Source organism: Chrysemys picta, chromosome 4, assembly GCF_011386835.1.
Source record: "Chrysemys picta bellii isolate R12L10 chromosome 4, ASM1138683v2, whole genome shotgun sequence".
In the NCBI taxonomy this organism is placed as follows: Eukaryota; Metazoa; Chordata; order Testudines; family Emydidae; genus Chrysemys; species Chrysemys picta.
This window is the reverse complement of record NC_088794.1, coordinates 102,806,240-102,878,328: the sequence shown is the minus strand read 5'-3', so window position 1 is coordinate 102,878,328 and position 72,089 is coordinate 102,806,240. Positions and strand designations below refer to the sequence as shown.

The 72,089-nt window shown below is 41.6% G+C and overlaps 1 long non-coding RNA gene across 1 annotated transcript; it reads right to left on the bottom strand.

The window, feature by feature from the left end:
* Positions 1-43,994: 43,994 nt before the first annotated feature.
* Positions 43,995-54,321, bottom strand: LOC135982747 (uncharacterized). The gene is made up of 3 exons (XR_010600294.1): positions 53,774-54,321; positions 45,635-45,740; positions 43,995-44,366 (listed from the first exon to the last, which is right to left on the bottom strand). It is a non-coding gene; the product is annotated as an uncharacterized LOC135982747 (long non-coding RNA).
* Positions 54,322-72,089: the final 17,768 nt, after the last annotated feature.

The window sequence follows — 72,089 nt, the reverse complement described above, 5'->3', positions numbered from 1 at the left end:
ATAACTATATCAGTAAAAAAAATCACAGTCCCTAGCCAAAATAGTTACATTGGTACAAAAACTGTGTATACATCAAGCCTAAGTATCACTTGTAAATAGAATCAGGATTTATGTTTACTTTATGGTCCAGAGGTTACTTTATGATCACTTAAACATGTGCCTAAATATAAACCAGCTTCAACAACATAGTACACGCATGCAGCAATTGTTTAAACAATGTTGTCATCTAACATTCATATTTAAAGAACTCATAGCAATGAATCAAAATTGCACCCCAGTAGAATGCAGACTTTGGTATACTACCCATAGTAATGTTACAATCAGTAACTGATCCAATTCATTCTCAATGGCTCCGTAAGAGTTTATTTCAGAATGTGCTGTTCTATATGGTGGGGCCCATTTTTTCCAAAGACTGCATATCTGAAATATGTGCAGTTTTAATGAAACCAAATGTAAAAAACTTCTTTTTGATTTAGAATTGTTTGGAAGCCTGCACTACTTACAAAGTATATGAAGAGTGAATTTATAGAGAACAGGGAATACAGGATACAACAAAAAATCCACATATTAGAGGGAAAACTTCAACTCACCCTACACACTTAATTGAATGGAAATAATCCAAATTAGAAGTTAAAAACATAGCGGTTTTGTCCTGATATTGCTTTTCTTCGCATTCTCTGAGTTTTTCTCTCTTTTCCAAATTTTAAAGAATTATTTTGAGCCTCTTGTTGTCTGCTCAATATAACAACAACCACATCAGTGCCTTGAACAACATCTCATGAGGATTTTAATATATCAAGGATTTGAAATGAGTAAGGTGTTGAATGCAAATCATTTGCTGTTCTAAATTATTTCACGAAATTTGAAAACTTCATAGATCTTTTATTTTTTTCTTGAAAGCATCCCTAGCATATATTCTTGGCTTCGATGAGCATGCAAGGGGGAGAGGAAAGGGTACAAAATGTGTGAACTCACTTCAACACATGTATCCCTGCCAGAGCCCAGCTATAGTATGGCTGGGGAACGCAGGCACTGTTTTTGCTATCTCTGTTAGTGGCACTAGTTGCCCCAAAGGATCATAGTCTGGTCTATTCTCTGAACTGGCATACCACAGAAGGAGCACATGTTGTAACAGTTTAAAGGATGGCAAGGCGGCCAGTGCAGCATGGGCCCAGAGCATCCCGCTGTCAGTGCAGGGCTCTGGCTTTAAGACAGTTTAGCCCTTGGGATTTAACATTTGCACAGCAGCACTATGTACAGTTCTTTTGCTAAGATAAAGTTGTTTTGCTGATCCTCAGTGATCTATTCAGTATCTGCCTCTTTCATCCAGGCTCAGAGCTGAAAGGGACATTAGTTATTAGGTGCAAAACACTCTGGAACCTGAAAGGGAAAAGAAGAGGGCCAAGGTGAAGGTAAAGTAATATTTCTCTGCACCAGTAACTTTAATAAAATTTTCCTTTTGACTTTCCAGCTGCATATTACTGGCTGGTTCAAAGCTTCAACTAATGCTTAAAAGGAGGAGACTGTTGACTAATTTGCAACAATAAAAATATATTCCTAATGAACCTTGAAATGAGCCTTCTCACTGGAAACTGTTCCTATACCTGAAAAGATGTCCCTATAGTTCACACACCACTGCTTATGTTATATGGAACATAAACCAATGAAATCACTGAATAATTGATGCTGGAAGAGACCTACAGTAAATGGATTTCCAAAATGAGATTGTAGCATTGATTTTAATCATAATATCTCAATGAGGCTATTATTGCATTGTGGGCTTTAAGATATACCACTGCATGCTGTATGTATGTCACTCTTCATCATAGGCAAAGTCATGAGGTCCTTTCTCAAGCAGAGCACTGGCCCTGATCCACTACTGCCTTACTCCAGTTTTATGCAGGTGTAAATTCATTGATTTCAAATAACAAAAGCTTTGAGTATGGATGAAAGAGACAGATACTGAATAGGATTAGATTGTATCTTAAAGGCATAGCAGGCAAGGTACATAGACATTGACAACAAAAAGGTACATAAGGCATTGGCAGGGGAAATGTACATAAGGTTATACTGAGTGGCAGCTCTGACACACTTTAAATAGGTCCCTTCTGTGCCTGACCAGTCCTTCTGGTTTGTGCAGAGGAGAAGCTGGGCCCTCCCTTACCTCATCCTTTTCACATGGCTTCAGTGCAATTACACCAGCCTAAAAATGAGGTTAGACAGTAGTCTGTCAGGCCTATTGAATTTGCCTGGGTTGTTCTGAATTAGGACCTCAACATTCAATCCTATAGGCATAAAAGAAGTTTCAGTTTATCTACCAATAGTAAACATCTTCCTTCAGTGAATCAACACTCTGCAATATGTCTAAACAGGTTCTAGACTCCATTCCCATTTGTGTCACTCTAGCACTGCACAGGGGGCATAGACCTGGCCTAAACAGCCAGTTGGGTATTCCCTTTATGTAGCGGAATCAGCAAGTGGTATCATACTGGCATAATTGCCTCTGTGTCACCCAGTCATGGCTCCTAGAGTAGGAGCATTCTGCAGTGGGAGGGGGCATGGCTCAAGTTAAGACCTCTGCCATGATAGATGCCAAAACACCGATCATACCCTTTTGCTCAAGAAGCCTGAAATTAATATATAGGTAAGAAAAACTGTCGCCTTTGAGGAACATGGACACAGTTTAGCATTTTTCAAGTTGCCTGTTTGTTTATTGTTTTGTAGAGTACCTATTGCCTTTGCATCCAAGCACCGCAGTAAAATTTGGAGATTTCCTTTTGGAGTTGTTTTGTATGCCACCAGCATCCCCGTGGCTTCTGCATCCAGTCATGGCTGGAGATTAAGCTATCATTACAAAATGTGCAGAGGGAGAACAGTTAGACAATCCTAGAGAGCAGCATATTGCCAAAACAAAGGGATTTGGAATCTATAGTAAATGATTCTCTATAGCTGTTTTTAATGCAAAAAACAGATTTGTTTTCAAATTTCCCTCTGGAACAGCAGTGGCCAAACCTTTTGGATAGGGCTACACAATGAGTATAAACTGAGGCCCTGGCTTTCAAAAGTCCCTGAGCTACTCTTTTCCAACCTGACAGCTTGAAGGCTTTTTGTAAGCTTTTAGGCTTAGTTTTTGCTCATTGTGGGTCTTACACCACAATCCCTTTGGTGGTAAACACTGTGATGTTTCTGCTTTGTCCTGGGCCTGCATCCAGTTTTATTCCCAGCTATCTAATGTGCTTCAAGCTGACTTGGAGGGACCATTTCTGGGGTCCACAGTGCAGCTTGGTTTCCATGCTTATGCAGTCTTTTGTCTTACCACTATCACAAACTACCTTGGTCTTGAAACTCCCACTAAAGGTACTAAATTTAATGCTGGTTTTTGTGATGTGACCAGCTTTCAATTAGGAACTGTGAATCTAAAAAAAGACAAATAATAATAAACGACTAGTAAATTTCAGCTAACTCGGATCTTCCACTCATTTAAAAAAGGTTACCATTAACTCTGGCTTGAATAGAGACTTGGAATGGCTGAGTCATTACACTACTTGAATCTATTTCCTTATGATAACTATCCTTAACCTCTTGTCAACTGTCTGTAATTGACATCTTGATTATTACTACAAAAGTTTTTTTCCTGCTGCTAATAGGTCATCTTAATTAATTAGCCTCTTAAAGCTGGTATGGCATCTTCTCTGTATGTATATATATATATATATACTCTTATTATATGTTCCATTCTATGCATCCGATGAAGTGGGCTGTAGCCCACGAAAGCTTATGCTCAAATAAATTTGTTAGTCTCTAAGGTGCCACAAGTATTCCTGTTCTTTTTATAGAAAGTATTTGGTTCAAGCACAAGTTATTGGGCAAGATACAAAAATCACTGGTTGACATTTTGGGGCCTGTGTTATGCAGACTAGAAGGTCATAAAGGCAATAACATTTGGCCACTACCAATCTAGTCATACTGAACAAGGAAACTTGAAATAAAAGGCTCCATATCCCATTACAAATCTAAGTAATCTAGCACAGCCGAAAGCTTGTATTGAAATAAACCGTCAGTTATTACGAGTAACAATAAGCCTGTCCCCTCTAACAAAGGTCAAGTAATAAGCCTTCAGTTTCTTGCCTTGGTCTACCTTCTTTCTCTTAATATACCTCTCTCTCTCTCTCTCTCTCTCTCTCTCTCTCTCTCTCTCTTACACACACACACACACACACACACAATTGGTAGAGTTCCTTCTCATTCCCTCACAAACAGTCTGTCTGGTGATGATGTTGGTGTGACGTTTTGGGGATCTCCCAAACCAGTAAGGGGTTAGCTTGTCCACAAGCACAAAGTCTCACCCTGGCTCTCTCCCGCCTACTGACTCCTTGCAGGATGACACCAACAGCCCTTCCAGCCCCAAGTCTCCTCAAATCTGTCCTTCTCGAATTCTTAATTTTATCAGACACTCGGATTTTCCCCCTCTTGTTCCTCACCCCTGAAGGCATGAAATCAGACCCCCAGTTGTCAGTTATCAGTTCACATTGGAGCACACACCCTCCACACAGTTTGCACACCAGAGACCTGTTTAGGGTAAAAAAAGGAACCAAAAGAGTATTCAATAGGAAAAACAGAGATTCAAAGATGAAATATTAAGGAAGAGCAAACATAGACAAATTACGCAGAAAATAAACATAAAGGCACAGCTCAGGCTTTTACACTTCTATATTTGATAAAATTCTAATACAAGCTACCTATTGCCTTTGCACAGTTTCCCAGCATGCCGCATAACTGTAGGGGCGGATCCAGCTTCTCACTCAAAGTTTCCTGCCTAAAGGATGGCCCTCAGTTTTTGGATGAACATTTTCATTTCAAGCCTCCTTTTGTAAAGGCTTTTTATCCTTTTTTTTCCTTTGATTTTTTTAAGTCTCCTGAGATGGTGTCTCGTGGTTATTCAGAGTGGGGGAATAATCCACAGTTTGTCTCAATGTCTTTCCATTAACTTTAATGGTCCATCGTTGTTCTTTCCTAGGCTGGACAATGGATAGGTACTTGAAGCTGGTTTCATGTAAACAACTTTGGGAAGTTGTTTGGGAAGTTTGATTTGGGAAGTTCCCCTCCCAGACTGACTGGTCCCCACCCTCCTGTGCAGTGGAACTGAAGTTTGTGAGCACAGTTTTCTATACATACAAATACATAAATTCATAACCTTGGTCTGTATATATATATCTCATAATGACTATCAAATTCAGAACATTACAAACATTACAAGCTATCACAAAAAAAATCTTTTCTCAGTATTTGGATAATACAATGACATAGTATATAATCAGTTGATTTAACCATTTATGTTTGCGTTTTAAACCTTCTGTTCTCCCCTTGGGGTGTCTGACTGTAACAGTTGGGAACAAAGAGCATTCACCATCACTTCTCCAAATCCAAGTAGAATGGTCTTCATTCTTGGCTGACTGGCTGACAGTCAGTCATAGTGAGACTGAAAGAGATCACTTGACTAAGTCCCATCTTACTTACTGTCCTAGTATGCAGTGGGGTCATTGTAAAATTGGAGCAGGATTCTTCTTCAGTTGTTCCAAAGTCTTTTTAGATGGTCTGGAGGGGTCATCACTTTACGCAGTGCACTTAAGTTCAGTTCAGACATCCCATATCTTTGGTTTAGACCAAGACGATGGTGTTATGCTCTCATTCTGAACTTTATCCTTTATTTCATTACCTGTGAAACCCCATCACAGGCTTGAAAGGTTTTAGATATGGTTATTCACAATTATTATACCTGTACCATAATGAATTAGTTGCTTCTCAGACAGAGAGGCAGGAATAAGAGGCATGAGGTGATATCTTGGACATCTGGAGAGAGCTCAATCTGAGGGGAGGAACCATAAGGAGCAGAGAGATTTCTTTCAAGGAGTCTGAGCCAAAGATTGCAAGAGAACAGATACCTGAGGAATACTCAGTTTGAGGGGCCAATGCTCAACACCAGAGCTGGAGAGAGGACTCCAGAGTAGCTGAGATAGACTAATGAAGAGAGAGCTCAGAGGGAGGGCTGATTGGTTGAGACACTTTGGATGTTGGAGTGAACTTGTGTTACTCCAAAATATGTTGGACCTAGACCCTTCTTGTTGGAGAACTGAATCATTCACAAGGGCACATGGCCTACAGGGGGTGCTAGAGTGGAAAAATCCCTGCACTGCTGTGTCCTGGCAGGAGCGGGTGCCCTGGAAGCGTGCTCCATGACAATTCCTATGGCTCTAATCTTTCTCAGAGTAATAGACATTTCCTAACAAGGATTTATTTAAAAATACTTTGTATGCTCATTCTCTATTCTAAGTTTTCTGGGCATATTCAGGTTGCCAATGAAGAGAGTTAGCCTATCATTTGAGTGGCGTAAATCTCATGAGCTTTGAAACAGTTTGCTTGCCAGAATAGTTTGCTTGGTTAATTCTTCCCTGCAACCCCCCTTCCAGGGCAGACACTGCACAGAATATTGAGCATTTTCTCACTTCTTGCTGCTGGTCTTTCATGCCTCTCTTGTTCTTGCCTTGATCACCTGTTTGGATCAGAGGCAAGGGTGTATTTTGAGATCAAGTTTCTACACAAGTCTCTCATGAGTCCTCCACTCAGTAAATAAGAGGGAGGATTTTGTCTATCCTTCCTGTTTTGGATTTTTAACATGAAAACCATTCTCATCTAGCTCCACAGGTGAATTGACATTTCTTTACAAAAAGGCAAAAGAGTCTTATGTGAAAACTGCATGCATATACATTCTGTGCAAAAATAGTATAACCTTTTCTCTTTGAATAGTGTCTTAAGAATGCTACCAGGAAGACAATTAATGTGAAAAATGAATGTTTTATACACTAAGAAATGAGAGACTTTTTGAATATCAGCCTCATTAAATTCTCATTATTTACAGATGAAGCAGTTTGAATTACCCTTGTGATTTTTTTCTTTTTTTTTTTTTTTTTTTGCTTTTCTGTTTCTTCCATTATTCTTATCAGCAGCATTTTTGTCATTTTAAGTGCTCAAATTATACTAAGTATTTAATTATTTTGACAGCTCATAGCAAAATATATGTGTTGAATGGGAAGCAAGTTGAATAATATGAACCATTACCTAGGCAGTAGCAGGAAAAGCATCACAACTAAAGAAAATCCAGTAAAAGGGGGGAAAGGAGAATTTTAGAGAAATTGCTATAGAGAATTTAGCCAATCTCTCATATACAGTGGGATACATTATAAGCCAAATCAATGACAAAAAATGTTGTATAGTATTTCTGAGTAAGAGAGTAGAGAAAGGAAAAAATAAAGGTTGCTCTCATTGTTTTTCACTGATGTGAGGTTTGAGTGCCATAAAAGAAAATACAAAACTCAAGAGTCTTTTTCTGAAGAAATGCACTGTGTAATAGCAATAGCCACTTTCAGAGCCTAAAAGGGATTGATGCCTAAAATTGATGCCAGGTTTTATAAGATCAAAAAATAAGATAAAACATTTCCCAGGAGTGATCCCACCCTCGTGTCCCAGACTTTACCACCAATTTTTAATTCTAGTGACTTTTTTTCTTTCTGGAGTCACATTCTGTGGAATTGTTTTTAACCTAATCATTTCAGAACAATGTTAGAGTCTGATCCAAAGCCACTGAAGCCAATGAGAGCATTTCGGGTTTGGATCAGGCTTTAAGTGCAAGTGATTTGTCTATTGTCTAACATATTAGTTTATTGTCACTGTCCTAGCAAAGTAAACAAACTGCATTCTGCAACTAGTAAAAAGGAAGATTCTGATCTTTCAGTGGCTAGCAGATCTTTGACCCACATAGGATCCCACTGACATCAATAAGACTAACTTTTAAAACTTCCTTTTCATAATAAAATAATGTTCTTTACTGTTATCTTAATTTTAAATCTGTTTCCCTTAACACTGGGACCAATATTTATTCAGTAAAGCTCTCCATGCAATCACATATTCATGCTCCGTATTTTATGTATATATTGTGTAGCAGTAAAAAATAACGAACCCATTGAGACACCACAATAAACCAAGACTATACTCCATAAATGGAAAATATGTAATAGACATTTGAAATATAGGAATACAAATATAATTAGCAAAAGTAGCTTGAACAATTAATGCTATCCATAATTACAATATGCAAACAAAGAAACCATGAGGGAACAATTGCACAATAATGAGTTTTTAGGTACTGATTGGAAATTCTTATCTGAAGTAGTGAGAATGCAGCTATCATAAATAAAATGAGTTACATAGCAGGGGAGGAATTGTCTAATGACTTTAGAAACGCTTGCATTATTAAGTGAACACACACATACAAAACACCACCAAAAGTAACATTAAGGGCCAGAGTCTGATCTCAGTTACACTGGTGTACATTTTTATTGTTCTTACGATTTATTACTTGTTTCCGCTAACACAAAAAATGTGCCCTAATAATCTACATAAGGCTATATTTATGCTACAAGCTAGACTTGTGATTCGAAGCTCATGTATACATATTCAAACTAGCTCAATAAGAGCGAGCATGAGTGGCGGTGTCACAACTTAGCCATGCCAAGTACAAACCCCCATGAACCCTGTCAGTATGTACTTGGCAGAGGCTCAGCCATGTCACCACTGCCTGTGCCACCACAGCAATACTACTGTTACACACATAAAGGATGTGAGTTGGGAATCACACCCTCTAGCTTGTAGTGTAGACATAGCCTAATACAATGCAAATGAAGAGATGGCATAGTGGAAAGGGAAACACAAACAAGTAGGATAATCAGGTATCAATTGGCCACATCCTGATACTAAAAAGTGCTAATGCTATGATGTTTATTTAAGCCATGATTAACTTACTACATATTATGGAGGTAATCTTAAGTAAGGAGACTCAAATTATGAGTTTCACAGTGTGTTTAATGCAAATATTCAACCTCTTATGTATGAAAAATACAGCACAACATCTCCAAAAATGTAGTACTTCTTGAGTATAGAATGAATTTTATGAGAATATACAAGTAAATATGTTAATTAGTTTAGGAGTTAAAATTAATTTTAAATGGTCCTGTTAAGAAATGTAACATTTGGTTTCAGAGCTCTCTGTTATACTTCAGGAACTCACTAATGGAATAACAACACAACTTCCCATATAATTAACATTTGAACTCTTGTCTATATGCTACATTTGAAGGAGGTATTTTAGGATTAATGGTCACTTCTCTTTCCCTGGCCCCCAAATTCTTCATAGCTGAAAGTTACTTCTTCAGCGGAAGCTGAATAATGCTGTTTTACCACAGAGAATTCCAGGGAGAACTGTCCTTTCAAAATGGCTGTCAACTCCACCCATAGTTCTCCGGGGGACTGAGGCCAACCCGTTCATAAAAAACCTACCTCCTCATAGGAAAAATCACAAACAAAAACCAATTTAAGCAGATAAATTATTTGCAACGAATAAATTGACCACCTGCAATATTGACACTATAATAATTTCTAGTCATTGTGGCCCATCCTGACAATGAGCATGTGTTAGAGTCTCCAAATTGGCATTTATACTATAAATGAGCAGTTAATATTTGTGTCAGTAATCCATAGATTATACAACAGATGTCTGTTTCTATAACAACAGTCTCTACATCTACTCTGTCCATCTCCTATGCATGTAATGCTTCCCGATATGGTCTGCAAGTCCACCAACTTCTCTTCATTAGGCTCTGGTCCTATAATATGTACATGCTCAATGTTGCCCCATGAATAGTCCTAAACAAATGCATAAAGTTGAACACGTGTGTTTGCAGGATTGATCCTAAAATTTCTCCTGAAGATCTTCCTCTACAACGATGTCTACAACACAAGTAACACTGGTCTACAATTTTTGAGAAGTCGTCTGCTTCAGAGATAAAATGTGCTATTTATTATGTATTTTGATGTGCTGAATTCAAATATGACAATTGAAACAACTGATTGGCTACTGTTTCTAAGATATTTAAGTTTTTACATTTTATGTCTATGTATATTGTGTAGATAGTAGAGTTTTAATCATAAATTGTAAACCTAGGTCTTTTCATGTGTTTATGGTTGCTTTACATGATAATATTTCACCTGTCCTGTTTATGTAACACTTTAAAAATCAGCAAAAGGGTTATATAAATAAAATTTATTATGAAACAAAAGGCAAAAAACTATTATGTACATAGTTTGGTCCTATTCAGTGTCTACTCGGCGCTTCTTGGCTTGTCTCTTGTATTCATTAAATGGAGCATCTCTTGTCACTGTCGAGCAATAGTCTGCAAGCATTGATGGGCTCCATTTGCCCTGATAGCGTTTCTCCATTGTTGCAATGTGCTGGTGAAATCTCTCGCCATGCTCGTCGCTAACTGCTCCGCAGTTCGGTGGAAAAAAATCTAGATAAGAGTGCAAAAACTGTATCTTTAGTGACATGTTGCAACCAAGGCTTTTGTATGCCTTGAGGAGGTTTTCCCACCAATAACCTGTAGTTGTCTGTCTTGTTTCCAAGAAAATTTATTGCCACTAATTGGAAGGCTATCCATGCCGTCTTTTCCTTGCCACGCAGTGCATGGTCAAATGCATCATCTCGAAGAAGTTCACGAATCTGAGGACCAACAAAGACACCTTCCTTTATCTTAGCTTCACTTAACCTTGGAAATTTTCCACGGAGGTACTTGAAAGCTGCTTGTGTTTTGTCAATGGCCTTGACAAAGTTCTTCATCGGACCCAGCTTGATGTGTAAGGGTGGTAACAAAATCTTCCTTGATTCAACAAGTGGTGGATGCTGAACACTTTTCCTCCCAGGCTCCAATGACTGTCGAAGTGGCCAAACTTTCTTGATGTAGTGGGAATCCCTTGCACAACTATCCCATTCGCAGAGAAAACAGCAGTACTTTGTGAATCCAGTCTGTAGACCAAGCAAGAGAGCAACAACCTTCAAATCGCCACAAAGCTGCCACTGATGTTGGTCATAGTTTATGCACTTCAAAAGTTGTTTCATGTTGTCATAGGTTTCCTTCATATGGACTGCATGACCAAGTGGAATTGATGGCAAAACATTGTCATTATGCAGTAAAACAGCTTTAAGACTCGTCTTCGATGAATCAACTAACAGTCTCCACTCATCTGGATCGTGAACGATGTTGAGGGCTGCCAACATGGGAGAAAATGTGGGTCCTGTGACATTGATGGTTCAGGACCAGAAGTTTCATCCTCTTCCTCTTCCTCGTCTGACTCAAGTGAGAATGATTCTGGTGCATCAGGAACCGGCAGTCCTTCTCTGTATAGCTGATGGAATGTTTGGATAATGCACAGTCCACTTTTTCTTCTTTGACACACCTTTCCCAACTGGAGGCGCCATGCAGAAGTAACAATTGCTGATATGATCTGTTGGCGCTCTCCAAATCATTGGCACTGCAAAAGGCATACCTTTCCTTTTCCTGTTCAACCACTGGCGAAGATTTGTTGCACATGTGTTGCAGCACATGTGTGGGGCCCACCTCTTGTCCTGATCTCCAATTTTGCAGACAAAATAAAGGTGATAGGCTTTCTAAACCATAGTGGTTATACTGCACTTTTGTGATGCAAAAGTCACTTCATCACAAACATAGCAGAAGTTATCTGCACTGTTCACACAAGTACGAGGCATCTCTGCTCACTTTGGCTAAACAGAAATGTGTCCCTTTGCAAAATCAAACACTGACAAATAAGAGAGCACAACACTGTATGATTTCTAGAGCTGATATAGGGCAATTTGTTCAGCAGAGTGATGTAAGCTTCATTATGATTGTATCATCCTTGACTTCTTAGGAATAACGTGATGTAATTCATGTCATGTATGATGCAATACCAGCTTCAGATTGCATCATTCATTGTTCTGCCTAAAAAGCAAGTACTGTCCAAACCCAGTCATAGATTTATTCATAGATCCAGTCAAAGATGTATTTGAGTCATTTCTGGTTTAAATTGAGATCCCTTCCCTTTATAACTCACTTATCCTCCGCCATTCCCAAGTCAAGTGTCGTATATACTGACCCAATAGCGTATCTTGAAAACTAGAGCCAATCAACAATTTTAAGCATCATTTTCATTCTCATTGACCCAGAATTAGTAAAGTTTGACTACATTTATTTCAGAAGCATTTTGGCTGTAGAGCAGTGTAATTATGACATTGTTGCAGGGAAATTTGACTGTTATAGTTAATTGGTAGCTGTCATGGCAGAGGTGAGTCTTCGGGAGAAATAAGGAAGAGATAATAGTGGCCTTGTGAACCAGCACAAGAAAGGCATTTGACCACAAAGTGGACCATAGACGTTAGAATATGGTGTTAAGGATCTAATTTAAACCACACAGCTGTGCCTTACTCTTTTATTTGCAGCATATGTCATCAGTAAAACCATCTCCGTAGTGTTGGATAATGAATAGATTTTTGACACAGAAGACGTTACCTGATTGGCTTTGGTACAGTACACAATCTTTAACATGTGGGCCACTGGCAGGAGAGATCAGAATGGCTGAAAATGATTATAGGGTCAAGATTAGAACTGATCACATTATTCATGGGAAACAACATAGAGTCAGTGTATGTACTGAAATTAGCTTAGTTTTTTTCTGGTTTGCTTACGAAAATTTTTTGAATGTGTTTGTTTTTTGACAGTTGTTTAATAAGCATAATTCAACCTATAGAATGGTCATACACTGTTCTTTGTGAGTATTAATTTGAAGATGAAATATTCCAGATATGTAATTGGTAATTTAAGTCACATGTTATTTCTGTTTTCTCACTGAAGGGAGGTTGTGGAAAGAAGAGGATATTAATGGGTAAGAACGACAACAGTGTCTCTAGTATCAGGGGGTAGCCGTGTTAGTCTGTATCTACAAAAACAACAAGGAGTCTGGTGGCACCTTAAAGACAAACAGATTTATTTGGGCATGAGGTTTTTACCCACGAAAGCTTATGCCCAAATAAATCTGTTAGTCTTTAACGTGCCACCAGAGTCCTTGTTGTTTTTGTAACAGTGTCTCTAGCTTCTCATTCTCTAGCTTCGTACATTCACTTGCAACCTCTACTTCCAAATCCACAAAAACAATGGACCAGAGTCATTGGGTTCCCTTGAGTGATGCAAAGGGGCTATAACTCAGTAACAAATTCCCAGAAAAGAATTCCCTGCTGGTACCTCTATGTTTCTGCTGGGCCCTGCTCCTCACTGCACCCTCTTGCACATCAGGAAGGGAGGAGGACATTTCACAAATAAGAAGGAGCATGTCAGAGGTAGAGAAAGGACAGAGCTCCCATCACAGCAATCCTTTATGGACCCTAAACCCACAGAAGAGCTTAAAGTAGCAATGTATGACAGCTGGATGGACATTTCCAGCTAAAATATACATGTTCACACACACATTCATACATTTGTATAAGACTACACCTATAGTGTATGTTTGAATAAAATCTTTCCCCCAAACATTTGTATGATGAAAGAGCACTCAATACAGGCGGTCAAAAAATTTCAACCTTTGCAGCAAAGTGAACTAAAAATATTTAAAAAATCAGAATTCCACTAAACGTTTGCAGAAAACATTTTCTAACATCTAGCCTTAGGCATGTTCTATTTGGTAACACATAAGGAGCAGCTGATGGTTCATGTGCAATTGCAAACATTGCAAGTCTGGAAAAACAATTCTAGTTCTATAGTCTGGATTGTGTTTGTGTGTGTGTGTGTTTATTTTTCTTTCCAAGATTACTGCTAGTCAGGGCCAGATTAACTCTCCTGTGGGCCTAGGGCTATTAGATTTTGTGGGGGCCCTGTATACAAGTCTTTTTCCTGGGAGGGAATTCGGTGCAGGAGGGGGATGGGGCAGAGGATTGGGGTGCAAGAGGGGGTGCAGGGTCTTGGGGGGAGTTTGGGTGCAGGAGGGGGATTCTGATCTGAGGCAGGGGGTTGGGATGGAGGAGGGGGTGCGAGAGGTAGGCTCCAACCGGGAGGCACTTACCACAGGTGGCTCCCGGCCGCAGTGCAGCAGGGCTAGAATCGTAGAATCATAGAATATCAGGGTTGGAAGGGACCTCAAGAGGTCATCTAGTCCAATCCCCTGCTCAAAGCAGGACCAATTCCCAACTAAATCATCCCAGCCAGGGCTTTGTCAAGCTTGACCTTAGAAACCTCTAAGGAAGGAGATTCCACCACCTCCCTAGGTAACCCATTCCAGTGCTTCACCACCCTCTAGTGAAAAAGTTTTTCCTAATATCCAACCTAAACCTCCCCCACTGCAACTTGAGACCATTACTCCTTGTTCTGTCATCTGGTACCACTGAGGGAATCTGATTCACCAAGGGCAAGTCATACCTGACCAACCTGATTGCCTTCTATAATGAGATAACTGGCTCTGTGGATATGGGGAAAGCGGTGGATGTGATATATCTTGACTTTAACAAAGCTTTTGATATGGTATGGATTGGATAAATGGACTATAAGGTGGATAGAAAGCTGACTAGATTGTCGGGCTCAACAGGTAGTGATCAATGGCTCAATGTCTAGTTGGCAGCTGGTATCAAGCGGAGTGCCCCAAAGGTCGGTCCGGGGGCCAGTTTTGTTCAACATCTTTATTAATGATCTGCATGATGGGATGAATTGCACCCTCAGCAAGTTCAAAGATGACACTAAGCTGGGGGGAGAGGTAAATATGCTGGAGGGTAGGGATAGGGTCTAGAGTGACCTAGACAAATTGGAGGATTGGGCCAAAAGAAATCAGATGAGGTTCAACAAGGACAAGTGCAGAGTCCTGCACTTCGGACGGAATAATCCCATGCACCGCTACAGGCTGGGGACCGACTGGCTAATCAGCAGTTCTGCCGAAAAGGAGCTGGGGATTGCAGTGGATGAGAAGCTGGATATGAGTCAGCAGTGTGCCCTTGTTGCCAAAAAGGCCAACGGCATATTGGGCTGTATTAGTAGGAGCATTGTCAGCAGATCGAGGAAAGTGATTATTCCCCTCTATTCGGCACTGGTGAGGCTACACCTAGAGTACTGCATCCAGTTTTGGTCCCCCCACTACAGAAGGGATGTGGACAAATTGGAGATAGTCCAGCGGAAGGCAACAAAAATGATTAGGGGGTGGAGCACATGACTTATGAGGAGAGGCTGAGGGAACTGGGTTTATTTAGTCTGCAGAAGAGAAGAGTGAGGGGGGATTTGATAGCAGCCTTCAACTACCTGAAGGGGGGTTCCAAAGAGGATGGAGCTAGGCTGTTCTCAGTGGTGGCAGATGACAGAACAAGAAGCAATGGTCTCAAGTTGCAGTGGGGAAGGTCTAGGTTGGATATTAGGAAACACTATTTCACTAGGAGGGTGGTGAAGCACTGGAATGGGTTACCTAGGGAGGTGATGGAATCTCCATCCTTGAGGTTTTTAAGGCCCGGCTTGACAAAGCCCTTGCTGGGATGACTTAGTTAGCGTTGCGTTGAGCAGGGGATTGGACTAGATGACCTCCGGAGGTCTCTTCCAACCCTAATATTCTATTATTCTAAAGCCCCTGCCTTAATCCGACCCTGCTGCTAGTGATGCTTTTTGTGTATAATCAGGATCTTTATTAAGAGTTCACTTATTTCTGCTGTTTATTGTCTACCCTATGTCATAGCCATAACTGGAATGCTACATCCAGTTCCAGAAACAAGTTTTTAAAAGGATGTTGAAAATCTGGAAAGGTTGCAGAAAAGAATCACAAAAATTATTTGAGGGCTGGAGAAACTGCCTGACAGTGAGACATTTAAAGAGCTCAGTCTATTTGGCATACAAAAAAGAAGACAGAGAGGTGGCTTGATCACTGTTTGGGGAGAAAATACTGGGTGCCAAAAAGCTCTTTGATCTAGGGATGACAGGCATAACAGGAACCAATGGCTGGAAGCTGAAACCAGACAAATTCGTATTAGAAACATGGCACAATTTTTAACCATGAGGGTGATAACTATTGGAACAAACTAGCAAGGGAAGTGATGGATTCTTCATCTTCAATCATGATCGGATGCCTTTCTAGAAGATGTGATTTAGTTGAACGCATGTTCCTGAGCCCAATACAGGGATAAATTGATGCAATTTAATGGCCTGTGATATACAGGACACTAGACTACATGATTTAAGGGTCCCTTCTGGCCTTAAATTCTATGAATCTATTAATAACCCTTTATTCACATGCAATTTGTTGCAATGTCACAGAGAATTAGGTGGGAATTAAGGATCTAAAGAAACAAAATTCAGGTTTCCATTGCAAATACCTTCAGTCGTAAAGAAAGTGGGAGGAGAAATCTAGAAAACAGATACAAAACTGGATTTAAATAGAATGTTTTCAGTTTTCTGTGAGGTTCCCTTAAAAAGAGGAATTCAGAAAAAAATAGTGTTTCACATAAGCAGAAGTGTTATCTAAATAAAATTTGTTTCCAGGGCTTTGTCAACTCTTTAAATCCATAGATTATTGGCATAATATACTTAATGGCTCTATAGGGGCTGTTTATGGACTGTAATGTCAGAGACACTTTAATCTGCAATCATGGATACCTAAAATCTCCTTCGAAACCGTTTGCACTTTTCATTTCAAAGCCTACCTGGAGACAGTTGCACGGGCTTTGGCACTATCACCAATGGTCTTTCATATCAAGGCCTATTTACTGATGGCTGTAATTAACAGATTTATGATACAGGTGACTGCTGTGGCTCCCTGTAAGATCAGACTAAATGATTACATCTCTATTATGCTAATATGGCTGCTGTTATGATGTCTAGAATACTCAGACCCTACGCCACCAGCACTCCCAGCTATCTCCGTGACACCACTGATTTCCTGAGAAAACTACAATTCATTGGTGACCTCCCAGAAAACACCATCCTAGCCACCATGGATGTAGAGGCTCTCTACACAAACATCCGACACACAGATGGAATACAAGCTGTCAGGAACAGTATCCCTGATGATGACACAGCACAACTTGTTGCTGAGCTCTGTGACTTTATCCTCACGCACAATTATTTCAAATTTGGTGACAATATATACCTCCAGACGAGTGGCACCACCATGGGCACCTGCATGGCCCCACAATATGCCAACATTTTTATGGCTGACCTGGAACAATGCTTCCTCAGCTCTCGTCCACTCACGTCCCTTCTCTACCTATGCTACATTGATGACATCTTCATCATCTGGACCCACGGGAAGGAGACCCTGGAAGAATTCCACCATGATTTCAACAGCTTCCACCCCACCATCAACCTCAGCCTGGACCAATCTACACGGGAGGTCCACTTCCTAGACACCACAGTACAAATAAGCGATGGCCACGTTAACACCACCCTATACCGAAAACCCACCAACCACTACGCCTACCTTCATGCCTCCAGCTTCCACCCCGGACACACCACACGATCCATCGTCTACAGCCAAGCGCTGAGGTACAACCGCATCTGCTCCAATCCCTCAGACAGAGACCAACACCTACAAGATCTTCACCAAGCATTCTCAAAACTACGATACTCACACAAGGAAATAAAGAAACAAATCAACAGAGCCAGACGTATGCCCAGAAACCTCCTGCTACAAGACAGGCCCAAAAAAGAAACCAACAGAACTCCACTGGCCATCACCTACAGTCCTCAGCTTAAACCTCTCCAACGCATCATTAGTGATCTACAACCCATGCTGGACAATGATCCCTCACGTTCACAGACCTTGGGAGGCAGGCCAGTCCTCGCTCACAGACAACCCACCAACCTTAAGCATATTCTCACTAGCAACCACACACCGCACCATAACAACTCTAACTCAGGAACCAACCCATGCAACAAACCTTGATGCCAACTCTGCCCACATATCTATACCAGCAACACCATCACAGGACCTAACCAGATCAGCTACAACATCACCAGCTCATTCACCTGCATGTCCACCAATGTTATATATGCCATCATGTGCCAGCAATGCCCCTCTGCTATGTACATTGGCCAAACTGGACAGTCACTACGCAAAAGGATAAATGGACACAAGTCAGATATCAGGAAGGGCAATATACAAAAACCTGTAGGAGAACACTTCAACCTCCCTGGCCACACAATAGCAGATGTAAAGGTAGCCATCTTACAGCAAAAAAACTTCAGGACCAGACTCCAAAGAGAAACTGCTGAGCTCCAGTTCATTTGCAAATTTGACACCATCAGATCAGGATTAAACAAAGACTGTGAATGGCTATCCAACTACAGAAGCAGTTTCTCCTCCCTTGGTGTTCACACCTCAACTGCTAGCAGAGCACCTCACCCTCCCTGATTTATACCTGCCTCTGGAAATTTCCATTACTTGCATCTGAAGAAGTGAGGTTCTTACCCACGAAAGCTTATGCTCCCAATACTTCTCTTAGTCTTAAAGGTGCCACAGGACCCTCTGTTGCTTTTTATAGAATAACAATGAACCCTAAAAATTCTCTTGGATTTTTAACTGCATTGCAATGTAAAAAGTCTATTTTATATTACATTTTGTTTTGGAAAACATGCTGGTCTCCAGCAAAATGATTGCAAAAGCCATTTTGTTATATATGAGCTCAACTAAATTGCAACTGAAATCAGTGTTTATTTTTTATACTCCTGCACCAACAACCCCAAAACGCATAACTGGAAAGCACTGATGCTGCTCTTATCAGAATAGGAGACTTGCAAATGGTATAATATGTTTATACCTGATAAAGGTATCATCTTTTTCAGTTTGAGAGGTGACCATAAAACAGAGATGAGCCGCTCTGCCTATGCAATTCCAAATAAGATGAAGCTCCTCTCAGATAAGAGTTAATTCATTATTTTACTTATTTCTAGTAAAGATAATAATATGCCTTTAGCTCCACATAAGGGAATTTAGCTTTACTTAGTTATAACTTATTTTAATAGAAATTAAAGAGTCTGTGGAATTATTCAGCAGTTGATTTCTAACCAGGGTCTTTCAAAGTACTGAATTATGAGTTCAGAAAGATCTGATTGGAAGAAAGTGAGATAATTATTTACAGAATATAATCAGTTTTTAACTTCAGACAGCCATATGTATCTTATTTAAACAGTTATAGCTAAATCCTGGGAGGTACTACACATATCCATAACTCCCATTGTCATCACACCTCACAGAATCAGCTCCTTAAGACTAGAGAGACAGAACTCTCTAAAGGTGCCAAAGTGTATTTTTATTTGTAATAAACTAATGAAATATTTCTAATGCTAAATGGAGGAAAATGACACCCTAAATGAATGCAAACTGTTCAGGCATATATCTAGAGAAGGAAAGCATATAAGCAAAAGTAATAATACATATTTCATGTAATTGTGAAGTTAACTCCATGTGCATGAACTTATAGTAATGATTCTTTGCATCAACTGTACATGTTTAAATAAAGTTTCTATTTCTGACTTCACATCATATTATCTGTGTTCCAGCTTGGAGGATAAAGAATTAACAATGTGTTGATGGGTTGTGTTTTTTCCCCTGAACCACCCAGTGAATGTGGTATCATAATTCTTGAAGTCCAAGAAAGTGTGCCAAGACACAAACTATTTATACAGAAATATATTTTAATACATTTATATCAGGCAGTTAATACAAGACAGAATTTAAGAGAGAAGAATCATCTGGTGGTCAGATTTCAGTTTTACTTAAAAAGCACAGACACTTTCTCTTCCCTTAAATTATCTTTGTAGAGGTGCCCAATGTTGGACAGTTCTTGGGATGCAGCAACATTAGAGCTCTTCTCCCCTGTTGCTGTAATTACCTAGGCAGCCCTGTGTGGAATATCTATCACAAATCTCACCTTTCTTTGAATTTATTGTTGGATTGCAGGATTGTCAATATGTTGTTAAATAACCTGAACCAATCTACAGACAGACTGTCCAATTCTGTGTCGGGGTAGTGGAACCCGTGGTACAGAAGGTCACTCCACACTACAACATTATCTATGAAGCCAGGAGCGGACATGCATGTGACACCAAATTAGTTTCTCTTCTTGGCTACAGAGGCTGTGTGTTCCTGGATTCTCCCCAGGTTTTTCAGAGAAGCCTGGAGGATGTAGAAGCAACCACATGCCCGTGAGTAACAGAGCCAAACAAAAGAAGGAGCCAGATTTTTCAGAAGCATTAGGATTAGGGAAAGAGATATTGAGAGGTCTGGCACTGGTGTTATGATTTTGGGGACATAGACCTGAGCAAGTTTCAGGTTTAGCATAGCTTTTGGGCTGCCTTAAAATCAGAATGATGCATTTTTCCAGTGCCCATATGTACAATAAGTATTAAATGTGCACCCATTCTGTAATATACATAGCACACACTGTGCCATTATGCATCAAATAAAAAACACAATCAGAGCTTTATATCTACAAATGAAGAGCATAATCCTTCTCCCAGGTATAATGGGTGCATGTTGCCATGTGACAGTAATATAAACTCCAGTGTTTACTGAGTGGAATTGTTCATATGTCTTCTAGTGCTGAATGGGACAATGGAGTGAAACTTCAAGGCTACTGTGCATGGACATTGGAGTAAACATGGCATGTTTTTTATATTGAATTCCAATACTGTTTACATTTATATGTTTAATGTTAATTCAGCATGGAGCAATGAGAAACTCTGAATTAGGCAAGCAAACCAATAATGGAGTTTGTAATCTTGATGTTCCCAATGCAGCTGTGCAAAACCTGTCTCATGAAATTAACTGATAATTTAAATTGACTAGCTTCTCTTTATATTATGCACCTGAATCTTTAGCCGAGTTTTTAAAGATTTGCTGAGGTTTACAAGCTTTTCAATGAGCCTGGATTAAATGTTAAGCAAGCCTGGGACAAGTTATGGATTTGCATGGAAACTGGACAAACCTGTAATTTTGACTTTTTTGTTCTTTAACCCAAAATTAAACAAAAGATTTCCACAAATCTCTTGTGAATAGAAATCAAAGAACTTCAACACCTCTAGTTCCCATATCACATGTCTACACATTCATCATTCTAGCATCAGTACTGAGATGTAGTACAACTGAGATAAACTTAATACCAAGTACTTGAACTGACCCTGATGATGGTATAGGAAATAGAGGCCCATGTCCTCAGGCTGAGATTGCAGGAAAGCAAAGGAGAGATTTGCTCATTGACCTCTGCTGAGTGTTCCTTGGCCATAGCCAACAACCTGTCCACCTGTCTCTTATCCAGTTTTAAGCCATGCCAGAACTTCATCTCTTGCCCCAGGGCTACTTACTTTCTTTAACAATCTCAAGAGAGGGACAAGCCCGTTTTGAAAATCTAAATAAATATATCTACCATTTCTCCTTTTCCCATTACTTAGCCACTCTAAGGATTCACATAAGATATTGAGATATCGTTTTTGTGCTGGTTTGTCCCTCGGATATCATTTTTATCTATTGTGGGTGTTTTGTGCTCTAACTCTTGTTTTAAAACAATTAAATGGTACTATAATCAGGCCTACCGATCTGTTATTCCCAAGATTAGCACCTTCTTTAAGTGAGCTACAACATTTGCCATCCTCCAGTCAACTGGTATATTCACTGATCATAATGAGACTGCATATTTTTGTTGACAGCTCAGCCATTTATGGCTAGATTCACAAAGGGACTTAGATATTGTGATACTGAGCGTTGCCACACCTAACTTTTAGGTACCTAGAAACATCACAGGAACACTGCAATTCACAAAGCCTGAGTTAGGCAGCTAGGCTCCCTACACAGTGCATGGGGAGAGACAGGTGTCTTAGAATGTGGTTCACAAACTCCATGACACTAGCCTAGGGTGACCAGACAGCAAACATGAAAAATCGGGACGGGGGTGAGGGGTAATAGGAGCCTATATAAGAAAAAGACCCAAAAATCGGGACTGTCCCTATAAAACCAGGACATCTGGTTACCCTACACTAGCCCTAGTGTCCCTACCCACCTAAACTAACCAATAGGAGATACCAACAAGAGGAGTGAATCCTAAGCCCCACCTCTCTCATGGAGTTTAGAACTTATCTCTGCTTGTGATCCACAACCAGGAACCCCTCTCCTAGAGTCAGGCATCTTAGGTGCCTACGGCATTTCTTGTGAGGGTGAGTTAGGTGCCTTCCTTGCGCCACAAGAAATGACTGGAGGAAGAGGAGGTGGTGGTGCCCTGGGGTTAGAGCACTCACTGAAGATGTGGGAGTCCAAGATGCAATTCCCCACTTTGCCAGAGGTGGAGAGGATCTGAACAGGAGTCTCCCACCTTCCAGGAGGATGCTCTAACCACTGAACTATGGGATATTCTGATATGGGACCCCGCCCCTTCAAGCTCCCATGTTGAAGGTGTTCCCCTGTGGAAGGAGAGAGTGACAGTGTATCCCAGTGGTTAAAGCACCCACCTAGGAGGGGGATATCCATAGTCCACTCCCCTTGTTGCAGTGACTCTAGTTATCCACAATGGAACTGAACCTGGGTCTCCCCTATATCAGGCAAGTGCTCTAACCAGAAGGGTAAAAGTTATAATGTGGGCACCACCTCCTCCAGTCAGACTTTGAATGGGACCCAATTCAATAAGCAGCCTTTGAGCACACCTACTAGATAGGCATTTGCTGGCCTGTGTTCTCCTGGTTTGTGAATTGCCCTTGGGTTTAGATGAGAGATGGGGTCAAGACATCTAGAGGGAGGCAGCAGTGTGCATGCCCAGAGGTGGAAACATAGGCACGGAAGGAACTTTTCCCCTGAAAATTTAGCTACCAAGTGAATTTAGGCATCTGTGGGATTTGGCAGAAGTTTTGTGGATCACAGAGAAGCCTAAAATTTAGACTTTGATGCACAATTACTTTTGTGAATCATATCCTCAGTTTATATCCAAGAGTTCTGAAGGAACTTAAGAGCTATCTGGTCCTTGTTCCCTTTGTCTCTAATTGTGTCTTGTTTTTGTTGTATGAAAAATAGGTGTCCCCTCAGCATCCTCTGCGTGGAAGAATGAGGCAGAGAAATCATTTCGTTTAACTGGACCAGATTTATCATTCTTAGTTACTCTCATTAATCCCTGCTAATCAAGCAAGTCCTAGAATATATGCACACCACTGACCTGTATTGCAACTAACAGACACAAGTTACACTCAACTTATAGTATGGGGATGAATATTGTTGTTTCAAAGGAAGATGATAGTTTTGCAGCTGACACTTGGAGAAAATCGTAGTAGCTGATTGAACCATGATGGGAACTGTAATAAGGAAAGAGATGCCCATCTGTGTGGACACCAGACAACTCTGACTGGAAAAGGGCTTTCTTTTCATGATTCCAACCAATCCACTATCCTTTTCCACTTTCCCATGCTCTTGGAACTTTATGGCATGTTATAAATAAGGCTTGTGCACCTAAGATTTCAGATTTAGTAGCAAATTTTGATTTTAAGATTAAAAATGAAAAACACCTGCTCAAAAGTATTTGAAATATTCTCTGTCTCCCCACAACCTCTAAGATCAGCTTTACATTACTTCTCATCAATTTCAGTAGCCTGGCTTTGTGGATGGGAAGTGAAGAAATAAGCTCTGAAGATCTTGTCAAAGCCATCATGTTGAGATACAGCCTTTTGCTTGTAAGGCTCTGTTAATAATGGAAGCCCTATTTAATTTATACAACTTAGATGATTGTTTGTCACCAAGCAAATGTAAGGGGCTAAAATTATCCTCAAAACCACTCATATTGCACTTCCATAGTTTATGACATTTGTGGAGCTGCTAGAGTGAGATATAACTTTATGTTGTGGTTATCTACTTCCATTTACAATTAGGCTTTGTGGTTTTAAACATTTATTTGATTGGTTGTCTGTTTTCATATACAACGCAACACTGGGCAGTTTTATAGTTTCAGATGCCTTATTGTCTTCAATAAAATTAAACATAGCCTTGTACCACCTAAAATAGCTTTAAAGTGTTTCTTATGCTTAAATGTTAAAATCCAAAATGGCAAATAGGCTTCTAGAAAACATTTTTAAAAGTGCACTGCTCCTCAAGTATCCATGTGACGTATCTATTAAAAATACCAATTTTTTTTATTGTAACAAAGTGGTGATCCTCAGTTCAAGTACCCTGTCTCTGATTATAATGGATATTCTTACTTTAAATGAAAATTTGCTCATGTCATACCCAAATCTACTGTTATTATACTCTATTGAAATCATTTATTAACATCAAGATCATTAAATCATGACACCGTGGGTACAGAAAACCTATTTTATATAAAAGCAGTGATTTAAAAAAAAAGTTTAGTTTACATTGTCTTTTATTTGGAAGTATTAACTGGGCTGGAGGACAGTTTGCTGCTGAAAAGTACTCAAGAAAATGGAAAAACTGGATATGGGGTAATATCAGTATATAAAACTTATTTTTGTTAAACTTGTGTTTTATTTTGAGTTGATGCTGACACTGAAGCAGAAATCAGACCTTAGTATTACTAACAAATTGAAAACAGGTGTCAAAGACTAAAATAACACAACAGGAAAAAAAAGACAAGTTAATGTGCAGTATCTTGGTAAAGAGTTTCCTTCTACACATTGTGTTACTCAAAACATGTTGCCTATCTGCCTTGGTTTCCTATTAGGCACCCTGATACTGCAATGAGCTCTGCACTGATCCATCATTGTTGGATGGGGGTCATAGTGGGGGCACATGCCAATATATTTATTACTCGTATTATCTAGGAGCCCCAGTCATGGACCAGGACCCCATTCTGCTAGGTGCTGTACAAACACAGAACGAAAAGATGTCTGCTGCCCCAAAGAACTTAAAATCTAGTTATTGTAGCCCAGTGGGCTAGCTTGCCTTTGTTATATTCACTGCTTTATATTATACTCTACTTTGCATTATATTCAGCAGTAAAGGAAGGAACCTACAGGCCTGTATCCTGTAAGGCATTAGCTTCAGCAAGTTAGCATAAGGCTTGAGGCCTATGAACTTTGCACAGATAAATGGCCCAATGGAAAATTGAAAATAGTGTTTAAGGAGAAGTTCTGACCACAGGTACATGATCCAACCACAGAAGTGTCATGGCAATGAATTGATGTGTATAACAGGTACACAAGCTACATCTGTAGATACCTAACCACTAAAGGGCCATGGCAACAAACTGACGTATATGATAATAAGTTTAGATGATTGATAAACTAACCTATAGAAAAAAAAGACATTCCAACTTTAGTTAGGGGAGGAAATACAAATAAGGAAAAGGGGAAAATCCCCTACTGAATGTACATCAAACATAGCGGCATCAGTGTAACATATTATAAAAGTGCCATCCCAGCCTAGGGACAGTAGGAGAAGGAGATGTAGTCCTTGCTAGGTGGCAGAATGATGCCCACTGGTGATGATGGGGAAGGTGATGGTGATAAGGAAGATGATGGCTAACATTCCAAGTTGTTCTGCAAGGGACAGTGTGAGTATATGGGTGTGCAGATGTACATTCTATAGTATCTCTATCTACCTTACTGACTTGGAGTGTTTGTGACTGTGCTAAATGTATTAATAAACTATTTGCAAATATAGAGGAATTCCTTTAGTGTGAGTGTTGCAACTGTGCATATTGGGATTCCCAACTGTATAATAATTTGAATAATACTGAGCCTGATCTTGGGAGAAGAACCTGTCAACCCTCAAAGTGATAACTGGGGATTCTTAAGTAATCAACATATATATAATTTATAGATCTGGCTACACCGCTGATATAATCCCCATCACAAAATCCTGGGTTTAGTTCCGGATTTGTAACTGAGATGTGCTGCATAAACAGCTCTGACTAAATTTTGTCAGACCAGGACCCAATCTAGGAATGACTAATTATATTCATGCATATCTAGCCATTGGGTATGTCTACACTACGGGATTACTCCGAATTTACAGAATTTGATTTTTGGCAACCGATTGAATAAAGTCGAGTGCATGCGGCCACACTAAGCACATTAATTCGGCAGTGTGCATCCATGTACCGAGGCTAGCGTCGACTTCCAGAGCATTGCACTGTGGGTAGCTATCCCATAGCTATCCCATAGTTCCTGCAGTCTCCCCCGCCCATTGGAATTCTGGGTTGAGATCCCAATGGCTGATGGGGCAAAAAACATTGTCGCTGGTCGTTCTGGGTACAGCCTCACCCCTCCCTCCATGAAAGCAACGGCAGACAACTGTTTCGCGCCTTTTTTCCTGGGTGAACACTGCAGACGCCATACCAAGGCAAGCATGGAGCCCGCTCAGCTCAAGACAGCAGTCATGAACATTGTAAACACCTCGCGCATTATCGTACAGTTTATGCTGAACCAGGACCTGAAAAACCAGGCCAGGAGGAGTCGGTTACGGCAGCACGGCAACGAGAGTGATGAGGACATGGACACAGAATTCTCTCAAATCGCAGGCCCGGGCGCTTTGGAGATTATGTTGTTAATGGGGCAGGTTCTAGCTGTGGAATGCCGATTCTGGGCCCGGGAAACAAGCACAGACTGGTGGGACCGCATAGTGTTGCAGGTGTGGGACGATTCCCAGTGGCTGCGAAACTTTTGCATGCGTAAGAGTACTTTCATGGAACTTTGTGACTTGCTTTCCCCTGCCCTGAAGAGCCAGAATACCAATATGAGAGCAGCCCTCACAGTTGAAAAGCGAGTGGCGATAGCCCTGTGGAAGCTTGCAACGCCAGACAGCTACTGGTCAGTCGGGAATCAATTTGGAGTAGGCAAATCTACTGTGGGGGCTGCTGTGATGCAAATAGCCAAAGCAATCACTCAGTCCCTGCTTCCAAAGGTAGTGATTCTAGGAAATGTGCAGGTCATAGTGGATGGCTTTGCTGCAATAGGATTCCCTAACTGTGGTGGGGCGATAGAGGAAACCCATATCCCTATCTTGGCACCGGAGCACCAGGGCAGCCAGTACATAAACCACAAGGGGTACTTTTCAATGCTGCTGCAAGCACTGGTGGATCACAAGGGACATTTCACCAACATCAACGTGGGATGGCCGGGAAGGGTTCATGACGCTCGCGTCTTCAGGAACACTAATCTGTTTAAACAGCTGCAGCAAGGGATTTACTTCCCAGACCAGAAAATAACCATTGGGGATGTTGAAATTCCTATTGTTATCCTTGGGGACCCAGCCTACCCCTTAATGACATGGCTCATGAAGCCATACACAGGCACCCTGGACAGTAGTCAGGAGCTGTTCAACTACAGGCTGAGCAAGTGCAGAATGGTGGTAGAATGTGCATTTGGACGTTTAAAGGGTCGCTGGTGCACGTTACTGACTCACTCAGACCTCAGCCAAACCAATATTCCCATTGTTATTGCTGCTTGCTGTGTGCTCCACAATCTCTGTGATAGTAAGGGGGAGACCTTTATGGTGGGGTGGGAGGCTGAGGCAAATCGCCTGGCCTCTGATTACGCGCAACCAGACAACAGGGCGATTAGAAGAGCACACCAGGAAGCGCTGGACATCAGAGAAGCTTTGAAAACCAGTTTTATGACTGGCCAGGCTATGGTGTGAAAGATCTGTTTGTTTCTCCTTGATGAAAACCCGCCCCCTTCATTGACTCATTCTCTGTAGAAACCCACCCTCCCCCTTCGATCACAGCTTGCTTTCAAAGGAAATAAAGTCACTATCATTTAAAAATCATGTATTCTTTATTAATTGATTATAAAAAGAGGGAGAGAACTGACAAGTTAGCCCAGGTGGGGTTTGGGAGGAGGATAGGAAGGAAGGAAAAGGCCACTAAAAAAGTTCAAAATAATGACAGCCTTTTGCTTGGGCTATCCACTGGGGTGGAGTGGGAGGGTGCACGGAGCCTCCCTCCCCCGCCCCCCCCCCCGCCCCGCGTTCTTACACATCTGGGTGAGAAGGCTATGGAACTTAGAGAGGGGGGAGGGTGGTTATACAGGGGCTGCAGCGGCACTCTGTGATCCTGCTGCCGTTCCTGAAGCTCCACCAGACGCCGGAGCATGTCCGTTTGCTCACGCAGCAGCCCCAGCGTTGCTTCCCACCACCTCTCATCTCGAGCGTCTCTCCTCATGTCCTCACATTCACTGGCATCTTTCCTGTACTTTGATACCATGTCCTTCCACTCATTCAGATGAGCTCTTTCATTGCGGGTCGATTCCATGATTTCAGAAAACATTTCATCTCGTGTCCGTTTTTTTCGCCGCCTTATCTGAGATAGCCTTCGGGATGGAGAAGGGAGGCTTGAAATATTTGCAGCTGCAGGAGGGAGGGAAAAAAGGGAGAGAAGTATTTAAGTATTTTACAGAACAATGCTTATACTCTTTCACAGTGAACACCACTATTCACATTACATAGCACATATGATTTCGGTACAAGGTCACATTTTGCATCTTAATATTGAGTGCCTGCAGCTTGGTGTTAGAGATCACAGACGCAGGGCCGGGCAACAGAATTCGGCTTGCATGTGGCCATGGTAAGACATTGTCTTTCGGCTTCTGCAGCCTTCCTAAAAGCAGCGTCCTCCTTTCCCACATACGAAGCAAAGCCCTTTGAGTGCTGTGGTTTTCCTGTTAATGTGCAGCAGCAGAAACCAAACTAACCCTCCTCCCCAATCCAATTCTCTGGGATAATCGCTTTATCCCTCCCGCCACTGCATGGCTGGTATCAGGGAAGATCCCTGCAGAAACCAAACTAACCCCCCACCCCCATCCAATTCTCTGGGATCATCACTTTACCCCTCCCCCAACTGCGTGGCTGGTATCAGGGAAGATCCATGCTAGCCAAACGCGAAAAGATCAGCACCAATGATCCTCCCCCCTCACTTTGCTAACTGCAGGGAAGGATTTCTTTTGAGCCACAGGCAAACAGCCCAGTAGGAACGGCCACCTCTGTCCCCTTAATTAAATTCCCGTATTTCAACCAGGTTACCATGAACGATATCACTCTCCTGAGGATAACACAGCGAGATAAAGAACGGATGTTGCTTGAATGCCAGCAAACACCGGGACCATACGCTGCCAGGCTTTGTCATGCAATGATAGAAGATTACTTGATACTAGCATGACATGGTCAAGTGTCCTACCATGGAGGACGGAATAAGGCTGCACTGCCCAGAAACCTTCTGCAAAGACTTTTGGAGTACCTCCAGGACAGCTTCATGGAAATGTCCCTGGAGGATTTCCGCTCCATCCCCAGACATGTTAACAGACTTTTCCAGTAGCTGTACTGGCCGCAAATGCATCCCAAGTATTCAGGGCAAATTAATCATTAAAAAATGCTTGCTTTTAAACCATGTTTTATATTTACAAAGGTACACTCACCAGAGGTCCCTTCCATGGCCTCATTGTCTTGGATACTGCCTTGGGAGGGTTGGGAGGGTACTTCAGTTAGGCTGAGAAAAAGATCCTGGCTGTTGGGGAGAACAAAGTGCTGTGTGCTCTCCGCAAGCTCATCCTCCTCCTCCTCCTCTTCCCTGTCCGCAGAATCCTCAGGCATGGCTGAGATTCCCCTCTCCTCAAAATCCACAGTGCATCCGACTTCAGATTGCTGTCCAGAGCGGTCACAATGGTGCACTGTGGGATAGCTCCCGGAGGCCAATACTGTCGAATTGCGGCCACACTAACTCTAATTCGAAATGGCAATGTCGATTTCGGCGCTACTCCCCTCGTCGGGGAGGAGTACAGAAATTGATTTGAAGAGCCCTTTATGTCGGAGTAAATGGCTTCCTTGTGTGGACGGGTGCAGGGTGAATTCGATTTAACACTGCTAAATTTGACCTAAACTCATAGTGTAGACCAGGCCATCAGCTCAAGCTCAACATGACTAAAACAGAGTTCTTAATCTCCCCAAAACAATCCCCACAACCTACTTTATTGATCACTGTGGACAACGTCACCAAGCGGCCTGTCACTCTGGCCTGTTACCTGGGTGTCATTTTTGATTCAGCCTTCTCTAGGGCATTGCGTCCAGGCTATATCTAAGTCTTGCAGACTTCTTCTGTATAACAACAGTAAGATAGTTTTTCCTACCCATCCATACAGCTAAAATTCTCTTCCAGGCTCTCATGATCTCATGTCTCAGTTACTGCAACATTCTTGTCTTTGGCCTTGACAAATGCAGTCATGTCCCACTGATATCCATTCAGAATGCTGCTGTGAAGATTGTTTTCGTACTCATTGCTTTGATCGTGTTACCCCTCTCTTTGCATTCCTTCACTGAAACCCTCTTCACTGGTGTATCAAATGTAAACTGCTGTTTTCACTGTCAAGACTCTTCATGATCATCCACAAAACTAACTCATTATCCTCCTTCAACACCCTTCTTTGCCAGGATGTCTACAAAAGACTTGACAACTGTTAGGCTGCTACTGTGCAGAGGCTACTGTCTACCAGGCCGATCAATATTGTCTCACTATTTCCTTATACTTCCCCATCTGTCTGTATCCATCTGTCTCTTGTCTTAGATTGGAAAGTCAGGGACTGTCTTTTTTTAATTTGTTCATATAGCACCCAGCACAATGGGTCCTGGTCCATGACTGGGGCGCCTAGGCACTATGATAATTAAAAGGTTGTTTATTATTGGTATTGTCTTCTCTGCATGTGTGAGCCAAGCCATGATCTGAATTATGGAGGCCATCCTAATCAAAGAGTAGCAAAAACTACACAATCCCATCATGTATTATTTTGTTTATGACATATTTTAGAGACTTTGTAGAGTGATTTTAAAAGTTTTTGGTGCTGAAGCTCTATGTCCACGTGGATTCTCATTGCAAAATTGGGGCTATAGATTGTGAAGCTGAGATCCTTTAGAAAGTTGGTCTCTAGTAACAAAAGCAAACTAGCTGAGTGACAGAAACATCTGTACTGAAAGAAGGTGGGGGGAGGGAGAAGTGGTCTGATAATTTATGAGCCGGCAACATTCAACAAATACCCAGCCTAATCCTGTAACTCTAATGTTAGTAAACATGAGTCAGAACTTCAGGGGCAACAAAAACAGACCTGTTATAGGCTACTGTAGTGATTTTGGAAGTCTGTTTTTGTACAACATATGAAATTCGGTTGATGTTATGAAGTTGTTGTTAGGAAACTGGTGTATCATGGAAGGCTTCAATGTGGAATCCACCATTTGTTGACAGGGATAATAGTAGATCTCTGCTAGACAAGGCACAATAGCTGATTGTTAAACCTTAATAGGCATCTATTCAATTGGAAAAACCTTGGGACAGTGGTGTGTTGGCTAAAGCTGGGAGAAGCTAGTCCCTCCAACTTCTCTATAGGGAGGGGGAATGGAAAATCCCCAACAGCAGAAGTACCACCACGTATCGGTAGGCAGCATATGAACTTGAGGAACTCAGAGCAAGACACCAGAAGTTTGGAGCAGAAGAGAGGAACATGTTTCCATAGTATGGGTGTCCTGTTTAACTGCAGGACCGGCCAAACTCAGAGAAAACAACTGACCTGGGGGCAGGGGAGGAATCCATTACTCTGAAGATAAGCCACAAGCTGCAGGGGAAGGATCCTGGATACTCCAGAGGACTTTGCCCAAATCCAAAGGACTCTCCAGAGTGGTGAGGAAAGTGAGGCAAGGAAATGGGTATAGGTTTGATTATTATTTTGTGTAGGTCTGTGTCTCTTGCATGCAAAGTAAAGAGTCATTATGTTCAGAATCCTTTAGAAAGTCTGTTTGCTTTCAGTATTGCATGCCCCTGAAAAGTTAAACTTTAAACCCAGAGAGCCCACACAAATGGAGTTCTCATAAAGGGTGTTAGAATCCAAACAAAACAACCTGGTGAGTGTCTAGCCAAGGGGAGCTCTAGCACAGGGCTTCTCAAACTGGAAGTCGGGACCCCTCAGGGTGTCTCAAGCTGTCAACCTCCACCCCAACCCTGCTTTGCATCCATCATTTATAATGGTATTAAATATATTTAAAAGTATTTTTAATTTATGGGGGGGTCGCATTCAGAGGCTTGCTATGTGAAAGGGATCAGCAGTAAAAAAAGTTTGAGAACCACTGCTCTAGCAGAACTGTGACAGGTATCAGGAAAGCAGGGTTTCCAGCTGTTCTAAGGGATACACATTAATTTCTAGCACTGATGGCTTGCAAGATATTAGACTTGAAAATAACAAAACTGAATATAGCACACCCCACAACTTGGTTTAGAGTCATTTTCTGTTTTCTCTTACTAAAATCACATGCCATATTATGGAGGGAAAGGGGGTCTGATTCTTCTCTCATGCGTAACAGTGTAAATTAAAAGTAACTTCACTGAAATCAGTAGGGCTATACTGTTATCCAGTAATCAGGCCTCAATGGGTGAAATTCATTGCAGGTGTACCATCATTGCAAATGATGGACTATGGTAAGAAGTCAGCCATAGTCCATAAATTAAAATTATGCCTTATATCTAATAGTCTACAACACTAACAAAAATGGGAACATTAAAAAGTATAAATTTCAAGCCGAAGAAATATTCAAGTTAAGTTCAAAGGAGAGAAGGACCTTTAAATAAATGACCCCCACGCAAGATACTACAAAATGGCAAACTGGCAGAATTCAGTATCAGGTTAAATAATGAAGGAAAGAAATTCTTCTCATTATACAGCTACCCTGCCACAAATATTGCTTGGCTCAGAATATGTCTATATGGACAATCGTTATCAATGCAGTTCCCTCTAGAAATAAAAAGTCAACTAAAGTAAAAGCAGGACAAATAAAACATTTATCCTTCAGCAATCAACTTCAAACATTCCAGGAGGAATGAGTTCTGAGTGAAAATCGTTATGTAATGAATCTTCAGCTTTTTCCCATAAAGAGTTGAGTTTTGCCTCTGAGCAACCTTTAATATCATATTTAGTTCCTTCAGCTAATCCTCAAAGTTTTGCTGGGGGGGGAATAATTGCTGGAATTGTTCCATTTTGGAAAAAGTCAACTTTCAGCAGCTCTAAGAAGGTCAGGGAATATAGGGATTCTAATGATAAGCCACTTTTTCTCTTTCATCTTAGTCTGAACCCATTTCTCATCATGAATAAAGAAGAATATAACAATTGGTATACGGCATCTGCTCCCAGGATTAGTGAGAGCAGAGCACCAGATGTGGGGAGCATGCAAATGTTTTCAAAAACCACATGTACCAAATAAAATCAAACTGAAGTTCTGAAAATTCAGAGATGCCCTTATTGGTCCCCACCTCCTTAATATCTCCTTTCAGTCCACTGTTTTATATATTCTAGGTCATCCTCCAATGTTTCGTTTCTACAATAGTTGTTAAAGCTGTAATCCAGAGACTACCTGTGCCTTGCTATGGGGGGGGGGACAGAGTGAGGGCAGCCAGCTTCAGCAGTGTTACTGAGCATGCTCAGTCTGTGTGAGCATGCTCAGTACAAGCCAAGCCACAAATCTCGGGGGGCACATGATCCTCCATGCCTCCCACGTGTTGCTTCCTCTTACCCATCTAATATCATTGTAAAGTCCCTCCTGGCAGAACTCTCAGTTTGAGAATATTCCTGCTTTGCATCTGCCCCACACTGGCCCATTAGGGGTAATAGAGCCCTAGGGAGGCTGCACAGAAGGCAGCCAGTTGGGGAGGGGCTGCGAGGAGCAGCAAATCAGGGCTGGGCAGGCCTATATAAGAAGGGCTGCAGGGCAAAGCAGCTTCAGTTGGTCACTGGAACTCGAGGAGGGAGAACTGGATGCCTTGCAGGAGGAAAAATGCTAGCACCTTGGACAAAGCAGTAATGAGCAGGATCAGGGAGTGAGAGCCAGTTCCTGGCTGACTGCTAAGACTGGCATGCAGAGGCCCTGAGATAAGGACGGAGAAGGCACTGGGGCTGCAGGAAAGCAGACCAGGGAAAGACTGAGAGGTTTGAGGGGACACAGCATCTGGCTGCCATCTTCAAGGTCCCTGAGCCTGGACCCAGAGTAACAGGCGGGCCTGGGTCCCTCACCCCCACCCCCACTGACCACTGAGGAAGTGGATGGACCACTGGACTGAGGTACTGTCCCCCAAAAGGGGAGAGCACAGAATGTGGCACAGCCAGAGGGCAGTGTCATGAAGAGGATGCCATGGTCCTCAGAGTGACACAGGTCCAGGAGCAGAAGTGACAGTGGGCAAGACACCACCAAGTGTCGGCATACCAACCTGAGGAGCTGATCTGCAAGACGACCAGCAGGAGGCACTAGTGTGGTGAGTTGCACCCCGTCACCGTCTCTATAATCCCTTGGAGGGGACGAGATCTTTTTTGCTTCTAGATGAGTATGCATGCTAAATAAATAGACTACCTCTACTAGTGTCTCTCCATCTTCAAGCTGCAAGGAATCAGCCACGGTGTGCGGGGGAACATGATACTAATTATTGGTTAGCAGGATGGTGGGTTGAATGCTTTTCTTTGAAGAGAGGTGTCCTTTCTCTTGATGGCAACTGAATTCCTCTTTTTATGGATTGCCAATGACTTAAATTTGGCACCAGGGAAATAGAAGTTGCCAGAGAAACCCACCAGTGACATGTATAAGTGTTTGCAGGATCAGACCACTTAACGTGTAAACTTTTCAGGGTAGACAACATGTCTTACTGAATGGTTATAAAGTACAGTAAAAATGCATACCACTATGAGTTTCAATAAGTCCTGCAGTCTCCCCTCAGACAAAATCCCATTGACATCCATGCGAGTTTCAAGTGAGTCAGGATTTCACAACCTGTACCCCCATCAGTACAAAATTATGTTACTCAGAAATTTTCATTTGTTATAACAGAGATCTTACTGAGGCTCCTTTTCTCAATCATGATGAATTTTGGTCTTCTTTATTAATAGTGGTCACTTTTTTTTACAGCCTGTAATTGAAATATCAGATAGCTGCTTAGAGCAGAAAATTTCTCAAAATAAGAGGTGAAAGTTAGGTTATTTTTAATATAAATGGCTTGATTCCAGATTAAATGGAGCACCAAATTAGCCAGTGATTGGATAAAGTCAGAGGCATAAGAATGATAACATAGCATTACCTTACATTCATGTGGTTGGGGCGGGGGGGGACGGAAAATGGATCTTTCAATACAGAGGTTTAATTCTTAAACCTATGAATTAAACTTATGTATTTAAAAATCTATACAAATGGGTAGTCTACACCGTGAACCTTTTTTTACTGTTAGTTTGGATCAGGAAAAAGTTTAAAACAATCATGTAATTTAGAAAAGCAGGCTGGGCACATATGTAACAGTGCACATATGTACTTTTCATGAAAAATTTCATAGGGATTGTGAGTACGAAGGAAATTTAGGCAAAGTCCTACTGAAATCAAGACTCTTTAGGATTTGGCCCATTGAAATTAGTAATTAGATAACAGCCTCCTTGGTTTAGAATGAACTTTAGGGTCCAGATTTGGGGCTTCAACCAATCACTGAATGCTCATAAACTGGTTTTCCCAAAAGAGGCATCCTCCATGGAATAGACCACACAAACTCTCCACAAACCCTGTGGTCGCAAGAGATCAATGGAGGATTTTTCCATGAGGGGAGCAGGAACATAAGGAAAACTGCATGGGAACCACCTCCTTTTATCCTGTGCCTCTGGGTTTCCCCGTGGGTTGAAGAAAAAGTTATAAATTAACCATACGCTAAGGCTGAGCGATAGTCAATGACAAACAAGTAGTATGGCAAGTGCATGGAGGGCCAAATTCTTAGCTCCAGTTCCATCCCTTTCACTCTGCCTAACTTGCATTCAGGTAACTTAATTTGACTGTAGCATATTTCCCCAACAGGGGAATTCTCAGTTGGTGTAAAACCAGTGGAGCCAGCTCTTATGCCACCCTCCTCATATGGCATAGCAGGCATGATGAGGCAGGAAGGAGACTGAATGGAGTTTTGCTCTCGTAACACAATTCTCAGCTGGCATATGGCCCCTTAGTCATAACAGCCAACTGTTGTAAATTAGAGTCAACTCTAGGCTGTGCTGATTTACATTAGGACTGTGCCAGCTTGAAAATGTGGGACTTCCTGACAGTTCCCCACCTGTCTTATACCAAGAATATATTAATAGAGACAATCTGACCCACTGTATGTGTATTGTACATGAGGTTGTATAAAAATTAAGGTATATTAGACAAATAGCTCATTGTTATAAAAAGACTATTTTAAGGCAATACTCAACCTTAACTTTTAGACTATCTTAACTCTAAATGCTTAATTTTTAAGCGTTAACATTGCATTATCATGTCCTATTTTTCTTCTTCATGGGGTACAGATACATAATTTATTTGGCAAGTATGTTAGTATTTAAAATCAAATATACTTATCTAAGCAAGTGACAAAGCAGAGTGGTGACACCTAGCCTGATTCTAATGGAATGGACATTGTTGTGGAACGTCCTCACTACTTTGCCTATGCATTTCCGCATCTGAACATGCTCAATTAAATCCTTGGAAGATAAATAGCCCGGAGATTGTTCACTTTGTCAAAAGCTGCTCCAAGTCTTAGGAGGAAACAAGGAGATGCTACACAATTTAATTTCATTAGATATAGCAATATTCAATAAAATTGCATTTATTAAGCACCTCATCAAAGCAGATGTTCTCTGGCTGTGATCTAGTTGAGTAGGCCTTAATGCTCTTTCTGAGCTCACCAGTTCAAATTGAAACAGAACAGGTATGCGCAATTTTTGACTTGACATTGATATTATAATGCCTTGTATGAGAGTAATCGTATTAATGCATCCTCAATATCATCCCAGCTGTTATTCCAACCTGGCAGTTTATCTTATCCCACAGTGGTGATCCAGCATCCCTTGTGGAAAAACAAATATAGTTCAGGGTTCAATCCAACCCTCACATACATGAGTCTGCATTGCCACTTACCTTTTTAAATCTGCTACTGCACTTGAAATTGCATGCACTGTAGCCGATTACTAGAAATTACGCAGTGCGGTGTGTCTGTAAATCTGAAGCCAAGAATGAGCCTTAAGAATATGCTAGTTTCTCAAAGGGATAATCAGAGGAATATTAAGGTCGTTGGAAGATCTGACAGAATAGGAAAATGTTGGAACCCTCTCCTCACCCCCACCCATTCCTCATACACATACATGAATTTAAAAAAAAATATTTTGTGTTATTAAAAGAGCTTTCTCATTAAAGTTAGTAATCTCTCTGCTTGGCTTGTTAATGTTGATGGTGCTGACTCATTTGCACCATGTTTCAATTGAATAGTCATTCATTTGTAAGTGCTAATGGATCATATTTTTGTTTACTTGACCCTATTGCTGAATGTTGAAACACTGCTTCTAATCCAAACATCAGGCACAGAGCTGTGCAATTCCCTTTCTATCTGCTTGGGCCCGGAGCTGTAACAGCAAGTTTGGGGAGGCTAAACTTACTAACTTTCTCTTAAAAACTGCAATAGTTGTTTTCAGAAGAGATACTGATCACACCTACTGCACAGCATGAACTACTGGATGTTAAAGAAAAAGCAGCTCAAGGACAACAGGCAGCAGCTCCATTATTTTTTGCCACATGAGAAATGCTAGTCACGTTGCTTAATGCATTAGTGGAAAGCACTCAGATACAATGGTGATGACCGTGGTATAGGAACAAATATAAAATAGAATTCTCCCACAAAAACTGATACATTAATGACCCGTGAATGAAACCCTTATTTAGGACCAAATTACGCCACACCAGTGAGGCTGCCTAGGTACACAAGATTTTACAAGTAAAATCTTATGAGTCCTAAGGAAGATTGATCAATGTCGATAGTTTCATCAAGAATGAGGTTAAAGGAGATGTGCTTAGCTACAAGTGTTGCACAGAAGTTGATGAAATTATGGACTAATAAAAATATTGTTGGTACTAAAGTGAAAATTGATCAGTGTACTAACCATATTATTCTATGGTCTGGAAGCAGCTACATTAAATGAAACAGATATCGGAAGACATCGGTAGAGATGAGATTTTTCAGAAGATGGCAGGTGTAAAGTGGAATGATTTTAAGATAAATGAGAAAGTTAGGAGAGTAGGATGTGAAGTCACCTAGATTATGTGGGACCAATCTAATGACAGTTCAGATTTCAGACTCATTTAATCTTTGACCTCTTTGCTGAGATTGCTAAAAATGATGCCAGTTATGATGGCGGCTTTTTTCTGATGTGTACTCTTCTCCTCTAGGGAATGGACAAGTAAGCAATTAATTTCATAAAGGGCCTGGAGTTGGCTGCAAGCAAAAATAAATGGTGGGGAAACCATCGAAGACAAACAAATGATAGGATGCCAAAGAAAATAATTCAAATATAACCAAGGTCAGTCAGATCTAGAGGCCAACTGACAACTAGATGGTGGTATATTATACACAGGTACATGACCAGGCTGGGCTTAATGGAGGAACAAGTCCCAGACAGGAATGAATGGTGACTCTGTACTACTCTCCCTGTCTGTAAAGATGCTTTGGGATGAGAAATAGTGAGGCAGTAGTAGGGAGGGAAAGGTAGTGCAGTTATCTCTTTCCTCTCTAATGAAGCTGTGAAAGAGGCATCCCTAAATTAGCTGCAGGTCTGGGGATCATAAACAAGAATATGAGTGTCTTACACTGACAGCAGCATCAATGACCCTAGATGAAGAATGTATGGGTGCCCTCCCCCATCCACTGCAAGACAGTAGGGCTGAGCTAGTGAGGAGTGCGGGATACACCCGTTATAGAGGTGTAGCAAATCCCATTCCCAATGCACTTCCTCTAATAACTTTGGAATGCATAATGAACTACAACTTACATAGCATAGCATCCTCCCCTGCCCCAAAATAACTCAGCCATACAGAATATTAACTGAGTTCCGACTATGCAATGAACACTTTTTATAAATGTTGTCTAGTTTTACTAGACTTCACTTCACTCATTTGGTCCAAGTATCATTCCTAGAGAATCTTACTTTATTTAGCAGCTTGCTCCTTTCTATTGCTCTGTTCATTACTGCACATCTTTTTCACACACACACGCATACAGTAAAAGAGGTAACCTCAATGGATTTAGAACATTGTCACAGGAGAATGGTCCCCCGTTGTTAGATAAATGCCAGGGCAGAGATGCGAGACATCTATTGAAAGTAAATGTCAAGATATATTGAGAGGCTTGATCCTAAGAAAATGTTCTACTAGAGAGACTTCATTTCTCTTATACAAGTTGCATTATAATTGGCTGAGGGAACAACTTTCAAGTATTCTTCAGCCAATCAGTGAGCAGCTGTATTTTCACAAAAAAATAAGCTGTTTTCTAACTAGTCAAAGTTTTATTATTTGTCGGTAAGTAGGGCTCAGTCACTGAGTAAGTTAAAAAGCTGTTGCAGACTTCATTTTCTGTAAGTTTCTAATATAGACATAATTTCACTGTATATGACTCTGATCCTGCAATTTGACCCATGCAAGCAGAACCCTGCATCTGTGCAGAGTCCCATTGACAACAAGGGACCTCACATGGGTATAAGCACCTGCCCAAGCAGATCAGATTACAGGAGCAGTGCCAGTAGTTGGACATATGACAACTCATTTTATTTAATAGTTAGTAGAGCCAAACTCAAAATATTATCTCTTTTGAATGTATAGTTCCCGGTGCTAGACAGTTATATTGTGTGATTCCACGTTATATTTAAAGTAACATTACAAATAATTAACTACCAAGATTTAACTAAATGTTGAAATCTGAAACTAAATGGAGTCTGCGACTGTGCCAGACAGACTGAGGAAGTGGATGGACCACTGGACTGAGGTACTGTCCCCCAAAAGGGGAGAGCACAGAATGTGGCACAGCCAGAGGGCAGTGTCATGAAGAGGATGCCATGGTCCTCAGAGTGACACAGGTCCAGGAGCAGAAGTGACAGTGGGCAAGACACCACCAAGTGTCGGCATACCAACCTGGCTGATTCTTACTTGCTGATAAAGTTACAATAATAAAACTTCTGTTTGTCAAAAAAAAATGTATCCACAAAAAACCTTTGGTATCCTGCCAAAGTATCATAAAAACACATTCAACTCTCAAAAATTACAAGATTGCTCACGTATTCTGGGGTTTAAGGCACAGCAAGGTCACTTTTTCTTTAACCATGATTCAGTTCATTACTACTACCTATAAAGAAATCCCTTCCCACCTGGATAGATCTACTGACAGCTGTTTCAGTTTCCATCAGACTTTGAGATGGACAACATAAGTGGAATGAGCAGAGACTAGCAATGAACTAGTTTTTTCTGCTATTTTTTTTAATAGTCATTGAATTTATATTTTAATGGCTTGGAAAGTTTGGAAGAGCATGTGCCTGGATAGTCTAATCCCTTTCAGAATATATATTTCCTCTCTATTTTCAGTTGTGAATTTGACAGCACTTTGTATATGGCCAAACAAAATTAAACATTTGAATAAAATAAAAATTACAAAAATGACACCTGCTGGAATCAGGTGTATTGATGAGAAATGAAAATTACAAAACAATACATGGAAACAAAAGCCAAGCCTTTTCCTCAGGCTTGGCTATTCCCATATTTACTCACCCCAGTTTCAGACTTGGCTGCTTAATCTGTCCCCCTAAAGTAGGTGCTTGTTCTAGCTCATTCTGCTAGAAAGCTATCCTTACCTCCTTATGTTCCTAGAGGATTATGAGGAGTCACACCTTCCCTAACAAGTAAGCAAATGAGTCCCTAATGAGACAGCAAAGTTCCTAATTGGCCTGCAGCTTTCTACTGGATTCCAACACCTGCTAACAGAGTGAGGAATAAGAGAATCCTAAGACTGTGGGGATAGATATGAAGGCAGCCAGTCTGTCTCCCATCTGGATGTTCTCTGGTTCCCCTGCTGGCTCATAGCCAGCATGGAGCTCTTGGCAGAAGGAGAGATGAGGCAGAGGCACACAGTTGCTCCAATGCCCTGCTGCCAAGGGAGGTGAGTTGTCAATATAACAGAACAGGAACTACTGGAGTGGTCAGGGTTGAAGGGTGGGACAGAGGCTGAGTAGGCTAGGATAGAGACTCAATATGATTCCTGGTTCCAGCCCCTGAAACTGCCTCTGTCTCCCCACAAACCCTCACTGCCACCATATTGGAGGGCTACAGGAAATAAGTTTGTGCCTCTCCCACATCTGCTTGGGGGAGTTCTCTGAAGAGGTCCCCGACACAAAATATCACACATGCAGCTGCATGCATATCTGCCACGTGTGGAATTATACACACAGTAACTGGACATGAAAAATGTCAGTTAGACAACTAATTTGTCACATGCATATGTGCAAATACATACACAGTTGCAGTAATTGTGCACATGCAAATTCCACTCTCACATTTTGCATGAAAGGCTGGGCCTTTTTCGTCCCTCCGAATTCAGAAACTGGTGAGATTTTGACTGCACCTGAACTTTGCACAGTGCTGTAATACCATAAATCACTGTCTGTATTCTCTCCGTCCTACATAAGCAGGGGGTTTTCAATGCATTTACAACTAGCTGCAGTGACTATTATGAGAAAAGGAAAAAAAGGAAAGAAGAAAACAGTCATGACTAGAACTGGTCTAACAATAGGCATCAAATCATTTACTTAATACATTTTGCAATACTTTTCAGATAAATAATTTGATGAATATCTTTTCAATTATTCACTAAGATCTATTCATGATCGAGAACTACTGAAAAGCTAACTATCACTTCATTGTCTGAAGAAGTTGTGGTATTTACTATGCCTCACTAATTCCAGCCAAATCAGTCTGATACCCAGTAGTGGAAAGGGACAGACAATATGAGAGTGAAGGAGAGATAGCTGTGGGAAGTGATTCTGGCTCAAGCCAGAGGTGGTTTACTCTAATTGCTGCTAGATGATCTAACATACACTTTCATTCTGTAATACACCCCTGGGTAATTCCTCCAAAAGTCTGGCTGCTGGCTGATTAGCTGTAACACCTGAATGCCAGAGAGGTGCAATTTCAGATGTGACATTGCTGATCTATTATTTGCAGAACACATCACATGCTAGTGTTAATGGTGGTTGGGAGTGGGACCCATTAGAAAAAGAATCTGCAGTACAGACATAAAGAGCTTTTCTTTCTGCTCACTGTTTCTTTTTCTGTTTATCTTCTCATATGTCTGTAGGATTTTTCCCCTTTTATCCTTTGGCTGTAGTGTTGAATGCTGATGAGGCAATACTTAGCACTACCTCAAGAAATGCACAACTTTTCATACCAGTCTACTGTTTCTATAGTTAGTAGGGTTAATAGCAGCTTTTAGAGACTCATAGGCTGGTGAATAGCTATACATAAAAGGTAGCAAAAGAGAATAGTTAATGAAAGGTTTCTTAGGAGGGTACCTGACAAGGGTAACCAGATAGACATACTATCCAAGAATAAAAGCACTTACAATGTAGTGTCACCTGTAAGAGGTGCCTAAATAAGCTGAAAGCTTTAATAACAGTTAATGTTTATCCCTCTCCTTTCATTTCACTGGTACCATTTTGCTGGTATGAGGTACTGAATATCTTCCTAATCTAATCTATCATCTACCCAGCCAATTATACTGCATCCATCCTGCAGTTAGAAGTAACCTGTACACTTAACCTGCTCTTGTCTAGGTAGCAGTAGGTGCATTGAATTACCCAATTACCTCAGGACCTCACGGCAAATTGTGTGTTTCAATATCTGAGTATCTCTAAAACAATTACAATCACAGCCCATGACAAGCATCCATGCTATTTCAGTTATATGTGGGCAGAACCTCATAAGTTAAAAATTCATACATGCTTCAAATGGCGTTTGTTAAATGCGGACCATATTGGTAAGAGCTACATTTTTTGGTTATTTATAAAGTTGCCTTTTGGGGGGGATGTAGCTTCTTTTAAAAATAAAGAACGAAGCTATATTTTAAACATGGCACTCAACCATAACTCAATCTATGTTTATATGAAGTAATTTTTTTCTTAAAGGTTCAAAAATAGTAATGAGATATGAGTTGACCACAATTTTGTATTCCATTTGTTCAATCTCTGTATAATAATTCTATTCATGATGCCTAATGAACAAAGGCTCTGAAAACCACACACAGTGGCTCTTTATTGTATGGTACATAGTAAGATATGTATGATGACTGGGAATGAGGCGTGAGCCATACAAATCCAAACTTCCTCAAAGTTTGGGGCTGTTCGAATTTGGTGTTTCAGTTTGGTCCATTATAAAAATGCGAATTTCCTCACACTTAGAGGGGGAAAAGTTTGTATTCAGTGTTCTGCTTTAATAGTTCTAATAATGAGACGATGGTGAAATCCTCACCCCATTGACCTCAATGGGAACTTTGCCATTGGCATTGATAGGGTTAAATTCTGGCGCTTTCTGTCTAGAAAGTCCTGCACATAGTTATGGACACACAAGGACTTTAAGAAGGTGAACTTTCCTGTAATTGCACTGCTCAAAGACATATATTGCATGGGCATATTCCAAAAAGTTTTGCCCACCCACCCGTCTAAACTCATTTCATTTCTGTTGAAAACAGATTTGGAAGCCAGATCTCCAGAAGGGAAATTCTAGTCCAGGGGTCGGCAACCTTTCAGAAGTGGGATGCCAAGTCTTCATTTATTCACTCTGAGTTAAGGTTTCGCATGCCAGTCATACATTTTAACGTTTTTAGAAGGTCTCTTCCTATAAGTCTATAATATAAAACTAAACTATTGTTGTCTGTAAAGTAAATAAGGTTTTTAAAATGTTTAAGAAGCTTCTTTTAAAATTAAATTAAAATGCAGAGTCCCCCGGACTGGAGGCCAGGACCTGGGCAGTGTAAGTGCCACTGAAAATCAGCTTGCGTGCCACCTTCGGCACCTGTGCCATAGGTTACCTACCCCGGTTCTAGTCCATAACCCATTGGAACACATGCTGCAAACTTTTACACACATGCTGAGCGCTACTTGTGCAAGTAGTCCCACTGAAGTCAAGGTGATTACTCACATGAGCAAGGCTAAACAGGTGCATAATTGTTTTTAAGACTGAAGCCTATATAAAATAAGCCCAAACAACTCACTTATTGCATAGTTTTAATCAAATTATAAAGGGGTTTATTAGAACAAATTCATTATTTATGAAAAATGAGATTATAGACATGAGTGTTCTGGTTGAATTCATTCTGAGAGGTGAATCTCACCTGGCAGTTACTGATCTTATTATTTTAAGCTCTGACTGCTGGCTGGGCACATGTTGCTGCACAATGAGTGCTGAATAAATAAATAAATAAATGGAAGAGTACTAAAATCAGAAAGAATCCTGTCTTGAGAGGAGCTTAGTGCAGATCCATCTGTTCTCAGCAGAGCTGCTCTGAGTAACTAGAGTGGGCTTAGAGCACCTCTCTGTGGCATTTTAGTGAGCTGTTGCACTTTATGTTCTCATCTAGAAGGTAACTTATTTCTTGTGACCTGAAGAAAAAATAAAGAAAAAAACTTCAATAAGAAAAAAGAAACATCGTAAAAAAGTAATGAGTTAACAAATGGAAAAAATGTCAAGATTGTGTTTTCCCCTAGCAAATGGTTTCTTGCAACAGTTTGCTAATGTTGGTGGTGGTATGAGTGCATTGTATCATATGAAAAATCAATGTCTGCTGTATATTTTAAAAATCAGTTATTTTCAATGGTATAATATTGATTGAAACATGAATTTAAGCTCCTTAAAGTCTTATATAATATAATAAATAATAATAATAATAATAATAAAGGAGACTCAAAGACATTATTATTGGGATAAGAGTGCTAACCCCAAGTATATCAAAGGTTGCATTTATAGAACTATAACTAGCCTTGGTGTGATCTCTTTGATTTAGGTAGAGCTGTAGCAGCTAACACCAGGGCTGAATTTAGCCCATTACATTCCCACACAAAAAAAAATTAGCTAATTTAAAGTTCAGATTACTTAAGTTCCAGTAAATGCAATCGCTATGGATGTTAGGTTGTACTATGCAACCACACAGAGTAAAGAGAAGTAAGGGTAACTCCAGAAGGGCATGGTGTGGAGACTGCTGTGTCACTGTAGGGGTCTCCCCTATATCACTACATCAGGTAAATCTTCAGATAGCTGCTTAAGCCAGTTCCAAGACAGCATGAAACAGCTTCATTGGGGCCCCAAAGTCACTGTATTAGGGTAATTATGTCTAATTATCTTTGGTGATAAATTCAGTTGCAATGATAAGAGGAATACCTTCGTGTGTTAAAATGGTGAATTTGAAAAGTGCTATATTCGGGAGATATCATGGCAATGTGTATGGGGTAACTACTGGGTTGGCTTAACTGTTCTTTCAAGAGTGAGATTCATAGGGAAAATTTCACAGGTGGCTCATTTTAAATGTTTCCTCTGCCAAAATTCATAGTTTTACCCTAAAAAGCATAAAAAGTTAAATTGTGTATAAAATACTCACACAACAACAAAAAACAAAAGTTTTTAATATGGAGACTAATCTTAATCATTTAATGTGGAACGGAATAGTGGGATTTTAATTTTTATATAAATGCAAATCCCATGCAACCTTAACTATATAATCACTAACACCGCCATAATACTACACCTGAAATACATTAGCTAACCGCCTCACAATCAGAAGGTAATTTACAAAAGAGATCAGTGTGTTTACACTCATCGCTATATTGTCTAAGGGAGTTTGAGCCCTAAACTTGTAGAAAAGAATGGAACCCACCATAATAAAACAACAACAAAAATAATTAAAGAATAAAATCATCAGGATATGAGGCCTCGCTGTCCTTGCACTTGGGACCCAGGGGAAACTTTCCATTGAATGAATGCTAAAGAAAAAATAATGTAAGTCACATTCCCAAAAGAAAGCTTTTTTTTTTACTTTCCATGGTGAAACATTCCCACTGAAAATTCATGTACATTTTAATTTAGATGAGCGTTTATCATTTCTGAAGCTTAAATCCCCCATAATTGTCCCCTAACCAGCATTTATATATAATGCTTTTGTTAGTCTGTCAAGCCAATCTTGTGATTTTTTTTCCTATTATTGCTGAGGCCACTTTTGCAAGGATTATAACAAACGACAAATATGAAAAGATAAGAGATTTTTGGTATTTATTCTAAAGCTTAAGTCAGCTTTCCTACTCTTTGAAGTATAAGCCTCTTTTTGAATTTTATCCAAATACCCAGACAACTTGTGTGAAAATGTCTTATGATGCAAAGGTCTGTGAGATGACCATGGAATTCAAAGAGTATCTCCTGCCCATTGGGAACTTTCAGAATGAAAAAGATTCTTACTACAGCTTATTGCAGCTGTTTGAAAGTTGATTGGTCAGTAAGCCTTTTGCTAATTTCATTCAAACCCATTTTATTTAGAAACAATGCTCCAGTCATGTTTTATATTTTTAGCCTGACTCTAGCTGACAGAAGCTGAAGAAATGCAATCAAATTTCTATTCTTTAGGCAGGCTGCTACAATGAGAGATGAGGCACTCAGCCAAATCCTGTATCTTCTGCCATATAGAATATCTTCTGTTTTCCTGGCAATGTGGATAATTTAAAGACGCTGAGAAGTTAAGCAGTTATCTTCAATATGCCAAGGACCACTGTTTTTTGTGCTAAATGGCCTTCCTCTTCCTTTAACAGTCTAGGACTCAGATGATGAAATGCAGCCATTACCAAAATTCCATTCTGAACATAGCTTAGCAGCACTCAACAGATTTCACCTGTTAGCAACAGAGGAGGGTGTATAAGGATAACAAACCCATTCATCTGTTGCATCTTGACTCTTCTTCTGTTCATGAATTACATAGGAGCAGATAGTGATTTTTCTAGAGTTTATCAATTGTTTTCATTATCTGCAGAAAATCATTTGTGAATTATTCTCAGTCTGTAACTCAACCCCAAGCAATTAGTTGCAAGAATTCTAAATTCAAGCTCTTTGATTAGACATGTGTCTGCTCCCTCAGTGGGTGAGCATAAATCTTAGAATCAGGTCCCTTCTGCAAAGAGTATTTTTTATTTCTCAATAGTGCCCAAAAGCTCAGCCCGAATCAGGGGCCTGTTGTACAAATGCAAACACCGATCATGCCCTTAGGACTATACACACATGAAGGAAATGAACAAAAAAGGGGTACAAATATAGTTGGAAAATCTTTTTAGAGTATCAAATTAATACTTGTGAAATTTCTCTTTTCAACATTTGTCCAACTCTAGTTTGTAGTGAAATATCTACTTCCTGATACTCCTAGAAAACCAGAACTTGACAAAGTGTCTTCAGGTACACAGAAAATGAATCAACAAGTCAGAAATCAGAGCTGGAAAAGGCAATTAGACCATCTAGTCAATTTTCCTACTAGTGCGATATTATTCATGCCCATATATTATCTAGTGTTTTAGCCAGTCTTGTCTGAAACATCCAAAGTGATGGCCAACAAAATGGAAAGTTTATAACTCTAACTCCATCAAATGTCAGAACAAAAAGGATCCGACCATCTGCTCTGAACTGTCCAGTAGATTCCTATCCTACCCCAAGTGACTGCCTAGACCAACCCCCTACCAGCCAATAAGAATTTGGTCCAGCTGTGTCAGTCCCCTGCAGCATCTCCCTCATATAAGCATTAGGGGGCACAGATGAGGAATACTTCAATTTGTACAAGAGACTGAGGCTTGCACCTGATCTGCAAACAGCATGAAGTTCAGGTCCTAAGCTTGTGCTAAGATCCTGCAAACTAGCCACTGTTAACCCCAAAACACTAGACTCATGCCCAAAGTTGCAACAAACATTTAATTATCTATAAAACAACCTGAGACAAAACCCCGATTGCAGGAAAAAAGCACACAGTGTATGCAAAAAACTTGCACTAAATAGAAATGCCTTCCTGATGTGAGCAGCCAAGCCCACAGCACTCCAGGAGAACTGATGATAACCAAACATATGCAGCCTCAACCCAAACTTAAGATGGAAGGGAGGGGCAAAAGAGGGCACCAAGACTGATGACCACAAATCTGAGAGAAGCATAGGGTAGCTTCTCCACATATATACTCCCAACAGGGCAGGGAGAAGTACTCAAGCATCTCCCCACATACTATGAGCTGGCCAGCTACTGGGCGGGGCATGGATCACCAGAGCACCCATACGCCACTTGGAATGTCAGAGGCAGAAGGAATGACTTGCAGGAGCCTCTCCCCATTCCATGCCTGGCTAATCAAAGGCCCACATTGGCTAGCAAGTAGCCATTCTTGAAGTCCTTGCAGCAGCCAAACTCCCACTGAAGTCAATGGGAATTTTGCTATTGTAATGACTTTGGAATTTGGTCCACAGAGAACAATTTTTGGAGGAAGATCTGTTTTGCAGTTTCATTCACTCTGATTTGTACAGTGCTTCACAGAGCTGCAAATAATGTGAGCAGACATCAGCAGAAAAACTTAATTAAAACCCCACCGCTATATAGGATTCTAGCTTAGGGCCAGAGTGTGACACCCTCACTCACACTGAGCAGTACTAGCTAGTTTGTAAGACTACACAAGCCTCCCATGTCTCATGCACTATTCTTTCATTTGGATCTGTGCTATTGAGAAGCAGGTAGCATGTCTCAGCCAGTTCCCAGATCATCTAAACTAAGTTCCACCAAGCTAACTGAATATCATTACCAGTATGTCTTTGATTCCCATACTGTAGGAGTAATGTGCAACTTATCCATGTTACCGTCAAGCTAAATTTGCCAAATCTCCTCTACTAATTAAGAACTCATCGGAGATACTCTTGTGACAATATCCTTCAGCATGGAAGGCTACAGAACTGTTCAGATATTGTTTTTTTCCTTTGAGCTGTAACCTCAGAGGTTTGGTTGCTACATTGGTCATGAAGAGGTGGGCCATTCCTAGTGATAGTAGTATCACTAGTAGTATCTCAGGGCTATTAAGCTAAGGACAATACACACACAGTTAATAAAAAGGCAGCTCCTGACCCAGAAAGATCACAGTCTAGTTTGTGATGGCATACAGGTAGATAAAACAAGCAGGAAGAGGGCAACACACCAGTGAAACAGTCAAAATTAGTATATCAACCATCAGTCTCAGCACACCAACCACCTAGCCTTACATAAAGAAGAACAGGAGGACTTGTGGCACCTTAGAGACTAACAAATTTATTAGAGCATAAGCTTTCGTGGTCCACGAAAGCTTATGCTCTAATAAATTTGTTAGTCTCTAAGGTGCCACAAGTCCTCCTGTTCTTCTTTTTGCGGATACAGACTAACACGGCTGCTACTCTGAAACCTAGCCTTACATGTTTCATAAGTCGGGCCCTACCAAAAATCATGGTCCATTTTGATCAATTTCACAGCCAGAGGGGTTTTGAATTGGTCAATTTCACATTTTCAGATGTTTACATCTGAAATGTCATGGTGTTGTAACCATGTGGATTCCAACCCAAAGGTACACGGAGGTGGGTCTGATCTCCCCCTCATCCCCGAGCAGCTGTGGAGGTGAAGAGGAAGTCCTGTCCCTCCCCAGCCTGGTGGGGACTCACAGCTGGGAGTCCTCAGCTGGGGCACTCCAAGCAGCAGGGAGAGATCGGACCCACATCCACAAGCCTACTCCGGCTGCAGGAACCTTTGGGGCTGCTGCTAAGGGGAAGGCACCCGGAGGTGAGTCTGATCTCCCAGTGAGAGTGGCAGTGCAGGGGAAGGACAAGTCCTGTCCCTCCCCAGCCCGGTTGGGACTTGCAGCTGAGAACCCCCAGCTGGGGCGCTCCCAGGAGCACAGGGGGAAAATCAGATTTCACGGGGAAGGCTTATTTGATGGTTCATGACATGTTTTTCATGGCCTTGAAATTAGTAGGACCCTATTCATGAGCATTACATACAAATGAGTTTTAAGGAGGGTCTTGAATGTAAGCTATCTTGGATGCCTGCTCTGTAAGAATCTAGTTGTGTATCCAGTTAGGGGTAGAGGGATAGACGTGTATCTACAGCCAAGACCTCATGTTATTTTTGACAGTATTCTTTGTCACAAACTTGAAGGGTTTTGCTACTCTGACATCATGTGCTCACAACGGGTAAGGGATGGCTGAAACAAAATCTATCATGGCAACCTTTAGCGTGTATTTGTGTGCATGTGTTCTTTATTCACTTCTGCTATTTTCAAAATTCAGGTTCTGTTGAATTTCTTTAAATACCCTTGAAATATACATATGTATGTCAATAGTGGTGTTCATGTGATAAACAGGAGACCCATGCTATCAAATTCAATGTAAATCATGGACTTTGCACTGCTTCTCTCCTCAGTAATCTATCCTCCCTGAGTTCTGAATATTCTTAAACTGTTTAGCATGCTATTGAAATATATATCACCTTTACTGTCCTCTGTCACACTTTTTACATTGTTACATTTGTTTTGATAAAAGATCGAGAGAGGCCTGTAATTTGGCAACAAAAAAACTATCTAAAGCATGCATAAATAAGACAGAAAATATCATATTGCCTTTATATAAATCTATGGTATGCTCACATCTTGAATACTGTGTACAGATCTGGTCACCCTATCAAAAAGATATATTGGAATTGAAAAGGTACAGAAAAGGGCAACAAAAATGATTAGGGGTATGGAACAGCTTCCATATGAGGAGAGATTAATAAGACTGGGGCTTTTCAGCTTGGAAAAAGAGACAACTAAGGAGGGATATATAAAGGTCTATAAAATCATGTCTGGTGTGGAGAGAAAGTAAATAACGAAGTGTTATTTACTCCTTCTCATAACACAAGAACTAGGGGTCCCAAATGAAATTATTAGCAGGTTTAAAATGAATAAAAGGAAGTATTTCTTCACACAATGCATAGTCAACCTGTGGAACTCTTTGCCGGAGGATGTTGTGAAGGCCAACACAATAATAGGGTTAAAAAAAAGAACTAGATAAGTTCATGGAGGATAGGTCCATCAATGGCTATTAGCCAGGATGGGCAGTGATGATGTCCTTAGCCTCTCTTTGCTAGAAGCTGGGAAGGGCAACAGGGGATGAATCACTTGATGATTACCTATTCTGTTCATTCCCTCTGGGGCACCTGGCATTGGCCACTGTTGGAAGACAGGATATTGGGCTAGATGGACAATTAGTCTGATGCGGTATGGCCGCTCTTATGTATTAAAAAGGTATTCTTTCAGTTTTGTGAGCAACTGAAGCTTATTGAAAGGCATTTCTGATCATTACGTTGGAATTTTAATCAATTGTTGACTGGAGGGAACTAGAGAGGCATATATATTTTTATAAATACAACAGCACCAAAACTTTCTTTTTAGTGCAAATAAAAGAAAATTCTACAGAAAGAATTTTGGATATTTCAGAGCAGGATCTGATTTCAAATGTATACCCATTTCTTCTTGAATATGAACAAAGTTTTTTCTCTTTCTCTGATATTGTACTTTCACAGTGGTGCTTAATGTCATTTGGGATTGGAGGCCTTTATTTTTCTTTTGGTTGCTGTATAACTTTATGGATTGTGATATTTTTATGCCAACATATGATATTCTTTGGGAGAATTTTATTGAAAGTTCACAACTATTGTGCAATATATATATACTTATTTTGGAAACTGTCCAAGATGAGTGTCGTTGGTTATTGAGGGCTTTGGTGAATTGTTTACATTTAACGTTATTCTGGGTTTGCTTTCAAGTTGTTTGTTTGTTTGTTTGTTTTTGTTTTGTTTTGTTTTTTGGTTGGTTGGTTTACCAATACTGTGATTTTTTGTTTGTTTCCTTTAAAAAAAACCATATGTATATTTATTCATGGAATCGTTTCTAAAATTGGGGAATGTATCAAAACATTTAGAAAAAATATTATTCTACCATCTCCAACACTAAACCATTCTGTAAGCTTTTCTGTCTTCACTCCCACAGCCCTGGGCACCTTTCAAGGTCATCAAAATCACCAGTTGTATCCCTCCTTACATTTATTCTGGTTCAGCACTGACCTTGTGCTGATTACTTCAAACAGCAAGATAGCTACAACTTTAATCAGTTGTATTTTCCCTCTGGCTGCTGCATGTAGACTTGTTTACCAATTGTTTTTGTGGGGTTTTTTTAGTCCTTTGTACACATTTCTGTCACTAACGATATATTCTCTTCTGGAAAGCAAGTTTCAGCAGGGTTGATTGCAAAGTAAAACAGAAGGAGGTAGGTGCAGATAGCAAGAACTGTGTCACCTGCAGTGCTCATCTAACATTATAAACTCAGCTGCATGCATTTTCTCTCTGGGCACTAGATGGCAGCATATATCGGTACTGCATTGCATCAGGGATAGACTGTTATGAGGAATGAAATTGCAGGAAGCCGTTCACTAGAGATTTAAAATAGAGCACATGATAAGCGCTAGGGATGAACTCTGCTCCCATGAAAGTCCGTTTCAAAATTCCCATTGTCTTTGTAGGTGTAGAATTGAGCCCATGTGGGGGATAGAGTTCAACCCTAAAAATGCTTTAAGTTCCTTTTTACCGTAAACCTAACAAAAGCTGCTGAATATCACACTGGATTGTCAGGATGAACAAACTGCTTTAAGTTCAAGGAACAACAAGGGTACAAACACAAACATTATCTAGAGGCAACATGGGCCAAGACTGAATATGTGCCAAACTGGGTCCATACCTTCCAAATGTCCTCCTTACTCAGCATACACACTGAACACTGAGGAACCAGTATGGGGCTGATTCTGATCTCTTGCACCCATTTGACAACTGTTTAATTCCACTGACTTCAGGGAAGTTATTCCTGGTTTATACTGGTGTATGTGAAATCAGAATCCGGCCCCACAATCAGGGCTTAAAACAGATCAAATTAGGGGTGGGAAGTAAGACTTTGGTGGTTGTATATCATAATGAGCGTTGATGTCGTGTAATGATGCAATACCATATTATCTGCATACAGGTAGACCTGAGCAAAATGATTTTTGGTTCGGGGGGAGGGGAGTCAGTTCGGTTTGAACCAAAATTCATTTTTTCCCCCAGTTTTTCCTCACTGAAATGAAAAAAAAAACATTTTGGCATCAAATCTTATACCCCAATCAAAAGAATGAAGAAGTCTGTTTCATTTTGGATCACTTTCAAGTGTTTTTCACCCTATTGTGATGGTTTTTAACAAAAATTGGTTAAATTTCTCAACAAAATGGCATTTTGAATCAAAAAAGTCAAAACATTTCATTTTGAAATTGTCAGCATGAATTGTTTTGACTAGTTCATTTCCCCCCCTTTTTTTTTCAAATGAAACTATTTTCTAAGTTTGACCCAAATCCATGAATGGTTTTGGTGCCCAAAAAATGCAAATTGGTACATTTACCAATTTGTCAAGAAAACTTCACCCAGCACTAAGGCTGAGAGAAATCAACAAGGAAGGAGGGAAAACGTATCTGAAAGGTGTCCAGGTACCTATGCAAGCATATAGCAAGGCTAACACTGATCACATGCATACACTGTGCACACACACAGTTGAGCTGTGTAGAGGGTCTACACATGTTTTCTCACCTACTTGTAGGGTGACCAGATGTCCCGATTTTATAGGGACAGTCCCGATTTTGGGGGTTTTCTTATATAGGCTCCTATTACCCCCCACCCCCTGTCCTGATTTTTCACACTTGCTGTGTGGTCACCCTACCTACTTGGCCCCCAGGGAATTCCAGGGGAAGAAAAGGGACAGTCTGTTTCCTATGGATTCTAGATAGCCCTAGCATAGGGGAAACGGATAACAGCATCTTCCTTTTCCCAAAGAAAACTTTTTTCTCTCTCTGCCTATCTGGAAGGGAAATGGACAGCAGTGACCAGACTAGACCAGCCCCATTCACAATTCAGTGAGATGGTGTTACAGAGTTCACTCACTGTTGGGCACCTTCTTGTGGCTGGGTCTGGAAATTAGCTTCTTCAACAGGTTGTGAGTTCTAGAGAGTTAGGAAGGATGTGGTGTGAACAGTCTCCCTCTCAGCAATCAGCCCACCGACCAGGTCACTATGTAGTTCTTCCCTTCTGGGGTATCAATATCTCACTGGCTCAGCTGTCTGCTATTCCAGATAATTTTCTGCTCCACAGCCAGGTCCTGCACCACTTCTCCAACCACTGGTAGGGGAACCCAGGCTCATTCACTACTCTATGTTTCAGCCCAGGGACCCAAAGTCTATCAACTATGGTCTGCTTGCTCCCAGACCCTGTTCCTTTTTTCCTGGACTCCTTCCTATTTCCCTTCTTTATCTTCACCACCCCTCTTCTGGCCCAAACTCCCTCCTCCCAGAGAGTGATAGACTAATTCCCCTCTCTGACTTCTCGCCAAACTCTGTAGCCCTAAACAAACCACACTTCTTACAGCCAGTGACTGCAGACTACTTCCCCTGAAACTCCTTTCTTTTTTCACCTTCATACAGGCCCAACCTGCTCCTTCCCTTCTGAGCTTCCTCAATTAGCCTTTATCAAGCCCTGGCTCTTCTCCAGGTGCAGCCTCTAAGGTTATTTGTCCTAATTTAACATGCTTTGCCTTGTGTGGGGTGGACACCCCACCACAGATGGGTGACCTTGTTTATGTGCATAGCTTATCCAGATCTGGCAGACTGACCCAAACTGAATCTCATTGTCTCCAATCATCTCCCTGCTGGCACAGCCAGAAGGCAGCTGGCTGCTGGCACAGCCAAGAAGCAGCTGGCTGCTGCCTCCTCCTTTTTCCTCCAGTGTCTGCTGGCTGGCTGGGTACCAGCAAGGGACATTAAGCATGTGGGAAGAGAGAGAGTCTACATGCTGTCATTGCTGGTACCACCATGACTCATGATGGTCCAGGGCAGTCACTGCAGGGAAACCCTGATCGCTCCCTGATGCGTTCATGAGTGAGATGTTTAGTTGGATTGAAAAGAAAATCCCAGGCAGTCATTTGTATGTTCTTATTTTTATTATTGTAAATAATAGAATAAAACAAGAGTATCAGCCCCCACCCAAATACTGACTAGATCCCACCAGTCACCCTATGGTTTGAACAAGCCTGGGATAGGCAACACTTCATTTTCTCCAATCAGTTGCCTGTGCTGCTCCTGAAGGCCTGGAGCCCCTTTAGCACCCTGCCAGGCACCAGCTCTTCCCAGGACTAGTGCTAACTAAACATTGGGTTGCCCTAAGCATTCAGACATTACTGTGTGAATAGTACCTTTATACCAAAACAGCTAAGAATATAATTTAGTTACAGATTCCCACCAATAAAATGCATAGGAGAAGAGAGAGAAGTTTGACCCATGTGCTTCCTAAAATCATATTAATAACTGAAGGTCCCTTTCTGCTTCCTCATCTTGATTAGCATTTTATTCCATAGATAGTTCCACTGATATGTGGGAAGGTGGGTTTTCACAGTAGATAGCCCACTTCATGCATGGATATGGGTGGGCGGAGCAATGTTCCAAGTCATCGGGAAAATAGCCTTGTCACGGCGAAGGATGTAAACAGATGCTAAAATGCTCCAAAATGGTTTTTTCCACTTCATGGATTATACATAAGACACAAGAGAATTTTCTGTCCAAATATGAGGAAATTGATTTTTTTTTAAATTACAGAAGTTTAAAAACTTCAGTGTAAGTCACATTTAGAATAGCTTATAATATATATGTAGCAGAACCACTTTGGGCTAGAAAGTTAGCATTTGCTTTATCTCAAACAGATTGGCATGTTTGAAGTAGGGCAAAGAGGAAATGTCAGAGTGACCCCATCCAATTGTGGGAAATCTGACCCTTTCAATTTTTTTTTTAAATAGTACATTTATAGGACTCTTCATTGCACAAGAACTTAATATAAATTATCTGATTGCTACCATGACTGGTCACAGTGATAATTACACACACAAACTATAGAAGACAACTCAGACATCCGCCCACCCTGCCACCCTCTCTGGCTGTGTTCTTGTCCAACACCTCCCCAGCCAGCAGACTCTGGAAGTCAGGACTAGATCAGGCTCCCACAGATGGGAGCCTCCACACACACCTTTCTCCCACCCACACCTCCACTCAATGTTCTGTAGAGGTCTGTCTGCAGGCCTGGAGATCCACAGAGTGGCTAAAGAGGTGTGGGCAGACTGCATATCTTTCTTCCCCACTAGCCTCATGGGGATTCCTTTAGAGATTTTATTCCACTTCTGCAACCCCACTCCATGGCAGTAATTTGCCTTTGAAAAGGATCTGGGAGCTGTGACACCCCGGCAACGGAGCCAAGCTGCTAAGGAGTGAAGCCAGAGGTTCTGCTGAGGATCCATGAAGGTTAGGGGAGGCTGTTCCATGGGAGAGCTAACATCACCCTTGGATGGAACAAATGAGGAGAAAATTCAGCAAGAGATTTCCTCCCTTTTAGTTCCCTCTTCTAGGTTTTCCTGTGAAAAGGAGTGGCCCGGTCCTCAGCTACCTGCAGCCAGTATCTTTTCCTTCACTCTGGGTCCCAGGACAACAACAGACTCTTAATTTCCTGGGTAATCTTTGTAGTGTTTATGGAGAATTCATTCTGTGGTCTATGCCAGGTTTCTCATGGAGCATCAAGTATATTGGCTGGGTTACATTAGTCCATTCCAGGTTTTGGAGTTTTACTAGAGAGTTCAGTTAGTTAGGGTTAGAGAAGTTGCATCAGCTCTATGCTGTCTTCTGGGAGCTGCTAGATTAAACAAGTTGTCTGACGCATCTTCATTTGAATCTATATACAGCCTGTGTGTGATTATTTCCAGAAGATCCTACTCAGGACACAACACTCCTCTTCCTTATCGGCTCTGGGCATCAGTGGCTGTGCCAGCAGTGCTACCAGGAGATGGGGGAGGGGATAGCTCAGTGGTTTGAGCATTGGCCTGCTAAACCCAGGGTTGTGAGCTCCATCCTTGAGGGGGCCACTTAGGGATCTAGGGCAAAATCAGTACTTGGTCCTGCTAGTGAAGGCAGGGGGCTGGACTCAATGACCTTCCAGCTCTAGGAGATAGGATATCTCCATTAATTTATTTCCCTCTTACCCAATAGCTGATCCACTGCAGCTTCCCACTAGTAGGTTGAAAATCTAACAAAGACCACCAACAGATTTCTCCATACCAGCCTGCATGTGGTAGTTCCTTTCAGCCTCTATCTACCAGGGCTGGATTTGGATCTCTGGCCTTAGATAAGTAAATAATATAAGTACAGGCAAGGAAATGAAGGGGAGTACATGTTATAAATAAGTCCCACTCCAAAAAATGCAAATAAACTAGCAAATCAAAAAAGAGAGACTAACAGATACATCTCTTCATTATGCAAGTTCCGCTTGAGTGTGAATGAGCTCCTTCCATTTCTCACTGCTTGATATTGGAGTGGTTAAGGTATTTTTCAAAATAGTATCAAGTGCCAGGTAAACTACATTTGTAGGGATATTAAAGAAGGTACTAACAGTGATTCCCCCTAGTGACAGTGACCCCCCAATAATTTGTCCCACACACTTTAAAATCCAACAGTTTCACCAAGTACAAAAATCTCTTGGGTCTTCTGTTAAAACTTGTAAGCTACTGTCTGTAGAAACCATTGATTATATCTGTCCTGTGAAAGATACTTTATCACTATGTAAAACTTACAAACAAGTTAATTGACTTTGTTCTTGAAGTAATTGATAAAATGTAAACAAACGCTATAAGCCCTTAAGTGACTTTCACTTCATTGTAACAGCAACGGCTCCTAGGAACAGACCCCCACCATCTGTGATTAAAGGGCCAGGAGTCTCAAATGAATTAGCACACACCCCGAAAGTGGTGGATACAGTAAATTAAAATATGGTTAAGATATGGAATGTATGTTGATGAATACTTGATGTACATAAATGGTTAGGGAGGTGCCAGCCTAGAAAGGGAGTATCCATAAGCCGAAGAATATGTCAAGTAGGACCACCAGACAACCCCCTGAGGGTAAACTGGGATCCACCCCATCACCTGGAAGGATGAGAAACACAAACTTTGGACAGTGTGGAGCCACCAGGAATGTGCCACTTTGGACAGGAATGTGCCATCTGCTGATTGAGTCAGCAACAGCAGGATGAAACAGCTCCCATAGACTAACATAGGAATTAATTCCTATAAGGATGGACTCTAAAGACTGAGGATTTTGAGTCTCTGGTTCTGCTGCCAACCTCCAGGAGCATCAGGTGCACCTGACACAGACTCGGCTCCATCCTCATGACCAAGATACCTGGCCAGTAACTTGGCATGAGCAACTTCTAGGCTGGTAACTATAACACCTATATAACACCTATAAAGAACTTGAATGAATGAATATATATATATATATATATATATATATATATATATATTCAGAGTAGCAGCCGTGTTAGTCTGTATCTGCAAAAAGAACAGGAGTACTTGTGGCACCTTAGAGACTAACAAATTTATTAGAGCATAAGCTTTCGTGGACTACAGCCCACTGCATATGCATATGCATCCGAAGAAGTGGGCTGTAGTCCACGAAAGCTTATGCTCTAATAAATTTGTTAGTCTCTAAGGTGACACAGGAGTACTCCTGTTCTTTTTATATATATGTTTATATGTGTGTGTATAAGGAATAAGTAGTGATAGGAATAAGTAGTCAAATAACGTTTACTTTTATCTTTTGCTTTATCATTATATTTACAATAAATGTAACATCTTTGTCTTATCCCTCTTAATAAGATCCTCCTGGTTTTTATTCTATTGGTATAACACATTCAAGTGCTTGAGAATGTACATATCCGGTTTCTCATTGGAAATATTTCTTTTCTTTTGGGAAACTTCAAAACTTTCCCCATCTATTGAGAAAAAAGCTCCAAGGATAGCCTCAATTTAAATTTAAAAAAAAAAGTCCAATAGGCAAGGCACTTAGCAAAAAGATTACAATTCAGTTTAAGCATTCAATAATATACTATAATGATATAATAAACATAAAAGGAAAAGCATGATTGGTACAAATCTGCAGAATGCCGCGATTTAATTACAGTAGAGTAATTGAAAAAAGAACCATGCATTATCTTAAATACGTTGAAAAGAAAACATTCCTACCCTTTAACTACTTAACAGTATTGTAAATTTGTTAGTATTGTGAAACAAAATGGAAATCTGCTGTGTGGTCAGAATAATTTTATTGTTGTCCATACAATATATTATGGAAAATAAAGACTAATTTAAAGTAATGTGGGCTTTGCCTTAATCTTAATATACACTACACAGCCCAGATATCAGAATGTATCACCTTGACTTTACAGTCTGTAGTCTGACACCGAGTCATGCCATTTTTGACTAGGCTATCATGACTGTTGTAACGTGCACTCTGTATGCACAGTCCAGACTTTCCAATCTTTGAATCCCACCTGATCCCCCATTTTAGTCCCAAACCACATTCATTCTATTTAAAGAACCATTTACAATAAGTAATATAGGCAGGTATTGAGCTGTTGTGGAGGGTAAAGGAATGAGAATAAAGGATTAGTAGGAAGGAGGCAATGGAAAGTATTAGATTTTTCTTTACATTATAAAGAGGGTTTAGAAGAAGGATTAGTGGGGTGAGATTAAGCAGTCTTAAGGAGGAGCAGAAAGGATGGTGAGACAAAACTGATTTTATTTATTTTAATTAAGAGTTTAACATTTTTTGGAAAGCAGGGAGTTATAATGAATCAGGGTGTGAGTGAGTTCATAGCAGAGCATGGCAGAGAGGATTAGGGGTCAAGAAGAAGAAGGTTTTTTTTTTTTGAATGGCTACAAACCCTTAAGAACTTAAAAGGCCAATGGGATCGTGAAACAGAAAGAACAGCTTCCCTTTAGTAACGGCCCAGAGGAGAAATGGATAGGCCAAAGTGTTTTAAGGAACAAGGCTAGGATTGAGAATACTAGGGAGAAATGTCAATGGCAGCAAGGAGAAAGATGGAGACTAGAATCAAGGAAGCAGGAGAGGTTGTAAGTGATCAGGGTCAGCAGAAGCAGCCTGTAAGGACCTGTGAAATAGCAGAGAAAGCCAGGGAGTATGTGAAGGGTATGAACACCAGTAAAGACAACTATAAGATTCGACAGCAGAAAATCTGGAGTTCCCATTAAACTTAAATAATAAACTACCTCAAGGGTAAGAATGAAGTTTCTACTATGGGAGTAGCTATGCCAATACTTGGGTTAAATGCCTGAACTTGTTAGATATGAATGGGATACTTCCAGAAACCTGAGCAGAATCAGACCCAGTTGAGTGCTAATGAAGCTAATAAAAGTGTTGTGCCTTCTTTCCAACAAGCCTTAATTTTGAATGCTCCCTAAGAAGTACAACTGTGTCTAATTATGATACTGAGATGAACTGCTCTCACCTGCATGAGACGACCTCACTTACAGGAGAATCCATTCTGGAAACACACCTAAACTAAAATCCTGGATACAAACACACCTAGAGTGTTTAAAATTCAAACCTAGAACTAAAATTAGCCAATGACCTTTACCTTTATAAGGGGTCAACCCCTCTTCTCCAGATACCCCTTGAATTTTCAGGTATTCCAGATCTGAATTTTGCAGCTTAATCCTATTTATTTAATTTATCGTCAATTAAACAATTATACACCTTTGACTAAGATTGACACTTGTAGTTTTGCTTGGTATCTGGAAGGGTTAATGTAGAATAAGTCACTGCTTAATGCTGTATGCAGTAAAGTGTGCAAGCTAGATGGACATTTTAAAGTTAGCTCAGTGGTTTGAGCATTGGCCACTAAACCCAGGGTTGTGAGTTCAATCCTTGAGGGGGCCATTTAGGGATCTGGGGCAAAAATCTGTCTGGGGATTGGTCCTGCTTTGAGCAGGGGATTGGACTAGATAACCTCCTGAGGTCCCTTCCAGCCCTAATATTCTATGATTCTATAAAGAGAACATCAAATAGATAAATAAGCACACCAGCTGCTAGTCAGTGTGATGGGACACTCCCATTCTGCTGATAGAAAGGTTAACAAGCATTTCTGTACTTAGCACCAATTAGGCTGACCTGCAGAACATACCTCACCTGGAGAAATGGAGCTTAAAAGGGTGAGACTGGTCACACAAATGGGAGTTTTCCCAGGAGTTGGGAGGCTGTTAGGACTTGCTAGTGAGCTCTGATAGCAGGGTGAGTTTAGTCTGAGGTAGTTGCTATCCCCTCTTTCCCTGTCCCCTCCTTTGTTTGGGGCAGACTGATATAACAATCCTGATATAGATGAGGGGTACTGGAAGGCTCCTCCCTTCCAGCTACTGTGGCAGGACTTGAGGAGTGCTGCCAAAGCCTAGAGGCAAGTGAACTATAATTGGACTCAGAAAGGATGCTGGAAGTGAGCCAAATTGCCACCAGGAAGTGAGATTCTCCAGGAGTGGGTGCTCCTATACAGGACCCAGGACCCAAGGACAGGATACTCAAAATTACTACAGCTAAGCCTAGGCTTAGGATCTGTTGACTATAGTCAGCAACAGAACTTTTCTCAATTGGCATTGCTTTTCTCTAGATAGTGTAGACATATGAGGCTGCTAGCCCATATTCAATTTAAGAGTACCTTAAAGTTAGTCCATCAGTGGAGAACTACACAAAATACATACAATAAAGTATGATACATAACAGACTTACAGGTAGCCATAGGTACTTAAATGAATACTACCAATACTATGCAAGTGTGTATTTCCAGTGTGCGCAATCTTGTAAAACCTGCATCAGAAATGTTCCAACAGTCAATGAAAAGTAATGGAAATGTTAAGATGACAAGGATGACCGCTTACAATTCTAATTTCTCCAGATATCCTAATTGCACTTTTTTTGTTTGAAATATATAGCATCATCAGACAGCAACAGTCTCCTTGTGTATTGATACCAACATAGTATATTTAGAACCCCTCTGTAACATTCAAAATCTTCTTCCTTGTATAAATCCAATTAAATGGGGTCCACCCTAAAGTGTTCTTCCTACAAGATGCCCTGTTCAAAGCCATATTTTTTTATCACAATACATGCTATCCTCTCTCTTTGACATCCCACCACTCCATGGGTCATTCTCTCTATGTCAGGAGTAAGGACCCTCAGATTAACCTCAGTCTAATAAGTGCACCTGGGCCCCATTTGAGCCACCTCACTGGCTGAGGGGATTAGCTGACCTGCTCTTAAGATCAGCAGCAGTAGATTGCTGACCACTCAAAGCATTCACCCATAGTTATGATAACTCTTGTTTCTAGCTTTGCTCCTCTCTTGGGCCCAGCCTTGCTCTGCCTTGCCTCACTCCAGGTAGCCCAGTTGTGACCCTCAGCTCTGATTCCTGAGTTCTGACTTCAGCTCTGACCCTTGGCTTTAGCATATGGCTTCTGACTTCAGCTCTGATCCTTGCCTCTGGCACATGGCTACAGACTCCCACTGTGGGAATTAGGCTGGTCCCTAACACAGTGTCTTTCCTTCAGACTTGATCTGTTAGACTCCCTTACCCACATAGTTGTCAGGACTGTGGTTTACATAACCAAATCGTCTGAGCCTGCACACCCTCATTCAGAACTATGGCTCCCAGTGTTCCCTCTTGTCTTTCTAGGAGTCTGTTAACCTACTGAGGTGCCTCTTGTCTCATTTATGAGCAGGGAAGCAACCTCTCCATTAGCAAACCCCAAGTGAGTTAAAATAAATGAGCTCTGCTTTTCCAATCATGTTTTATTCTCACTTAGCCACATTATTGACCATATATGTCAACTGGTCCACCACCTTGATCCCTTTGAGTGCAAGGCCATTTCTCCCTTATAGGAAAGATTGTCACGCAATTGGAATGAGATATACAGGATCCTTAGTATTCATTACAAATCATGTAAGCTAAATAATTGGCCAAACCTCATAGCAATGGAATTGAAGGACATTCACATCCCGTCATTGACATTGGTTGGATTAGTTTTCAAAGCAATTGGCCCAGCAGGGGTGCAATCCCCTGAGAAGTGTTTCAAGTGACTGACTCACAGTTCAGTCACTAGGGGGATTGCAGTATGGAAAAGCCCATGGTGATATTTGCTTGGCTGTCCTTCAAAATGTTCAGTCAGAAGGGTGAATGAGATACAATGGGAAACTTCCAGATAAACAAGGACAATTTCTCCCTAAAACACTGTCACTTTAAAATTTCAATATATTTTGTTTCTAAATCAAGCAAACTTTGGTTTGTCTGTATTGTTAATGAAAACTCAAGCTCTTTAATGCTTGGCATCTCATTTGCTCTTCTCATACTGTCGTGGTGGGTGTGTTGTTTTTAACAACCCAGTAGTTCTGCCAAGAAGTGAAAAACATCAAGGAACATAAACAGATTTGTTTGGCTGCACTCACTGTGTGGGGAAAACAGAATTACAGGCTAGAAGCCAGAAAGGACCAACTTTGGATAAACTGCATTAATTCTGCAATGTCTGATAACAGTTCTGAAAAGCCAAATAATCATCATGCATAATCATATGGGTAGCTGTCAGAATACAATGAAAGTAAATACTATACCTTCAGATATACACAAATTATCCATCTGCATGAAAGATTTTTAAATAGCTCCATAATGCTGCTGTCAAATGAGATAGCACCTAACAATAGTAGTGTGTAGTAGTGCTGGGGATAATTGTGCTGGGTTATAATTTTTAGTTGTGCACTGTTATATTGATTTTGTTTTGTTTATCTAGTATTCTTTTTTTTTCTGGAACAACTCCCAATTCCTTTTCAGGGACTGCTATCCTGGATACTTTTAATTCCTGCTTTAGATACAACTCACCTGAGCTAAATGTTTGTTTTCTGATAAAAGTATATTTTGAAAAATGAAAACAAAATAACTGTCTCCAGTCCCACCCACTCTTTTCTCGATGTATCCACAGTTCATACCAGTGCTATAACAATATATCTGTGAGCTAGAAGAATAATTGTCTTGACATCACAGTAAGTAACTTGACAGTAAGTACCGAAACTATTTGTTAGATCTGAAGCACATACATCAGTGGTAAAGTGGGATATCAGTGCAGTGATAGGGACTTGGTAAGACATCAAATGGGAGGTTAAACTAGCTGTCATAGGCTGTCTTCAATGGAAAGAAATGGATTATTTTTTTAACACAGAGGTAGCTATTGAGATCCTAGCAGAGAGATAGCACAGATAGTTTTTAATAACCTAGTAGTTCTGCCAAGGAGAAAAAAACATCAAGGAACATAAACAGATTTGTTTGGCTGCACTCACTGTGTGGGGAAAACAGAATTACAGGCTAGAAGCCAGAAAGGACCAACTAGTGAAGTTCAACCCTAGCTGGAGGTTGAAAGGTCAACCTTGACTAGATACATTGGGATAAAAACCACCCATGCTTTGTTTCTGCTAGTATTGTACTTCAAGATAGCTATCTTGAGTTATCTCCATGTAAACCACATCTATTTTGTTGCAATGAAGACATAGGCACAGAAACTTCATTACAAGGGGAACATAAACCAATGGCTGCTCCCATTTACCCACCATCTCCCTGTTACCAGGGGCTACTAGGCTTGGGAGGAGCTGTGGAAAAGTTAATGCAGTCACAGGGTGAAATAGATTTCCACCAGAATCTCCACAAGGCTTGGTGATAGCTGAAGCACATCACTCTTCCAGCTTCCAATTTAGCCCTCATCAGTCACCACCCTGGGCATTCTCCGGGAGGCCTGGATGTAGCCTCCCTATTCAGTGGATGCACCATCCCTTCCCAGGACTTCAGGACTCCCTCACCTGTCCTTGCCCCTCCCTGCTGGCTTGAGGCTTCCTTATGGGAAGGGATTTTAGGGTCTTCCTCTTTGTACCTACATCCAGGCTTGCTCCCACTTTTCTCCCCTCCTGATGTCCCCAGGTGAGAGTTGCCATCGCAGCCCACAGCAAGCAGGAGTATACGGACTGGAGAACTCTGCCTCAGTAGTGGTGATACAGACTATCTGTCTCTCCTCCTGCATTGCAGCTCCCTGACAGGCTGGACAAGAACAGCCCAGCTTCTCTCCCACCTCAAACCCTTATCCCTCCTCACTTCTCAGAGGGCCCCAGTGTTAAGAGAAGCCACCGTGGATTCCAGCAGGCAAAGCAGGACCCAGGTGCTGGCTGTGCATATTTTCAACAAAAATTTGAATACTAAAATGTTTTGATATGGAAATGCTACCAGCATAACTCAAAGAATTTTGTTTGAGCACCTCACATACCCATTCTCCTCCATAGGACAGGTTACCTGGTCAGACTATCTCTCCCATGATGCACCATATCTTCCCTCTTATATAAGGGTGATGGTGCATCATGGGAGTCCATAGCCATGGTGTATCCTGTAAGATGTAGTCCAGCCTGGGAGCCTGGCTAATAGAGGAGAATGGGGATATGAGGCCACTGAACTTCAGCTTCCATGAGGCATTGCAGCAGCATTTTCAATATTGAAATATTTTGGCTTTAGGGGTTTCTTTTTTCAATACTTTTCACACAAAATTCATATAGTTGAAAACCCAATTTTCTATTGAACAATTGTGATGGAAAATTTTCAACCACCCCTAAATTAGATTTCTCCCCAAAAAACTGCCATGCACAACCAAGGAGTGAACCAAGAAGAGTACAAACAAGAAGTGTCACAGGCTGCAATTCACAGCAGGTGACATCAGTAAGGTGTGAATTCCACTGAATACTTTTAAAGGCACCTTGCCATTTTCTGCCATGGTGCCTAGCTATCCTAGAAAAAATGCTCCATGCTGCCTTCAAACTTCAAATCCACTCACTCATCATAGGATGGAGACCAGAGTGCCTTTACCCCATGGTATGGAACAGAGACCAAACATTTAACTTACTGTCCTTCATACTTCACCCCTTCCCCCAACACACAAGACTTTGCCATTAGTATGTTCCTTACAGATATAAGGATCTGCCTTGTATAGATCTGCTTTCAGTATTGGAACCATAATTCATACACTCAACTGCATGCATGTAGCACAAGGAATTTGAGTGTGATTGCATGATGGTGCTGCTGATGATGGTAGGGGGCAGGGCTCAGCAGTCCTGGAGCTCATTCTCAGTTTCTTATGTTCCTAAAAGTTCATGCTTCATGGTTTCAGTCAGCCACCTGCAGAGGTCAAGATGCGATGTTTCCCCCCAAAAAAATCTTTCTCTGAAGCATCAGTGATAGTCATGGCTGGAGAAGGAACCAGAGATCTGAGGAGGCACTGAGCATTCCTCTCTCAGGGATTTGGCTGTCTGGTTCTTGCTCTCATACTCAAGATCTAACTGATCACCATATATGGGGTCAGGAAGGAATTTTCCCCCAGGCTAGATTGGCAGTAATCTTGTAGGGGGATGGGGTGCCTTCCTCTGCAGCATGTGGGTGCAGGTCACTTGCCAGGATTAGCTGGGTATATCTCACTTAACCATTTCCCTGACAGCGCAGGGGCCTCAGGCATTGGTGCAATTTGGTCCTTCCTACTCTCTGTGCCTGTGGCATATAATAATCTGTAGGTCTCCTGTAGGCTGTAATACTTTGGTCTAATTTTGGCTGTTGGGTTTAGTGGCCTGTGATGTGCAGAAGGTCCAATGAGATGATCTAGTGGTCCCTTCTGGCCTTAAATTCTATTACTATGATTTTATGCAGCCCAGAAAGCATAGATCTGTTTCCCTTTTAATTGTATTCAATGTTGTTGTAGCTGTGTTGGTCCTAGGATATTAGAGAGACAAGGTAGGTGAGGTAATATCTTTCATTGGACCAACTTCTGTTGGTGAGAGAGACAAACTTTTGAGTTTACACAGAGCTCTTCTTCAGGTCTGTGAAAGTACTCAGCGTGTCACAGCTAAATACAAAGTGAAACAGATTGTTTAGCATAAGGAGTTAATACATTTCAAGGGACCATTCAAGATGGGGTGGGACCATTAACACCATTCCAATTATGGTGAAGTGATGGGGAAAAAGCAAACAAACAAAACACACACACAGCTGCGTTCCCCCACAACCGCTCTTTCCTTCCCCTCTGACTGAAGAACCGATAACAGGCCACTTCACCTTGAATAGTCTCTTGAAATATGTGTTAACTTCTTATGCTAAACAATCTGTTCCAGCAAAATCCACATCCTTGAGCAATGCAGTAAAGCCAACCTAACCCCTGGTGTAGACCAGCCACCATCTCTCAGGGAGGTGGAATTAGGGTTGGCAACCCTCCAGGTTTTGCTGAGAGTCTCACAGAATCTGGTTCATCTCCCGGAGGCTACTGCAGCCAAATCGGGAGATTTTAGGTGCTAATAGTCTGGCAGGGCTAAGGCTGGCTCCCTGCCTGCCCTGGCCCCGTGACACTCCAGGTAGCAGCCTGTAAATCTCTGCGGCCCCTAGGGCGGAGGCAAAGGGTATCCGCACACTGCCCCCACCCTGAGCACCAACTCCACAGCTCCCATTGGCCAAGAACTGCATCCAATGGGAGCTGTGGGGGGTGGTGCCTGTGGGCACAAGGGCAATGCGCAGCCTCCCTGCCCCCCCCTTCAGCCCCGCTGTGTCTGCCGACCAGGAGCCACTTGGGGTAAGTGCTGCCCGGCCAGAGCCCGCACCCTTCATCCCCTCCTACACCCAACCCCCCGCCGCAGTCCTGAGCCCCCTCCCAAAGCCAGCTTCCAACACTAGGGTTACCATATTTTGTGCCTCCAAATGGAGGACACTCCCCGGGGCCCTGGCCCCGCCCCCAGCCCCGCCCACGCCCCTGCCCCAACTCCGCCCCCTCCCAAAGTCTCCGCCCCTCCCCTGCTTCCCGCGAACATTTGAGTCGCGGGAAGCCTGTAGCAGGTAAGGGGGGTGTGGGGGGAGGAGGCGCGGCCCAGGCTGGCCCCCGGCGGCGCCAGCCTGGGTCTGCTCGGGCCCTGGGGTGCCGGCCCCAGCCGACCACTCCCGGCCCCGCGGGCCCGGCTCCCCGACCCCGGTCCGGCTCCCGGCCCCGCGGGCCCGGCTCCCCGACCCCGGCCCGGCTCCCGGCTCCCCGACTCCGGCCCGGCTCCCCGACCACGGCCTGGCTCCCGGCTCCCCGACCCCGGCCCGGCTCCCGGCTCCCCGACCCGGACTGGCTCCCGGCACCGCGGGCCCGGACCGGCACCGCGCCCCCGGCTCCCGGCCCCGGCCCCCCGGCTCCCGGCCCGGCACCGCGCCCCCGGCTCCCCGCCCGGCCCCGCGCCCAGCCCGGCCCGGCACTGCGACCCTGGCCCGGCCTGGCCCCCGGCCCGGCACCGCGCGCCCGGCCCGGCTCCCGGCCCGGCACCATGCCCCCGGCCCCGTGACCCCGGCCCCGCACCGGTCCCAGACAGAGAGGCCCCGGCCGAGCCCTCCCGATTTTCCCGGACATGCCCGGCTTTTGGGGATTTCCCCCCGGACGGGGATTTGAGCCCCCAAAAGCCGGACATGTCCGGGAAAATCCGGACGTATGGTAACCCTATCCAACACCCTGCCCCAGGCTAAGCCCCTCCCACACCCCAATACCTTGCCCAAGCCCAGTGAGAGTGGGAGAGAGCAAGCAACAGAGGGAGAGGGTATGGAGCGAGCGGGGTGGGACCTTGGAGAAGGGGTGGGGTGGGGCCTCGGGGCAGGGGCAGGGGCAGGGAAAGGGTGTTTGGGTTTGTGTGATTAGAAAGTTGGCAACCCTAAGTGGAATATCTACACCAATTGGAGAATCCCTTCTGTCAATGTAGGTAGGGTCTTCACTGAAGTGCTGCAGTGGCGTAGCTGTTGAAGAGCTCTGTGTAAGCTCGAAAGCTTGTCTCTCTCACCAACAGGAGTTGGTCCAATAAAAGATATTACCTCATCCACTTTGTCTCACTTGTTGATTTTAGGCATTTTTAGACCTCAGTTTTGTGTCACTTTTGCACATTTCCTGTAGCTACTAGTAAGATTCTCCCACCTGTATCAAGTAAAAGCAGAGTAAACGAGAAGGATTAAGATCGGTATTGAAAGCTTGCCAGAGTATTTCCAGTCTTTCTGTTATTTAGTTTTTTTCAGCTACATTGAGCCTAAAACATTTGCTTATTAAAGTTACATCTTTAATTTTAATAAGGATGAGCAGTGCTTGAAAAGTTTGTTGTTTCTTTTTTGGTTTCTTTTTACTGTTTTATTGCAATAAAGGAAGATATCTGCAGAAGATGTTGAATTTCCTCACTCTAAAAATTTGTAATACTGCACATATTTTAAATATATTAATAGATGTTTGTTTACCACCTTTAGTATGATTTTTGTCTGATTAAGATATATATGTACTAATTGGCAATTTAATTGTTGTAAAATTGTAACACAATAGTGGTGACTTTACCATTTGTCCACTAGAGGGAAATTGCAGGAATGTCTAGATTAAAAAAATAGAATGAAACAGGAGACAATGAGCAGAGCTTGAAAGGTGGTTTGTTTTTTGCTGTTTTGTTTTTACGGTTTCACTGTAATAAATGAATATATCTACAGACAATGTGAAATAAACAAAATACATGAGTGGTGCATTTCCTAGATATTGATCTCACTAAAGAATGCAAATTAAGATCCCAGTCCTGCAACAATTTATGAGAAACAAGGAGATTAAAATGACATACTGCATGTGCATAGTCCCATTGGCCTATGTTAAACAGTAATGATAAGCACATGCATAAATCATTGCAGAATTGGGGCCTAAAAATGAACAGGGAAAGAGAGGCTGCATCAATCCTATTCCCGGAAACATACGTGTGTGTGTGTATGTGTGTGTGTGACAGGACCTACCCAGATCAGCCACAACATCACTGGTTCATTCACCTGAATGTCCACCAATGTAATATACACTATCATGTGCCAGCACTGCCCCTCTGCTAAGTACATTGGCCAAACTGGACAATCCCTATGTAAAAGGGTTAATGGACACAAGTCAGATATTAGGAATGGCAATATACAAAAACCTGTAGGAGAACACTTCAACCTCTCTGGACACACAATAGCAGATGTAAAGGTAGCCATCCTGCAGCAAAAAAACTTCAGGACCAGACTCCAAAGAGAAACTGCTGAACTTCAGTTAATTTGCAAATTTGACACCATCAGCTCAGGATTAAACAAAGCCTGTGAATGCCTAGCCAACTACAAAAGCAGTTTCTCCTCCCTTGGTTTTCTCACCTCAACTGCTAGAAGAGGGCCTCATCCTCCCTGATTGAACTAACCTCGTTATCTCTTGACTGATTCTTGCCTGCATATTTATACCTGCCTCTGGAAATTTCCACCACATGCGTCTGATGAAGTGGTTATTCACCCATGAAAGCTTATGCTCCAATATGTCTGTTAGTCTGTAAGGTGCCACAGGACTCTTGGTTGCTTTTTACAGATCCAGACTAACACAGCTACCCCTCTGATACTTGTGTGTGTGTGTGTGCGTGTGTATATATGTATCCAGTCATGGATTGTTAAAGCAGGATATGTTCTTGCAATACTGTATTTGCGCCCTCTGTATAGTATGGGACTCATTCACCTTTGGTGAGGAGGAACTGTTCTCTCTTCTAGTATATAGAGTTGAATTTTTGTCTCCTGCTACATCTATGCAATTTTCATTGACATTCACTGGAGTTGTGCATGAGTATCTCAGGAAACTGTTTGGCTCATTGTACAGTATGTAGGTACATACACTAAGGTATATGTATACATTTAGCAGCAGAATTAGTACCTACAATATTCCATAGCTATGATAAGAGTGAGTTAAGTTTTCTATGAGAGACTGTGCACTTTTTTAGCTGGTATTCTTTTGGTAAGGGACAACTCATACAAATGTCCAATTCACAACCACAAACATCCCCAAAGCCATGAGAGTTCCACCCTACTACACCAAGGGCAAGTTGAAAGGTTGGTGAGACATTTACTGTTTGTTTTCTGCTATCATGTGGTGTGGAGAACAAGCTCCTGCTGCTTGATTAAGAACACACTGATATTCCCTGGAAACCACATCTTCTCCTTTATTGTCAACTTGACTGGGGCAGAGCAGAAGTTCTCGTTAAAAGGAAACGCTTGCTCTAATTTCTACACACACACACACACACACACAAGTTCTTAACTTATATAGTTAGGTTGTCCCTCTCCAGCTGGCATATAAATTTGAAGCAGAGGATGGACAGGCTTGGAAAAGCTGAAAGGGAAATCTCCTGGGAGGCCCCAGGTCTCCAAGGCCCCCCCAAAACCAAGCAGTGGCAGTTCAAATACAAATCCCAATGATCTGTTGATCTAAGTCAAGGCTGGCAGGGGCCCCGTGACCAACAGAACCTGGATCCACACGTGTAGATCAGGGGGATCCAATCATCAGAAATGCATGGGTTCATGAGGTAGGAATTAAGTGAGGGCAAGGGCTGATCCCAGCTTTCCTCCATTGCTTTTTGTGTTTGAGTTTAGTGTACCGATACAGGCAACACTGTTGCCTCATGTGTTTCAGTTAAGCATTCTCCTAACAGCAGGAGGTAAGCACATGTGGCAGAGCTAGTGCTGGGGCAGCCAGACCCACCAGACAATCACAACATGAATCGGGGCCACTGGTGTTTCCAACCATCTTATCTGAGTGACTGGAGAAAAGACCATCCCCAGGTCCAAGAGGGAAAGGTGATGGGCAAACACAAGCTTTCACTGTCCTGATGACCCTTGGAGCCCTCTCTCCTCTCCCTGAAGGCCCTCACCTCTCCAGCTCAGTCCTGCTGATGGTCTGGAATAAGACTAAACATTACAACTTGGGCTTTATAATGGCTGGCCCAAGCAAATGTGGACTTTGAAAGGCTCCCCAGACTTTCTTGAACTGGCTCTGCTGATATTAGTGCTCATTTGTGATGTGGCTTCTAGGCAACCAAATGCTATATATGTTTAGTTTAGCTGTGCATCACTTTAACTAAAACAAAAGTCCAATGTGTGAGTATATGCTGGGTATTTTAAAGCATTGTGCAGATATTTTTCTTTAAAAGGCATCTCTTTCACAAGAGGGATTAACAGGGATGCTTTAAATGTAAACTTTATTTGTGACTAACCAGAAGAACTGGTTAGAAAACAGAAAATACATTTCCCAACCATTTGCATAAAACTGTTTCCATTCTCATGAAGTTTTCAAAGCACAGCTCTACTTAAAAACAGAAACTTACTGCCAACATTTAGAATGACAAGCAAATACAATTGTTTGCTACCTGCATGCAGTTAGCAGCACAGCAAAATCTGTTTAATAGAACACCAATTTCTTGTTGCAAATGACAGAAAGGAA